The 61,241-nt window shown below is 47.8% G+C and overlaps 15 protein-coding genes across 15 annotated transcripts; 8 read left to right on the plus strand and 7 right to left on the minus strand.

Annotated features, from left to right (window-relative positions):
• Nucleotides 1–2,659: 2,659 nt before the first annotated feature.
• EPUS_08602 (uncharacterized protein) lies at nucleotides 2,660–4,162 on the plus strand (the record flags this gene model as incomplete). Its single annotated transcript, XM_007803110.1, has 1 exon — nucleotides 2,660–4,162. The coding sequence occupies one exon, from the start codon at nucleotides 2,660–2,662 to the stop codon at nucleotides 4,160–4,162; it is 1,503 nt and encodes a 500-aa protein (XP_007801301.1).
• A 1,764-nt stretch (nucleotides 4,163–5,926) lies between these two features.
• Nucleotides 5,927–7,015, minus strand: EPUS_08603 (uncharacterized protein; the record flags this gene model as incomplete). The annotated part of the gene is made up of 1 exon (XM_007803111.1): nucleotides 5,927–7,015. The coding sequence occupies one exon, from the start codon at nucleotides 7,013–7,015 to the stop codon at nucleotides 5,927–5,929; it is 1,089 nt and encodes a 362-aa protein (XP_007801302.1).
• A 1,706-nt stretch (nucleotides 7,016–8,721) lies between these two features.
• Nucleotides 8,722–9,000, plus strand: EPUS_08604 (uncharacterized protein; the record flags this gene model as incomplete). The annotated part of the gene is made up of 1 exon (XM_007803112.1): nucleotides 8,722–9,000. One exon carries the CDS (start codon nucleotides 8,722–8,724, stop codon nucleotides 8,998–9,000), a length of 279 nt encoding a protein of 92 aa, XP_007801303.1.
• Nucleotides 9,001–10,242: 1,242 nt separating this feature from the next.
• EPUS_08605 (uncharacterized protein) lies at nucleotides 10,243–12,171 on the minus strand (the record flags this gene model as incomplete). The annotated part of the gene is made up of 1 exon (XM_007803113.1): nucleotides 10,243–12,171. One exon carries the CDS (start codon nucleotides 12,169–12,171, stop codon nucleotides 10,243–10,245), a length of 1,929 nt encoding a protein of 642 aa, XP_007801304.1.
• Nucleotides 12,172–17,863: 5,692 nt separating this feature from the next.
• On the plus strand, nucleotides 17,864–18,859 carry EPUS_08606 (uncharacterized protein; the record flags this gene model as incomplete). The annotated part of the gene is made up of 3 exons (XM_007803114.1): nucleotides 17,864–17,911; nucleotides 17,965–18,026; nucleotides 18,082–18,859. The coding sequence occupies 3 exons, from the start codon at nucleotides 17,864–17,866 to the stop codon at nucleotides 18,857–18,859; spliced, it is 888 nt and encodes a 295-aa protein (XP_007801305.1).
• Nucleotides 18,860–23,633: 4,774 nt separating this feature from the next.
• Nucleotides 23,634–30,249, minus strand: EPUS_08607 (uncharacterized protein; the record flags this gene model as incomplete). Its single annotated transcript, XM_007803115.1, has 3 exons — nucleotides 23,634–28,781; nucleotides 28,830–30,022; nucleotides 30,183–30,249. 3 exons carry the CDS (start codon nucleotides 30,247–30,249, stop codon nucleotides 23,634–23,636), a joined length of 6,408 nt encoding a protein of 2,135 aa, XP_007801306.1.
• Nucleotides 30,250–31,011: 762 nt separating this feature from the next.
• On the minus strand, nucleotides 31,012–32,836 carry EPUS_08608 (uncharacterized protein; the record flags this gene model as incomplete). The annotated part of the gene is made up of 5 exons (XM_007803116.1): nucleotides 31,012–32,171; nucleotides 32,230–32,517; nucleotides 32,571–32,648; nucleotides 32,714–32,758; nucleotides 32,806–32,836. The coding sequence occupies 5 exons, from the start codon at nucleotides 32,834–32,836 to the stop codon at nucleotides 31,012–31,014; spliced, it is 1,602 nt and encodes a 533-aa protein (XP_007801307.1).
• Nucleotides 32,837–33,366: 530 nt separating this feature from the next.
• EPUS_08609 (uncharacterized protein) lies at nucleotides 33,367–34,171 on the plus strand (the record flags this gene model as incomplete). Its single annotated transcript, XM_007803117.1, has 4 exons — nucleotides 33,367–33,454; nucleotides 33,567–33,680; nucleotides 33,730–33,843; nucleotides 33,891–34,171. 4 exons carry the CDS (start codon nucleotides 33,367–33,369, stop codon nucleotides 34,169–34,171), a joined length of 597 nt encoding a protein of 198 aa, XP_007801308.1.
• Nucleotides 34,172–35,308: 1,137 nt separating this feature from the next.
• Nucleotides 35,309–44,179, plus strand: EPUS_08610 (uncharacterized protein; the record flags this gene model as incomplete). The annotated part of the gene is made up of 4 exons (XM_007803118.1): nucleotides 35,309–39,524; nucleotides 39,571–39,693; nucleotides 39,748–39,965; nucleotides 40,016–44,179. The coding sequence occupies 4 exons, from the start codon at nucleotides 35,309–35,311 to the stop codon at nucleotides 44,177–44,179; spliced, it is 8,721 nt and encodes a 2,906-aa protein (XP_007801309.1).
• Nucleotides 44,180–45,074: 895 nt separating this feature from the next.
• Nucleotides 45,075–45,890, plus strand: EPUS_08611 (uncharacterized protein; the record flags this gene model as incomplete). Its single annotated transcript, XM_007803119.1, has 1 exon — nucleotides 45,075–45,890. The coding sequence occupies one exon, from the start codon at nucleotides 45,075–45,077 to the stop codon at nucleotides 45,888–45,890; it is 816 nt and encodes a 271-aa protein (XP_007801310.1).
• Nucleotides 45,891–46,494: 604 nt separating this feature from the next.
• On the minus strand, nucleotides 46,495–48,272 carry EPUS_08612 (uncharacterized protein; the record flags this gene model as incomplete). Its single annotated transcript, XM_007803120.1, has 2 exons — nucleotides 46,495–46,733; nucleotides 46,787–48,272. The coding sequence occupies 2 exons, from the start codon at nucleotides 48,270–48,272 to the stop codon at nucleotides 46,495–46,497; spliced, it is 1,725 nt and encodes a 574-aa protein (XP_007801311.1).
• A 980-nt stretch (nucleotides 48,273–49,252) lies between these two features.
• Nucleotides 49,253–49,753, minus strand: EPUS_08613 (60S ribosomal protein L32; the record flags this gene model as incomplete). The annotated part of the gene is made up of 2 exons (XM_007803121.1): nucleotides 49,253–49,483; nucleotides 49,589–49,753. The coding sequence occupies 2 exons, from the start codon at nucleotides 49,751–49,753 to the stop codon at nucleotides 49,253–49,255; spliced, it is 396 nt and encodes a 131-aa protein (XP_007801312.1).
• Nucleotides 49,754–51,523: 1,770 nt separating this feature from the next.
• EPUS_08614 (uncharacterized protein) lies at nucleotides 51,524–55,373 on the plus strand (the record flags this gene model as incomplete). The annotated part of the gene is made up of 5 exons (XM_007803122.1): nucleotides 51,524–51,687; nucleotides 51,748–51,985; nucleotides 52,633–52,792; nucleotides 52,994–53,141; nucleotides 53,201–55,373. 5 exons carry the CDS (start codon nucleotides 51,524–51,526, stop codon nucleotides 55,371–55,373), a joined length of 2,883 nt encoding a protein of 960 aa, XP_007801313.1.
• Nucleotides 55,374–56,922: 1,549 nt separating this feature from the next.
• Nucleotides 56,923–57,927, plus strand: EPUS_08615 (uncharacterized protein; the record flags this gene model as incomplete). The annotated part of the gene is made up of 2 exons (XM_007803123.1): nucleotides 56,923–56,996; nucleotides 57,063–57,927. The coding sequence occupies 2 exons, from the start codon at nucleotides 56,923–56,925 to the stop codon at nucleotides 57,925–57,927; spliced, it is 939 nt and encodes a 312-aa protein (XP_007801314.1).
• Nucleotides 57,928–58,264: 337 nt separating this feature from the next.
• Nucleotides 58,265–60,256, minus strand: EPUS_08616 (uncharacterized protein; the record flags this gene model as incomplete). Its single annotated transcript, XM_007803124.1, has 1 exon — nucleotides 58,265–60,256. One exon carries the CDS (start codon nucleotides 60,254–60,256, stop codon nucleotides 58,265–58,267), a length of 1,992 nt encoding a protein of 663 aa, XP_007801315.1.
• Nucleotides 60,257–61,241: the final 985 nt, after the last annotated feature.

Consider the following 61,241-nt stretch of genomic DNA (forward strand, 5'->3'; position numbering starts at 1 on the left):
ACGTCTTGTTAACCTGATTCTCTTTCTTTACTCTCTTTTAGAGCGGCAAATCTTCTTCCTCTGGCAACGCCTACATTACTGAGATCTTTAGGTTATCTTTTACTTCCTTAGATAGCATATTTGATTGCAGAAGAGTTTAATACAGATTAGGATTCTCCTTTGCTCTTAGAATCTTAGTTTCCCTTTAAGTTAATATGTTAGCTTTTCTATTGTTATATTAAGATAATAACTTTGACAAAAATGCATACTAATATATTAGCTTCTTTATTAATATAAAATACTCTAGAATCTTATAATTTATAAGTATTTAGACAGGATTCTCTTCTAGTAAGTATAACTTTAGTGATTATTTCTTAAAATAATAAATAATAATTAATAGTTCCTTATTATAAATTATGTAATTATATTTTACTAATGTTATACTTATTAAGAAGAATGCTACAAGATAGAGTTCTTTATCCTTCCCTTGTTACAAGAGCACTTTACTAACTATATAATTGCTTACATTATACTTTATAACTGTCTCTTTCTTAAGGTTAAAATAAATAAGGACTAGCTCCTTTGAAATAAGATCCTTTAGGGCCTAGAACGCCTTAGTATAGCGGTTATCTCAGGTGCGCCTTGTATTCTTCTTTAACAGGTTATTTAGCGGCCTTGCTATCTTGCTAAATCCTAAGCAGAATTGTTAATAGAAGTTAACAAACCCTAGGAATCTTCGCACTATGCAGACATCTCCTAGGTTAGGTTTCTCCCACTCCCGAATAACTTATACGCGCTCTAGATCTATCTGAATGCCCTCTGCTCCTTTGAAATAAGATCCTTTAGGGCCTAGAACGCCTTAGTATAGCGGTTATCTCAGGTGCGCCTTGTATTCTTCTTTAACAGGTTATTTAGCGGCCTTGCTATCTTGCTAAATCCTAAGCAGAATTGTTAATAGAAGTTAACAAACCCTAGGAATCTTCGCACTATGCAGACATCTCCTAGGTTAGGTTTCTCCCACTCCCGAATAACTTATACGCGCTCTAGATCTATCTGAATGCCCTCTAGAGTTATAATCAACCTGAGATACTTCACTAACTGTGTATAGAACTCGCTTTTCTTGATATTAGCCTGAATATCACTTTCGCAGAGAATCTATAAGACCTTCTGTATGTATTGCTTATGTTCTTTTTTTAATTAGCTAAAGATCAAGATGTTGTCTAGATATAGTATAACAAATTTTCTAAGCACCTTTATAAATTTCTTATTTATAAAGTGTTAGAACATCACTAGTATAAAGGTTAATCTGAATAATAATACCTTATATTAGTAGTTGCTATATATAGTATTAAACATAGTAAGTTTATAGTCCTTCTTAGTTGCTAAACAAATCTAGTAATATACCTATTAAATATCTAGCTTAGAAAAGACTATAACTTTTCTAAGAAGACTTATAGTCTTATTGATTTGAGGGATGACATAGTTATTCTTCTTTATAATAGCGTTTAGATCCCTAAAATTAATACAGAAACGGAGTCCCCCTTAGAGTTTCTGTACCAGAAGAATTAGTAATATAAATAAGGTAGTGCTTAGTTTAATAAACCCCTTCTTAAGATGCTCCTTAATGTATTTCTTAACCACCTTAAGCTTATCTAAGCTCATCTTACATAAGGGCTGCGTTTAAGGCAGTTCAGCACTTGCTTCTAGTTTAATCTTATAGTCATACTCTTCTTTGTGCTCTAGAAGAGTATCAGAAGCCTTCTTTAAGAAGACATTTATAAATTCTTGAAATTTTATTAAAAGAATCTTCTTTCTTAATGTATTTATTTATGTCCTCTATTGTAATAGCAAACATTTCTGCACTAGAGGTGATTAATAATTACTTAAATACTATAATGCTTACAGGCTTAATGTTATGCTAGGCTGCTCTGGCCTCTTTGACCTTCCTTCTGTAGATGGTAGCTGTGATTATCCTGCTACTTAGAGTCTTCTTTACCTTAATAAGGCGTAGAGGTTGTGAAACGGCTAAGGTTATTTTAGGACGCTTAAGAATCTTTGTCACTTATAATAGTAATGCTCTGATCAGGTTAGCCTAAAATTTAGCTATATATATATAGCTAAATTTGTTATATAGCTTCTTTATTAGTTCTTTCTTTGCTGCTTGCTCTTTAGCCTTAGGCTTGTTACTCTGACTTTTGTAGTTCTACTAAAATATAAGTTACTCTTTATAATTATAATCCTTTGCAAACTTTACTAATAAATCTCTAGGATCTAGAATATAGTTATGTAACCTTATTTACTTCTTCTCTAAGATTATAAAGTATATAGCCTTTATTATATAGAAGATCTGTGATCTTTACTAGTGTTTACTAACGTATATAAATAAATAGAAGGCCTGAGAGATAAATTAATAGATCTTACTAGCAAAATGGGCTCTAGCACGTAATAGTCCGCCGTACTAGAGTTATTGGGCAGGACTGACAAGGCCGAAACGCCAGTTCAAATCTCAACTCCGATGATATTCAGGGCCTACATGTCATTCCTCTATCCAGTCTATCATATCAAATATAATCTCTACACATTGCATATTGTCGTTAGCATTGCCTGTTTCATTGATCTAGTCATAGCTGGATCGTTTCTGTTCCTCAACAGATAACTCCGTCTTTGTGATTACTGTTCAATGGCGGAGGTTGTCGGCACAATAGCAAGCGCTGTGACTCTAGCAGCCCTGTTTAAGCTTTGTGTTGAGGCATTTGACGTGATTCATACTGCACAAAAGCAGGCAATCGACCTCAAGAAGCTCACGTTGAAGCTCAATATCGAGAAATGCCGGCTGTACACCTGGGGAGAGGCCATGGGGCTTACCGCTGTCGTGCGGCCTAGTGCAAGGCAACCGCTAGATTCTTGCCCGTATGCAGAGATAGTCCACGAGATTTTGGAGCTTATTCTAGATATGTTTGGAGATTCACAAAAGCTCAAAACCAAATATGGCTGCGTCACCATAGATGTCAAGAACGAGGTTAATATGGACACAACACTTTCGCAAAGGAGCGCGCTGCAACAACTCAGTACGTCATTTGACAACTTCAGTATCAAATCGGCTACTCAGGTCAAAAAGCGCAGCCTGATTAAAACAGCTCTTTGGGCTATCCATGACCGTAAGAAATTTGAGACACTGGTTCATGAGGTAAAAGGCCTCATAGATGGCCTTCAAGACATTACCAAAGACCTTGGAAGTTTGGTCGTTCAGGAGCAGATGATTCGATCCCGTATCCTTAGGATAAACGACGTCAGAACCCTCGACTGGGTTGCCGAGATCTGTGAAAGCAACCATCCAGCCATCTCTGATGCTGCATCTTTAAAAGCAGAATCATTGTCCGAGGCCAGCACTTTCCGTCGCGGGATTCAGCATTGGAAGGAGAATGTTGAGGGCTTTAAGGATTCTGATGGCTCGGATACATCAGACTTCGAAACAGTCATCGGTGCTATGGAAGATATGACACTCTCTGAGATCAAGCAAATAACCTTTCATCTCCTCAAAGACATGCAGTCTATGAAGACTTATAACGAAACGCAGCTGTCAGCTGGCGTCAATAGCGATGCTGACCTAGCAGTCATAGACCCCAGCAAGCTCGATTTTTACCGAGTACTGTACGACTACGAACCAGGTAGTAAGGTGGAAGGTGGAGATCTCAAAGTCAACAAAGGTGACCTAGTTGCTGTCCTTTCTAAGAAAGATCTGAAGGGCAATGAAACAGAATGGTGGTATTGCCGGTGTCGAGATGGGAGAATAGGGTATTTACCCAGCAACTACCTCCTCATAATCAGACGACGAGATCACAGACAGCAGCAATCCAGCAGCAATGTCACAGAAAATGACGAACTCCGTGCTTCTAATCTAGAGCAGGAATCGTCTGCAGTCACAGACCAATGGTGGGCTGAACTTGGCCGCCGAGCTGACCATCAGTTCACTGAAACGAACGCAATGCTACACAATATATACGAGTCGGAGCGCAGTCCACAGTTCAAAAAGCACTTTGGTACCGTTGAAAACTGGTTCAAGAAACTGAGCGAGAGCGAGCAGTGTGCGGCCCTTGTCTCGTTGCACGACCTCTTGACCCAGCCCCAAATGTGCTTTCTAAATCTTCATTACAGCGACAAGCTTCCACTTTTGTGGCTTTGACACTAAAGCAGCGATAGTCTTAGAGATGCGAAAAGAACTGAGGGACAACGAGTCGCATGAAATTCGGACTTTGCAGAATACCATGCCATACGGGAAGAGGCAATATCTAGGGCGTTTACAGCAGCACTGTATATGCAGAGAGAGTTGAAACACCAGACATTGAGACGACTCACGCAGCAAAGCCGACCCTAGCAGCATCCCAAAGAATAACACTGGCCAGGTGGCTTGACAGAAATAGGAGAAGGCTATTGGAATATTGGTGGATGGGCTTTGAGCATGGAGATTGGATATGTCTGCAACGAATGACGAAGGTATTGCTTTCATTATTACTGGTCACAGCAAGAGTCGTCAGACTCCAATAAGAGGATTGACAACGAAAATGATGCAGTCGACGTGGTTAACACTATTACTGACAGCCTTGCGTTCTGGCATCAAGAGCCCTACTGTGGCGTAATCGGTCGGCCTGCGCACCACGTTAGTTGATGAACAGGCTAAATGAATTGAGTGTAAAGAGCAAGTGGTTCTATCTAATGAGTGCGTAGAGAGCATACTTATACGTACAGATCCTGCGTACCCAAGCGAAATAGTGCGAAACGCAGATACCAAAATTACATGCAAAATTCAGGCGAAACGCGTAGCAAAATAAGCCAGAATGCACTCACAAAGTTCAACGTTAGTCTTGGTAAAGTCTTACGTAGCTGAAAGACTGTTGTCCTTGATAGGTTTGTGTCCTAGAGAGACAGCATGATAGGGCTGGGACTCTGACAGTTTAGGAATTAGTTGTCCATCTTGTTAATCCTGATAAAGGGTTTCCTCGTTAAATGACGTTTTTATTATATATTTCTAGTAACTTATGCAAAATGATGGCTGGAGGACTTTGACATTCACAATTACCTACTAGTGTTCTATATTAAGATGAAGGCTCAGGTTTCATGGCGCAATTTGGTAACGGTAGGACGTGATATAGATAAACAGATGAACTTTGGAACCGAACACATTTGCTTTGAGAAGTTTCTTTTTGGGAAGAATAGGGTGGGAATCGTTTGTCTTGTGGTGCTTCTCTCGCTGTGGAGCAGAACTGATATGGTATGCTAGACGTATGATGCTTAGGAGTCTAGGATCGATCCTGCAGAAGATTGAAATATATACACAGAATGTAGTACCAAATGCCAAGGCCTCACATCGCTGGTGCTAACGTGGGAAATGCTTCAACGCTGGGCCTAGATATCTAGATAGAAATGGCCGAATTGCCAGTCATGACGATAGTGCTCGAATTTTCATGACGAAAAATGCCTCCATTTCCCTCACTCTGCGGCAGTTATCAGCTCAGCTTGAGTATGCTAGAGGCATACATGCATCAATCTATCTCGGTAACGTCTGATCTCTGATTAATTCCGTCTCGCCTGAACGTTGCCCAGAAGTATGGAAGTACAGTTCCGAGTAATTTGCAAGTCTCCGTTCACCCACGTTCCAACTCCCAGCCCAGCGACCGACCAGTTATGCCATGTGTGTTGCCACCAACTCCTCGTCTACTCATGTAACTCCCAGTCCTGTTGTCAAGCCGTGCCACTTCTGCTTCCTCGCAGTATTCAAGCCGGCATCTCATGAATACTCCGCATTTGTGGCCCATATGCCGGTCGGTACGGAGTATACTGCCTCACCCCGTTAGAAGTAACGGCCGGGTGCAATGTCATATCTAACTTTTGGTTACTGAATGAGTAGCTGAAGAGATTAAGGATGCATCATCCACGTTACCGAAAGCAATCATGTGGTCTCTATCATTGACACGTCGCGTGGAGCCACAACCGCTCTCTCATCAGCAGGCAACTCCGGTTTGTGGCCTGACCACGCTGGACTCCGTAGGTCACCGTTCGTGCTATCTCTACTGTGGGCATCGGAGATGCCGGCGTAGCTTCCGTAGGATTTTGGGCGGAATGGGTGTTCGATTGGGGGCGGCGCTTTTTGGCGGCGTTTGCGTAGGAAGCTTAAGAGTAGCCAGGCGAGGGCGGCGAGGATGAGGGCCCCGACGCCGACGCCAACCCCGATTCCGATTTTGGAGTCGGTGGAGAGGCTTGGGTCCTTGGAGGGAGTGATCGGAGGGGAGGCAGGAGAGCCGGCGATGGGAGTTTGAGATGTGGAGCTGCTGTGAGATGGGGATGCGGTGTTTCGAGCAGGAGAGTCGTTGGTCGCGGAGGGACTCACTGTGATTCGAGTGATTTGAGTTTGGTCTGCTGCAGCTGTGGTGGGAGAATCAAAATCCGAACTAGTAGAAGGGTTTGAGTTGGTATTGGGAGGTTCGTTTATCGTCATACTCGGGGCCTGACCGGGAAAATATGAAATTCTACCTGGTTGGTCAAGGACGAGATTTGCAATATCTGGAATCTTTGAGGGAGCGGCGAAAGCTATATTGGCATTCTCTTCAGGACACCAGCATGGCTGGCCGTTGAAAAAGGGAAAGTTTTCATTGTTGCTACTGTCACCAAATTGGTTGTCACAACAAGACCATTGGTTAGACGTGCCATTGCAATAGCTATGACCCACCCAGTAGGCATCTAGAAGCCGAGAAGGATCAGCCGTGACCTCCGCGATGTATTGTCCAAGGCTTTTACCTGAATTGCATTTTGATGGGCATCGACTGGAGCCATAACTTTCGTCGGTACAGCCGGCAGTGTAGACCATGCCGACTATTTGCAGTAAGCAAAAGAGGGGATTGGAAAAAGATTTGCTGGTAGAACTGACCTTCGTGACCATAACAAGCATTGGCTCCGAGACAATTGTGGCCAACTCGGCAGCATGATTGAACTCCTTGACTGACCTCTCCACACGGTATGTAGCTGTTTGTTGTACCGTCATCTCTGGGAAGCCTTTGTCCTTGTGACCAATAACAATCGACCACTTCATATGCATGAACTTGGAGGGAGATGAGCGAGAGAAATCGAAGTACGTGGAAAATGAGAAAGCGAGAGTGATGCATTACGTCAGTAGTATGACGGGAAGTCACTCATTGCAGCCAAAGATATGAGGACATGAACAAGTAAGTCCAATCAGGATGGTGGTAGCCCAGTGAAGGAGAAGCGTGAATGCGGTAATTTTAACACAAACTTTCCAAATTTTGAGATTTGCGTGCTTTTGTCGTGATGGGGCAAAAAGCTGATTTGGGTGAGTTGATGTGGTTGATGACGCCAGAAGCCTCTTCACCGATCAGCTAGAAAATGGGGACATGGTCAGAGCCCTGCCTGGTGGATCTCCACCGACCGACGGCGTCATAGTCGAAGTGTAATCTCATAGGTGAAGCCAAGCCCATTGGAAAGAAAAGTGACCGTAGATAGCGGAAGGCACACAGCGCTCTGCTGTAGAGCGAGTCGCTGACTTGCTTACCAATTATTTCATTCCGGTCGTTACCCTTGCTGCCGTCCTCGAATGGATTCCCTGTTACGTAGTACGCAGTACTCTGTAAGCCTGGGACTGTCAGGAACCTTGGTCGGGTGGAGAATTGGTCTTGCTGCGCCAACGGCCCGTTAGTTATGACAGGATGCAGGATTCAAGGTTCCGAGGCATCAAGAGCCGGTCCGCATCCCAACCAAGCCTAGCGCTCTTACGCCCGTCGTTTTAGTGTCTTAGCGTCTTAGCATCACGCGATACCACCGCGGCTGGGGCGGCAGCAGAGAAGGGGGAACGTTTTTTTGCTCTATCTCTTGTGTCACTGAATTAGTGACCCTCTCTTATTGAGAATAGTGTTGCCCTGATTCAGCCCTGAAATTCTGCTGCAGTAGTAGCAGGAAGAACATCAAAAATAAATTGAGCGATAGTTCGGAGTACTCCGCACAAATGATGAGAATTCTGAGAGCTATGAACTGATGTTATTCTTATTATGATAGGTTTGATAATTAGAATGATGCAGGCAGCTAAACATCTAGAATCAGCTATTACCTGTACAGCGTGCCAACAAACCCAAGAAACCAAGGCCAGGTCCAACTCCTTAGGAGATTGGAACCTCCATCCAAACCTGAGATCCTAGCCCGTCGATATGCAAATGTCCGTTAACTTACGCAGCGGACCTCCTTTCTATTTCTACATACAGTCATCATGACATGAGACCGCCATCATGGGACCCCATTACCTCCAACCTTGCTTTTCTCGCACCTGCTTCATATATATGATTCGATGTCTTCAGCTGAATGCCCCTTGTAGTGCATCATCCCATTTCCATTTTCCATTTCACCTTTTCTTGCTTGCTTTTGCCGAGTCGTACTTCCTTTGCCTAATTTTATACACACAAATCGCTTTTGGTTGTCTCAGGTAATTTCTGCTTTGCTTTGCTTGCCTTTTGTCATCTCTTCGCGACCCGAAAACGTCCGCAGATTGCGAGCTAGCTAGCTGGTGGACGTCCCATGCATTGGTCAGTCAGTCAGTTATTCCTCCAAGACCATTCCAACAGGGCAGGAGAGCCAGTCCACCCTCTTGCCCTTGAGGTCCGAACCGACCATCTCCAAACCCCTACCGCTCTCCTCTCCCCTCCTCTCCTCCAATATTCGACAGAGAGCAAGGTAGACGCAGCAATGACATACCTCCCATCACCTCACCAACACCCCCCATCAACAACCCACGACCCAGTATCCGCATACCACCGCATCCTAGCCCGCGAGCGTATCCGGGCAAGCGAATACCTTTCCGTCGCCGCGCAGCCACTGGCGCACGAGCGGAACATTGTGAGGGAGAAAGAGGCGGTCAGTGCGCGGTTGAGGGCGCATGAGCAGGTGATTGCCAGGGAGCAAGGGGAGGCGCTGTGTAGGGCGGAGGCGCGTGAGAGGATTCTGTGTGGTGCTCGTCAGGGCTGAGGAGGTCAAGGGGTTTTAAAGGGACGTGGGTTGGTGGTTAGAGCTGGATATCGACGTAGTGGATGTAGTAGGATTTATAGGTTTGGGGATCACGATTCGAGTTTGATTTCTGTGATTTGGTTCATTGATATTCGTATTGCTGCTTGGAGCGTAGCTATCCTAAGCTTGCGGGGACTTTCCGTTTCGTTTGGCTGATCATTTGTCTTATTCGTGATCATAAAACTCCATCAATATCTTTCAGTTTCCAAGCCAGTGAAGTTTCTCAGCGCCGGTTTCTGTGTACCTGAAGCCGCTGGTTATTGGCTTGCGTGGAAGACTGCCCAGCTAGGCAATTGCGATTTTTGAAAGGAAAATTCTTTGTCGGCTAGAACGTAAATGTACATACGGAGTAATGTTAAGAGTTCATGCCCTCCTCCACCACAACGTGCTCGCTTTTCTTCAAGATCTGTGTTGAAGCGAGTTGGTGATCAGCAGGGAGATGAATGATATAATGTTGAGAAAAGACATGAGAAAGGAAACGATCGCAAGTGGAACGAGTCTGATATCAAAATCCAGGGCAGATATGAAGAAGCAGGAATACGAACCTGGAAGGGGTACCCATCGAAATAAAAGCAAAATATACGCCAGAGTATCTTTATGCTGGAAAGAAACAGTAACCTAAGCTGCCAATGGGAACGCTTGTCAGCTCAGTAGCTAAAGAAGACTGAACCCAGATTCTCATGTCCAAGTGTCTCAGACTGTATACAACAAGACTTCAAAGATTACGACAGCCTCCATTGTGCAGTATCGATGGAGCAGAAGCCGGCACCTGGGCACCTGAGTCAGTTTGGCCGGTTGTATGATCGTGTTGGGCGCAGATGTCTTCCCAGCCCTCTTCAGTGTATTTGATGTGGAAGGCGTGTTGACCGTATATAGACGCGGCAGCGCAGAATCCGGCCACATCGATCTCGAAGAGGCGTCGAGAGTGCGGTACATACTATTAGCACAAATTACAGCGATCTGACTGGTACGCATGACACCTTGTCCATAAAGAGTAGGTTGTTCGGTCACCTCAGTCGCGTAGCGGTATTCGGAGCCGAGAGACTTGTCGAATATCAGCGTAGGGCTTTCCGTGTTTCGCCCAGTCCGGCCGTCCGCCCAGTCTTTGCTGCACCCACTCGAGTACTCGACAGTGGATTCCAAGCGTACTGTACCCCTCAAAAGTTTTCTCCTGAATTGTATCATATCAGACAAGCTTGTTGTCTAGACAATGGTGAAGTTCTCCATTTTGGTCCCTAGTCGGAGCGCTTCGCCGTCCACCATACCATGGACATAGCAGAATGCATCACCAACAAGTCTGTAAGTGCGCTCAGCTCCTTTTTGCAACGGACCATCAACCGCCCGCAGCATTACTGGTAATGGTCCCCCGTGAACTATGGCGATAAGGTCCCCAGGTCTCAATTGTGCTCCGCCCAACTCGGCACTATAGTCTTTGTCGCCAATTCCCAACAATCCATGTTCGCTTGTTTCAAAGAGACACCGCCCTCTGGTTACATGGCGCATGCGATTAAGAAAGTCCTTGTCCTCTATACCGGCTAGAGTCTCGGCCGTTGAATCGTTTCCCGTACTGGAGCTTTCGATGACCTTCTGGTACCACCTGTAAAATTGTGCGCGGAGATAGACTGGTTGACGATTGCCATTTACATCAGCATCGGCGATTACAGTACGCCAGAACGCGTCCTGTCGCTGTGGGTCTGCCTGGTCTTTAGGCTGGGTGATCTTGGCCTGTCCTCTCTGGTCTGGCCACACTGCCCAATTATGCCAGTCAAACAAACGGTCGCTTTCGATTACGAAGTACGAAGAGTGTCGTAAGGCCGCGATTCTGTCGAGGATGAAGCCGCGTAAGACAAGGTGACCCATTTCTAACACGCCCATGCTGGGTGTCTTCCCAGCAGCAAGCCAAGCAATAGGCGACAGGTCACCGCATGCCCTATACTTGATGATGTTTCCTGACCATTGGCGCTGCCGATAAAGCAAAGACACACCATCATCCAAAGAAGCCCAATCAGGACACCATGACCCCAAGTAGTTATTATCGAATGCTCGATTAGACCGTCTGGTAGCCAGCACGCGCAAATCTCCGTATTTTGCTATTGTAGACAACGCAAAAGATGCAAAAACGTCATGGATTGGCTTGGAGTAATCGATTTCGAAGCCCAGCTGCTGTCTAGGACCATGTCCGTAAAGTAGATCTGAGACACCTAGCAAGGCGAAGATCCTATCCCTGGGATCGGTCGATTTGTAGTCACGACAAGCCCAGAGTAGCTCTAGTAGATCCGGAGGGCGCTGTTTTGTTGCAACAAGCTGTCGAAGATTTTCGATTGCTTGCATGGCACTCCAACCTTGATGGACGGTTGGGTAATCCCGTGCGCGTCGGTCATTCGAAAAGCGAAGCGAAACAGCACGAAAGAACGCATCCCAGGGTATTGTCTCGGTTCCACATGTAACGACAAGGCTTTTGGCCAATGCTGCTTCTTGCAGTACCCATGAGCGACGGAATAGCTCTCTGTCCACAATCCGATCAATATAATTCCAGTTTTCGTATTTGTGAATCTTCCAGTAATTGAAAACGGAATTGGATGGATCAGCTTCAACAGCTGGCACGCCAAAGGTCAATGCTAGGATATATATCATGTTCGCGTCACAATAACTGAGGTTGCCGGATTCGAAATCGTGCAGATAGCGCGCAAGCCTCATGACAACCTGACTGCCTGTATCTCCTCCACCAAGCCAAGCGATGACATTTTTCGCTCGATGAAAGAGAAATGCCATCTGCCTGATTTGACTGCTGCGTTCCTCGATGTCTTTTTGGTTAATGCAAAGTGCGTCCACCCAAAGTAGCCTGGGACGTTCGGGGAGACGAAGATGGTTTAAGGCAATAAACAAGTTGCGGGTCACTGAGAATTTTCTGCCATTGACTATGATAGCTCGAAGGTTACCATGAGCTCCCCAGAGCCAGGACAGAGCCTCCCATTGAGGCGTTGCTAAGTCGACCTCTTCTTTGACCGTTCGCGTTACCAATTCACATTCGATGGGATCTTGACCCACACCTGGCTTGAGATAAGCGAAACGGAAGGAATCAGCCGTAGGCAGTCGGTCGTATACAAAATCGTCATCTTTCTTCAGATCCATCTGCTGTAGGTAAATCAGGGGGATTTGATGGGGTGTCAATTAAAACCTCCTCCTTCTCTCGCAGCCAGTGTAGAGTATGTATAGTTTTGACAGATGCTATCATTGTCATACTTGACCATCTTGAATCTCAGCCGCATGCTAAAGGGAGGTTAAAAAAGTGGGGAGATGTTGATAATAATAGTACAAGGTGCCACTCAGATGTATGTTCTTACCTGATAGGATTAGCGTTGAGGTCCTTCGGCCCGACCCCAATTTAATCACCGAAGTGTATCCCCTCCGAGGTCGGGTGGTACTAATAGCGTCTTGGCGTAAAAATAAGGTTTTTGAGCCGCATTTGATCGCCATAGCTCTCCGCAGCTGGTTTTTGAAATGAATTTTCAACCACCTCCAATGCTACGACCACGTCGAAATACGCAAATCCCTATTAGATATAGAGAGAACTCACCTCCGCAAATATCTCAAAACAATAACCAACGAAAACGGCGCAGAATTGACCCCGAAAAGATTGATCGAAATAATGTCGATCAAGCCTTGGCAGTGATTGCTCCTGCGTCAGAATGCGCAGATGAATCACCCACACTCATTTCAACAGAACTTCCTCATTTTGAGGCTAATTACGTTGAAAATCGAGAAGGAGCTCCTCAATATACCGATTTATCTGTATTAGGCTTTTTTCAGCTCTTTTTAGCGACTCTGTGGTGGAAATCATCTCCAAAGAGACTAATTCGTACGCCGAATCTCAACTTCGAAATCCTCTATTTCCTCCTCTATCTCTCCCGTCGAACTGCCCCTGGGTACCTACTACATCGGCAGAAATACGTGTATATCTGGGCATAAATCTCTATTTTGGCTTGTACCGATTGGCAGTTCGAGAGGATTATTGGAAAATTCATAAACTTGGTCAATTTATAGGATATGGTCGATTCAAACGAATCCATCGTTTTTTTAGTACACAAAGTGGCCCTATTCCTTCAAACGCACCCTGGTTCTATCGAATTCAGCGCGTTGCTGGTCTTGTACGAACAGCATGTCGAAATTCCTTTACTCCCTCCTCTAATATCGCTATTGACGAGGCTATGGTCGGCTTTAAGGGCCGTTCAAAGCATACAATCAAGCTAAAGGGCAAGCCTATTGATACAGGCTACAAGCTATGGTGTATTGGCGACCATGGCTATATCTGGAGCTGGCTATTTCACTCTGGAGTAGAGGGCGTTGAAACGCTCGAAAAGGGTAAAAAAACGAGCTGGCCGCGTCTGCGCTTCACAGACCACAAATACACAGAAAACGTCTCCTTAGCACCCACATTCGCGCTTGTTCTACGTCTCGCCGAACAGCTTCCAAAACAGCTTGATTTCTGCATCTATTTGGATAATCTGTTTCTAAATGTACCTGTTGCGCAGTGTCTTTTGGCTATGAGGGTCTATTGTATGGGTACAACGCGCAAAAAGGCTGACGGCTTTCCCCTTGATCTTCAGAGCTATTTTGACAACAATAATGAGCTGCTATGGGACTCTACTGTAGCAGAAGTAGTAGATAACAACGTTCTATGCTTCATTTGGCGAGATAATAAGACTATGGGCGCTATTTCGACTGCTTATAGCCTCCACAGACTTGAGGATAAAATTCAACGTCTACAAAGATGCCCAAAATTAACGTCTGAAAATTAATACATTTTATGCCCTGTTTTTAACAGTCAACCGTTCAAGAAGCTCTTTATACCAATAGCTATTAATGATTATAACCATTATATAAAGAGCGTGGACCAAGCTAATCAACTGCGCGCTAGCTCTACGTGCCATCGAAAGCAGAATTATCGAACTTAGTAGCCGTTATTCTATTTTCTTATTGACGTTGCTTACGTTAACACTTATTTGCTATAGAAATAGAGTTCGATAGCAAATACTGCAAAAGCCAAAAAAACGCATACTTCTTATAGAGATTTTATGGTGACTCTATGTAATTAATTGCTCTACTCGAATAATAAGATTCAGAAGGAGGAAGAATCCGAGGAGGAAGAGTCTGAGATTCTACCCACAGAAGGCTCTAATTTGGCCCACGAACCCGTACGACAGAAAACCAACGGCCGGTGTCAATAGGGAAAGCTCCACCCGCCTGGCTGCCCCCTCAAAAGGGCACTCAAGCGCAAATTTGGGACGGATATAACAGAATCGTCTGTTAATGGCGCCAATGAGGCTATTTCTGATGGATCAAGGACCTTCTACAAATGCAGCAATTGCCAAATTTGGCTGTGTATCAGAGGAGACTGTTGGCAATGACACCATGATGAAATTGAGGCCGATAGCTAGATAGAACAGTCTCAATTGGCCGAAATAGGCATTTGTTGACATCCTTTGGACCCCTCATAATGATCGACAGCGCTATTAGTACCATTTCACATCCCTGCCCGACCTCGGAGGGGATAAGATGAAGTGCTGATTTGTTCAGCTGCAAATCTTACGATTGGTCAAACAATTTACCTTTGGTCCTCACCTCGTATTTTGAAAAAGCGCAGAGATATGGAGTATAGAACAACTCATCAAAGCATCTACAGACAAGATTTATTGTAAGCAGCGAATAGTATCAAGCCATCTCCTAATACGGAGTAAAAGCATTGATTTGAGTGACAAAAACCATACGACGCCCCAGTCATGATGAGAGCATAGAAAATGTGCATTTAATTTCGTCATAACTGCTTCACTGTTTCCAACTTCCATTGCTCAGTTTAGGGCCCAAGGAGAGCAAATAATAGTCTCGTAGAGGCCCACGGAATACTCCCTAGGGAAGACACTTCATGCTAGACAGTTTACACAACTCTACTCATTTTTCTATCGTGAACAAGCATTATGTGGACGGACAGAGTCGTTAACGCTCACAACAGGTAGCTTTGAGAACCAGGTCCAGAACTCCTCAAAAACAAGAAAGAGTCAAAGCAGACTTAAGAACTTTGCTTCTAGCCCTCTCAGATGATCCACCTTAGGACAAGATCTTTGGCTGATTTCATGAAGAGCTTTTCGCCTCGTAGACAAGGTCCCCAGAAGTATTTATCAATCCTCAAAATTTAGTGACAAGCCAAAGCAAACATAAATTTCAACAGTCTAGTAGCATCTCCGTCCGTGTAAAAGTCAAAAACTTTACCCACTCTGGGCACTCGCATTTGGTGAACGACCCAAGGGATATTGCCAGAGCTATGTAGGTAACGAAAACCCCACGGTTCAGTGCTGGGGTTTTGCCAGGTTTGCGTGCCTCCAGTTGGAACAGAGTGTAACGGTTTCCACATTATCATTCCAAACTGACCATCTGCCCGACAGATTGAAATATGTGTTTGTGGTAGTAGATAAACCTTTGAAAGATTGCAAAGCTTGCAGTTCGAGCCGCTGGATAGAAAAGTGAATATTTTCAGCGCCAAAACAGTAATATTTGTAGCACATTCCTGAAGCAGTATCTTGCTTGCTGAGAATCTATCATGGGGTTAATTAGGCGACTAAAGCCTTCCTCCAGTATCTGCTCAGCACAAAACAGCTACCATCAATGTTTTGTAAGGCCAGTTCCCATATCTTAGAAGCACATGACTATCCGGTCATTGATTACGCCCTCCTGCTTTTCCGTTTGGCCTTGGTCCTTATCTCTGCTCCTCTTGCTTCACATTCACGCTTAGACCTTTCTTCGGTTCTCTTGAACTTCGAGCTCGTCATTGGTCTCAATTGAGCTCCATCGATGTCGGACGGAGAGCTGTCGGTTTGCCATTCGAGCAAAAGGCCGCCGCGTCAAAGTTTGGTCCCCACTAGGTAGGCCGTCCGACAGTCGTGGGCCGCCGCAGGTTTTCAAGGACCTTGTGAGCTTGCATCAGTGCTAGTGGAGGGCATCAAAAGATGGTCCGGCTGAAAGACGTCAAGCAAGGTCCCTATTTGGCAAAGGCGTCGAAGATATATCTTGGACGACTCCTCCCTGGACACGATACACAAATACTCTAATAACGGTCCTCGCATGCCGTTCATTACGTGCGTGGCTTTGGTCTGATTCCCCTGTTCACTCACAGCCCCCAAAGAGTGCTGGTTTCGATTCCATCTTGCTCCAACAAGACCTCGAAATGAGACTATTTTTCTTCCTCTGCGCTTTGGCATTCCTCCTAGTCAACTCAAATGCGGACGAGTTCCCGAATCCCTGCAAACGATCCGACATTCTGCCCGCCACCAAGGCAAATTATCCGGGCTGCTGCATATATTAGTGATCTGCAGATCAGTCCAAGCTCGCCCTTCTAGCTGTAAGCACATCCTTTGCTCATGAGCTACACATTGAAGCCTTCTTCACGCGTTGTTTGCTTTTGACTGATACAATTGAACCATAGAAAATGGAAAACACCAGGTGAGAAATCGCTGGCAAAGAATGCAAGGACTATGGAATGTGCTACTGTGCTCTCCCATGACCGCTTCATCTCGAATATTCACCTATGATCAATGGCTACAACGTGCACAAGACAAAAAAAATGGGAACATCACTGCGAGAATTACAAGGAGTTCATAAGGTGTCTAGGGAAGTCGAGGGATCATTGCAGCCTTGACCGTCCTCGAGATTGGGGCAAACCATGTACCTGGCTTCGCCGAAGGCTTTACCGCTGCTGAATTAGGCGTCATGGGTGGTTGACAGAAACTGCGGCAAGGTATTAGGATCATGGGACAGTTGTGACAGGAATTTTCGCGTGGTCGCTGCCAATTGGTGGATATCAGTCGTGCAGCCAAGAGACCATGAAGAAGTTTGACATTTTTAACCAAATTTTGAGAATATTGCATTGTTTTGCAGATGATGCCGAACAACAACAATCAAAGGCTGAAACAGAAGTGTCTAGCAAGATGCGTCGGGTAATTCCGAACAGGTTTGACTTTTCCTCCGAACCCTAAGGCCTAGCGTAGTAGGGCGGACTATTACGGGCCTCAAGGTCAATTCAAATAGATGGATTGCTCGCAGTCCTTGCTGATCATTCTATCCCAATCCAACACTGCATGTAATTGTGGACGGAGACTTAATTTATTGATTTCGGTGCCCGTAAGAAAAATCCAATTTTTTTGAATTGACCTTAAGCCTGCAACAGTCCACCGTATGTCAGGACATTTAGATGGGAGGCCCTAAGGCCCCCTAACCCCACACAACCCCACTTTCTTCCCTCTCTTGCTGTGACTCGCTAGCGGAACATCTGTCGTTCCCAAAGAGGAACCCCACCTAAGGCCGGCCATTGGATCCCATATCTAGAATTGCACATTTTTGAGTCTGTTATCATTCCCTACCTAATAATGTTTTTGTAGTCTCTCAATCTAGAAGTTCAAAGTACTCTTGATATGATGTTGCCTAGACTTAATTATCTCATCATATATTTAGGCATCGCCATCACTATCATTTCTTTCTATTTTAGTACTGTGCGCGTCCAGTGTGCTCTGGGCGGTCTGAACATTGCCGAGTCTTGCAGCAGACAGAATTCAGACAATCATGTGTCTAAAGACAATCTGTTTGACGTCCAAAACAACACTCTTGGTGTATGTTAAAGCTGATTACCCTGAATGAAAACGGAGATTCTCGCAACTAACATGGTTTCTATATCTTGTAGTTCCATGAAATTTTTGCCATCTCTCTTCCGGAGCGAACAGACAAGAGAGATGCGCTCGCACTACAATCTTCGCTTTCAGGGATCGCTTTGACGATAATGGACGGTGTGGACAGCTCCAAACTCCACTTTAAGGCTCTGCCCCACGTATGTATATCGTCTACGCCTACCCGTGATATCAGCTTACATATGTTTCCTAGACTATGGACCAGCCACCTAAAGATATGGCGTGCTGGCGAGCCCATATGAACGTCATTCAACAGTATGCCTAGGGTTTTCTCTCTTGATACAGCCCCTAAGCGCTGAAACTCGTCTAGTATTGTCAATAATGGTATTTCCTCAGCCCTGATTATGGAGGATGACGCCGATTGGGACGTTGCATTAAAGCTTCAACTTGTTCAATATGCGCGCGGCTCTCGCTATCTACTTTTCTCGTCTCCTGAGGAGATGCCCACTTCCCCATATGGCGATGGCTGGGACTTTTTCTGGCTCGGTCATTGCGGAGCTTGGTTTGACGAGCTTGACACACGCCGCTTCGTTATCCATCATGACCCGACTGTTTTACCGCCCAAGAACCGCCAGTACGCTGGCCACCCTGACATGTCGCTTTGGGAACGGCAGGATGCTGATAATCGCACCCGCATTGTCTATAAATCCGAAGGAGGCGTTTGCGCAGCTGCCTATGCCGTCTCTTTACGTGGGGCACAGAAAATCTTATATCATATGAGCATGCTCCCTTATAATAGGTCGGTGGATTGGGGTTTCCATGATATGTGTAAGGATAGGAAATCAGACTTTAACTGCATTGCGACCTATCCAGCACTCTTCGGTGTGCATGAACCTGCTGGCAACACCAGCAAGTGGAGTGATATAGGTCATGGTACCGACGAATCACAAAGCCGGGTCGAAGAGCGGCCTAGTTCGAAGAACCTCGCTTTCTCAGCAAGAATGAATATTGGCAGGCTGCTGAGTGGTACAACATTATTCGAAAGTCAGTTTCCTGAGGCAACGGGTGGCGAGATGGATATCGCGGACATCGGTAGAGGAATTGGACATCCAGAGGTTCTGCCAAAGATGGCGGTTGTGGAAGGCTGAGTTGAGTTTCTCATAACTTCCAGTGCAAGTTACCGGGCCTTTGCAAAATAACAGATCGCTTTCTAGCATTATGTGACCTTTCCACTTGACGCGAGCCGGACTACGTCTAAATCTCCTCTCAAGAACATCTTCCGACCTATCAACGCTCCATTATTTCCCATTGTTTCCCCACGTGCATATGAGCGTCGAGTTACACCTCACCTAATCTTGTATTCTCGTACTGATGTGCCTCCCCATTCCCGCTCTTCGTGTCTTTCCCTTGACAATGAAAATTCGGGTTTCCCAGCGTTCTTTGGTCTCAATTTTTTTCCCCTGCTACTCTCTTGGGTTTTGAAGTAGGACTATTCGTTGCTATTGGAGCTGAGAGTGGCCTCGTGGATGCGGGATCCTTCTCTTCGCCCGTAGTACGATAGAATTTGGTTCGAGAAAGTCTTTTGAGGACCTGGTCGGCCTCGATCGTTCCCACTGAGGCAACTAGTGGAGAGGCCGGTAGGAAACATCCAGCAAGGTCCTCGTTCAGCAGACATAGGGCATACAAATCCGGCGCCACTCCTCGAACCTCAGACATCTCCACCCAGCATATTTCACAGCACTTTCCCTTTTCGCCTTGGATATTTCCTCAATTGGCGTCCTAGTTACACATTACAAACAGTCAAAGAGCTTGACCTTACGCAATCATTCTTCCACAAAGTATCTCGGCATGAAAATTGCGTTTTTCTTGTTGCCTTTGGCATTCCTGACAGCTACCTATGATGCCCAAGAGTTTTCAAATCCTTGCAAACGACCGGACATGTTATCTGGTTCTAGGGTTCCAGGACGAGTGGTTGTCCCTAGTAAAGGACTTGCAGATCAGTGCAAAATTCGCAACTCTCGTTGTAAGCTATATCCCTAGCCATAAAACAGTGGTTAAATATAGACCAGAGCATTTTGACATTCTTGACTAACTAAATTGAACCCTAGAGCAAGGATAAAAATAAGCACAGAGTGACAGGCAAACCGTGCATGGACGATGAATGATGCTATTGCATAGTACCACCACCTCTCGATGGGGAGGACGGTTCAGTGATCAATGGCTACAATGAATACGATACGAAACAATGGGAGCATTTGCAAGAATTACCAGGAGTATGTGGTATGCATTGAAAAGACGAAGGACTATTGCACTTCGGACCGTCCACGGAATTGAGATCAGGATTGTTCCCTGGCATGGAATGCGGCTTGGAAATTGCACAGGCTGAGGTCATATATACGCTCAGCAAGGGGCTCATTCTGGTCCCCATACAATGCAGTTAAAATGCATTGCAAGAAACTTCTGAGACTTCTGAGGTTCAGCGAGGTCCAAGATGGCTAAAGGGACCCTGAGTTCTTATCAAAGTCTATTCATCTCGTTTTCGAAAAGAATATGCTTCAGTCTGTCAGAATCCCTGCGTATATGATACGTATCTGTTACGTATTAGCATGATGGTACAAGGGTCCCCGCATGCAAAACGCACGAAACGCTCTTGTAACTGTTACGCCCTGTTATTTATGGCAGTGAGCATTGCTATACGAATTGAACGCCAAATGCTGTTTCTGAGCTGTTACAGTAATGCGCTTCTATAGCTATTAGTATGAGCAAATGCTCCTCTTGATAGGAGCAACTCAATCAAGTGAATTGGCACCTCCGTATGCTATTTTGCACCAACTTCTAAAACAGTCTGTCCTGAAGCAACACCTGCTTACGCTTCTTTGCTTCAAGAGATCAGCGATTGAAGTGCTTCGGGGTAGGTAGATTTTTGGTCAGATATTAAGTGTGCAACATGTGATTTACTGAGAAATATGATTTACAGGTATAAAACGAATCCTGCTGTGTAGATAGTGGGTATTGCCTAACTGGGATTCTTAATAGTAGCTACAGGGTGTCTCCTATCCTCCCGCGCTTAATCCCTGTCATGGGATCCTTCTGCGAGTCTCCGAATGCCCTCCGGTAAGTGGTGGTGTGTTTCCAGGGCCAGAGGGTCATGCATTACTTTGGGAGTAATACCAGTAACTCCAGAGTGAGTTAAGTTCCGGCCTTAATTAAGAGACTTGAAGTGCTTCCTCCACATGCACGACTGCATCTAGCAGAGTATCGAAATCGGGTTTTATGATATCCTGAACTTGCGGAGCATACACAGCGGTTTGGTTCAGGAGAGACTATCATTCAAAGTTAAATATATCATGCAAAATCTTATCAAAGAGGAAGAGGGACTCGTGGGTTGAATAGAGGGTAAAAGAGGGTTGGGCTTACATTCACTGGAATAAATTGTTTGTTCACAGCATCAGACAGCGTCCTCTTTTGATCCTCAGTAAACGAGTCTTTTTTAGCTATAATTAAAAGAAGGAGGCCGTAGTCTACGACAACGAACTGCAAGCGAGAGTGTCAGAATTTAAGTAGATAGGTGGAGGCCGATCAGTGAAGTGGTAGGATTTCTGTATGTTTTAACATACGGACAAAGAACAATAATCACAGGTAGTAGAAGAAATCATTTATCAAAGCCGACAAAGGGATAGAAAGAGGTAGTATGGGTTAGGAGGAGCTCACTGAATGAGCAGCCGATTGAACACCGTATTGCACCACTTCAGAATACGGTTCCGGCGGCGGCGGCAAGGGACCATCAGTGTTGGCCATCTCTGCTCTCACGAATCCGCTGTATTGATCAACCAAGGCCTTGGCTTCGGGGCTGCCAGGAGAGCTGGGAATAAGAATCCCCAAAGTCTATTGATGGGACAAAATGTCCCTGTTAGCCAGGAAGTAGCGGATAGCAGTACGAATCCGGGGTGGGAAGATGTTCAATTTGCACGCGTGTATCAATGCAGGGTACAGCCCAGAGGGCTGTCTAGGGATGTCTCAATGATGATTCAATTTTTCGTCACTGCAAGTAACAAAGAGGGGGGAGGAAAAGCCAGAAATATTCAAGGTTGTAGTTGACAGCCAACTCACTAAGAACTCCTTGTAACGGAGGCTGAAGCCATTCAGCAAGCTCATGAGAACGTTGCCGGTCAACAGCTGGGAATAAACTGTCGAGATGCATGAGAAAAGAACAAGGGTGATAAGACCCATGAGCGTAGTGGTTGGTGATTGGAAACGCATTGTGAAATGTGAATACAATAATGTAACTTGGAGGTATGTTTCTTGCTGTTTTCCGATGAAAGGGGATTGAATAAGTAGACTTTCCCAATGAGTTTCTCAATCTGGTTCATTGTATCTACGCCGTAGTACTATCTATAAGTAATATAAATCTGACTTGATTAGCAAATCAGGTTACACGAGGCCATGCAGGAAGAAGTTTATCGGGTGATCATGGTGTCGGATCTTAGGTGATCTTGCCCAGATCTTGCTATCCGTAGAAGCTCTGCCGCATGACTTAGCATACTTTCTAGGCTAACATGTTTTCCGAATCTGTATGTAGAGAGGGACCTTTCATATGCAGAAAATTTTGCTTACTACGTACAGAGACTTGTGCCGCTCTGAGTACAAAAGGCGAATCAAATTTTTCTTACCAGTTGCCCTATTGCGTTACATAGCTAATGTAGATCACCACACGCTATCACCTGAGTAACCATCTTCCTGCAGTTACCAACGTGACATTCCCTTCGTAACAATATACTGAGACCAGGTAGTAATATAAGAACCAAATGCAGCCAACGTCCAAGAAGCCAACAAAATTCGAAGACAAACATGGTTTCGACGAGATGTGCACCAGCTATGGATTCATTAAAGGAGCGAGCTGACAACTTTTGAACTCGTGAACAACCTGACTGCTGATCCATGTAGGCCAAGATGCCCGACCGGCCCTTCGGCCCCACTCAGAGCCGATACCACCCTTCTTCATGCCGCCAAAAGGAGCCATCGGACTTGGCCTGGCTACCGAGTTTATAAACACACTGCTAGCCTCCATTTTAGACGCAATCTCGTTGCACCGCTTGAGATTTTCCCCCCCAAATCATTGCGGCTAAGCCGGTCTTGGTTTTATTCGCTTGCGTAATTACCTTGTCGTCGTCTCTCCAAGACTGAAATAGGATAATCGGCATAAATGCCTTCTCAGTGACAATTCTCGAGTCGTCCGGCGGGCTGTTAATGATCGTTGGCTTGATATAACAATCAATCGATTGTTCTATAGTATCCCGGCCCTTAATGAACTTATGTCCCTTTTTCTTATTATCCTCAAAGAATCCTTTTACCCTCTCAAACTCTATTAGGTTTTAGATGGGGCTGAGCGTGAAATTTCCCTTTGTGGTTCTCTAATCTTGATCTCTGAGGTGAAGGCGACTATTACTTCAAGAAAAGGCTTATGAATGGATGAATATTGTCACGTGCATTGGTGGTGGCTTGGCGCCTATAGTATTTAGAGCACCTATAGCTTCTTTCTTCCTTAAATATCATACTTTTTACCACCTTCTAATTGAGCCATTGCTTTCATCACAGCAATTGATAGCATTGTTTAATTCGTTTTCAACCACCAGTAGCATTTGATACGTAAGCTACACCACCCTCCGGGCAAGGAAAAGCCCACTTTGTATTTTAGATTTCTAGCTATACACCACCAATTCATGCATTGAGCTGATAGCGCTCCATAAATCCATTCTTTCTGCCGGCAAGCTCGCTCCTGCGTATTCCCGGATTGCAACCTGGTGATACCTTGATCTGCCACTTCAACGGCTAAACATATAACCTCTATTTGTCTGAAGACTCCCAAAATGCCAAGACATCATCCCCTGACCCCTTTCTCCATCGCGGCAATGCAGAACAAATTCACATCTTACTTGAACCCGGCACTTGCTCTGGAGAGTTCTCCACTCTACCGCATCCCAACACCAACCACCACCATTCTCGAACCTCCCAACCGCCAGTCCAGCCCCCTTCCTCTTCCCCAGTCTTCTTCACCGCCCCTACCCTCCAGCACCACTCGAGCAGACACTCCACCTCCCACATGGCCAGCGACGGATTCATCGTCTTCGCCACTTCCCTGACACTCGCTCCAGACCGAGTTGCAACTATACCCAGCACAGCCGCGATAGCGAGGTCCCAGTATTGGTGTTGAAAATTTCCATGTATATCGCGCCAAATGGGGATCATGTCTCTCGCACCAGTGCCAAGATCCGGGATACCGGCATCCCGCTCAAGGAGGGGGTTGCCAAAGACATATTTCTCGGGGATATGTTCCATCATCACGGTAAAATATAGATTCTCCTTTTTGATTTTCCTCGTCTGATACCTCAACGTGGGATCGACTCCCCATCTATTTCGTGGTACGTCATCTCCAATCGTGATTTTGATACGGCCATTGGCGGTAAGATTGAGGATGGCTATCATATCCCCGTCCTCGATGAACACGGGGTGAAACTTCACCCTTTGAACCTTACGGAATGCTGGGTCAAGCACAGTGGTCTTGTAACGCAGAGCTTGCTTTAACATTGTCGCAGTGATTGTCCGGCGTTGATCCAATATGTCGTTGAAGACGCGGCTAAGGTCAAAACTTCGACCTTTGGGGTCTACACTCTTGTCCCGTTTTTTAACAACGGCTCTGCTTGCCGCAAGTGATTTTAGGGCAGAGTCGACGAGCTTTTCTGATTCCTTGACGGTAGGAGCCAGTGAGTGGAGTTTGTCGTGTGCTTTTGCAGGATCAAATGTTTCCAACGGAGTTGCAACAGTGGATAGAGCCCAAGATTTAGCCAGCTTCGACGCATAGTCACTAGTGTCATCCGTCGGGTCAAAGAGATGGGGGGGCTTGCCCGGGCTCTTCGGTGGAGAAAGTGGAAGAGGCACCGCGAAGGGAATGGCGGAGATCGCAACTTCTTTGGTCGGGACTGTGACAGCTGTGTTGTAGGCGAGTAGATCGCGATAAGGTCGATGGGAAGCTTCAATCTTCATGTTGACGGTTTCGTTGAGTTCTGACATGGTGGCAGGTAAGTCCGGAATTTCATGCATCACAGGCTTGTCAAGGCTGTTGAGCGCCCATTCTACCACGGTCTTCCAATCAATGCTTTCAGGCTCATCTAAATTGATCTGAGGCACTTCGCCCTTGGCATATGCTTCGGGAAATTTGTCCTGGAAATTTTCAATAAGTTGATCAACATCACGACGATGTTTATTCGAAAGCGTTTTCCAGCGATCTTTAAGAAATTGCTCTTCTTCATCAGGAAAAACACACATCACAAGTGGCCAGTCGACGTGCTTTTCTAGGCCGCCTGCTAGAGCTCGCACAACTACTATAGTTACGGTGAGCTTATAGACAAAGTGCTTTGGCATCGTGCGTAGGTGTTGGGTGCCTCGTGGACGTTTGTACTTTGCCCCTATCAAATGTGAGACATCAATCACGTTACCTGCCGAATCGGTTATCGTCTGAGGCTGGGTCACAGTTGTTGGTTTTCGCCGACGCCTCTTTGCAGCTTCTACCACCTCAGCAGGGTCTCTTTTCCTTTTGCGCAGAGGCCGTGGTGTAGGTAATTCAAGTTGTGCTTGGGTGAGATTCTGAGCCCAGCGTGGTGAGACAGCACTTCTGTTTTCTGGTGGAAGACTGGAAACATCTTGATCGTGGACATGAAAGCGAGTTTCGGTATGTTCGCGGCCTTGGGTATCATACCAAATAAGACCAGTAAATACCAGACTTGAACTGGAACCCGAGGCAGACTGGAAGCTGTTTCCCACAAAATGGTTGATGAAGACCCAATCGGTTGATTTAGAGTCAAACAGCTTCAACGACCTCTGCTCCCACAGAGTGACCCCGTCGATATTCCATTCAAATTCGCGATAATTGGGATCTTTCTCTTTTGTGTAATTCGGTTTCTTTCTCCTTCGATCATCCAAGAGTATTTCTTGCACAGAGGAAGGAAGTACTGGTTGAACACCAATTTCTTTCCAAATGATGTTAGTAAGCTGAGTTGATTCTGACTGCGGCGTGGTGGCAATGGAGCTGGCTTGAGATGCAAAATTGGCATCTTCACTGCTGTGAGATAGGGCATTTGTTCGCGACTTAAACGGACGAGGTGCTGGTAAAGCGAAGGCGTCAAAAGTCAACGGCTTCTCCGGGTTTTCTGTCCGGAATTGTAATGGATTTGGAGTGTGTGAGAGCTGATCTGGTAAGGGCCGCTGAGGAGATCGAGTATTGTGAGATACAGATAGCTTAGGTCTTTTGTAAGGTGCTGAAGCTGTGGTGTACTTCCGCCGGATACCGACAAGTCTTGTCCGAGGGACGATATCTCTGCCCTGTGGATCATGCCCCTCGTTGGCATCCTGTACTTCTGGATCTTTATTGCGTTGTCTCTTGCGAGCAAGAGAAAGTGTCTCTCGAAGCTGCAGTCTTAAGACCTTTGCTGGAGTCTCGGATGGTTCAACGGTCTGTTCATCGTAAACAGCTGGCCAGACCGCGGATGGTTCCCTGTGCATCTCTCGATTGAGGTCAAGGTCATCTCTGAGCGCGTCAGGAAGATAGGGGTGAGGATCTGCCTCAATCATCCTCCTTTGAGTCTCAAGAATGTTTGGGTGGGAGATAGCCATGTCTGCTTTGGCAAGAATGGTTTTTGTGACCACAGCGCCCTTTTTATTGCGATGGCTGAACTTGATCTGTTTCGCGCTTCCGTTCTGGCACAAAGACTTCACAACAGCTTTTATTGTTCGCAGATCAGGTTTGCCAGATTGGCCTGCCTTTTGCCACGCGGTCGTGAATGCACTGCACAAAGGGCTCTGGTAATATGGTAGCGCGCCGCTGCAAGCTTCCATGAGATCAATCATGATCTTACGTCTTAGAACGGCAATAGAGCCAGCTCCTACCCCTTCCTGCTTCCTACGTTTTTGAGGAGGACCATGGTCTGAGTCCGGGTCTGATATCCTCATCTCAGGCAGCGTAATCTGTCCACCAATTTGAGAAGAAGCATCAGCAGAAACGCCGCTTTGGTTTTCTCCATTCAGAGTGTCCTGATTAGGCGGGTCAATTTGGTCGTCCCCTTCCGCAAGAAGCTCTTGAACCAATCTGAAGGCCTCTGAATCGCGTTCTTCGATAACCGGCGTGTCAGCATCTTTGCGACGCGTTGCTGAGGCATCGTACTTCTCGTGGTTAGCTATGATCCCCAGGGGGGGCGCATGGAACTCTACAGATGGTCGCAATGACTGCGACCCCGATTCGAGGCGGTTCGGAATTGGTCCATGGGCGGCAAGAACACTGTGTCTGGTAGCTTGTATGTTGGTAATACCATTCAGGCTACTGCCATTCAAAGAAATCATAAAGGTGGCTGGCTTCTCTGAACGAACTTCAATTTTCTCAGTATCTTCAAGATTCAAGACCTGGTCTACTTGCGTTGAGGCTGATGGGAGACCTGGGGGGTTAATGCTGTCAAGAAGCGCGCCAACTTGGTCGTCACTCTTATCAACGGCACCTGCAGCTGACGCTTCAGAGATTTCACTGGCAGTTTGTTGGCTATCGCTTTGTCTTCTGCGCAGCAAAGACCTTGTCGTGAGCGGAGGTGGCAAGCCAGAAGGCGGTGTGGGAGACGCCTGCCATACCATATTTTCTGGACCTGCTCTGTTGTGGGATAGGGGAGTATCTTTATGCAGCAACGCCTCGTTGAAAGTTACCGTTCTTGGCTTTCGGCTTGGCCTATTCTGCAGACTATTTTTGGAAGATGCAGCACCCTCGTCTGCTTTCTGTCCTAATGGCGTTGTAATACTTCCAGGAGCCAACGTGTGAGGGAGTGGCTCGTGCAGTCGATCTTGGATTCCATTTGAACCAGGCTCGAGTCCCCTGGCAGGATTCTTTCCTCGAACAAGACTTGGAGACGATCTTAGGGTATTATCATCGCTGTCATCAAGACTTCCACCCACAACCCCATTTTGGAGATCGACAAATGTATGAGCAGCGCTGGAGATCAAGAAGCGGACGGCTGGAATGTCTTTCTTCTTTGAGAGATCAAGCTCTCCAAGGCGCGAACTGCGGACAACCAAAAGTCTACTGGCTCCTCTGTACTTTTTCGTTCCTCGAAATCGCACCCCTTTTGGCGTAACGTAGACACCTGCAGCGGTTCGATCGAGAACCTGCAACGTCTTATCCACCCATTCCTGTGCGATATCCTTGGGCATCGCCGGTACGGGTAAACCGCCTTGTAGCGCTCGTACGAGAACTGCATCAAACTGTGGAGGTCGCTTAGCGAAGAGAGCAAGTCCAGCAGGGTCGGACATCATTCCAGCTCGGCTGTCTAGGTTTTCGTGGTTGTCTGGGGTTTTCTGTGCTTTGACCATGGCAAATTGTCCTTGCCAGAACTTTTCAGTCCCACGTAGAAATTTCCTGGGCCGTCCCCTGGGTTTGGCTCCAGGCTGTCGCTGTTGCAAGGGCTGGTTTGTGGTGTCTTGGGGCCGAGACGATGGGCTGGCAGAGCCAGTAACAGGAGCTTTTTCTCTGTTAGATCTTACTAGGATGACGCTTGTTTCAGCTGCGTCATATCTGATTACGTTGGTCCCAGAGCTATTGCGATCCAATACGGGATCCCGGTTTGCAATTGGAAGATCTCCTGGGTGAGCGGCGAGCAAGCACTGCCCCAAAGTTGCGCGTGCACCTTTGAACTGTGAGGTGAGCGCGTGGTTAGCTGGAAATCCAAACGTATCAAGCTCGGGGCTATTAGAGTTGATAGAAGTATTAAATGTGGCTTTTTTCTTTCCCTTCTTCCCGCTGTCCGAAGTCGGCTCTCTGACAGCTTCCCAAAATGCGTGCCCAGAGGCAACGCGTGCTTCGAAGTTTGGAAATGAATACTGCACGTAGAGAGGAATGGTGCCTGATAGCATTGTGTCTCGAAGTATAGCTAGGTGGCGGAGATGTGATGGCTGTGATTGAAGCCACGTTGCGGTCAATCTCGTCAGTAGGTTTTCGAGTGGCCTGCGGAAAAAGATTCCCATGAGGTGGTGCCTCAAATCCTAGGAGAAAATAAGCATTATCGTGTATATTATGCGTGGCTCACCAACTCTGTTTGTGTAGCCCTGAGTTCCTGCCTGCTGAACCACGTTTAGCAGACAATTCGAGAGGGGCCTGTCTGGATTCCATTGTGGAAGTATCCTTCCCACCTCCTCAAGCTTGCCAGGCATCTGCCCAGCCATCGTCTGAAAAGCGTCATCTTCATTCTCAAGATCTGGCTCTTCGACAGCGTGCTCATCTGTGATACCTGGGCCAGAGGTGTCGAAGGTCTTCAGGTCTTGTTCGGAGGGCTCGTGGATGAGTTTGACGCAATCGAAGTAATATCCTACTTTCTTTGATGCTTCTGAGGCTGCTTTGACCCTCCGAAGGCATCCAATCACCTCAAGTCGGCGAGTGATTTTACCCAGCGCTCGAGCCTGCCATCGTGTCGACATGTTAAGCTCCCTCTTAAGATCGTCTCGAGTGACGATGTTCTTTTCCTTGAGTATAGTGAAAAGATTTGTTATCAGGGCACGAGTTTCCAGGCACTCATCCCGCACGCTCTTATGCGTACCAGGAGATACTGGCTGTGGCGTTACAGAATTATGGGCAACATTCGAGGCGAATCTCCGAAGCACTAGTCGGCTGGTTTTCAGGCCTTTAAGATGAACAGCCCGTTTTTCGATATATCCTTTGTTTCGGAGTGAGTCTGTACGCTTGGGAACAGACCGCTTGTCTTGGCCGCTCTCTTTCACGAGGTCACCTTGCAGAATTCCAAGCTCGCGGTGAGCAGCTATGATAGAGAGCAAGACAAACTCGGTCTCAAAGACTTTCGTCAGATCTTTTGGGTGACCACATATCGCAAGCCACATACGTTCTTCAGTGACATATACTCTTAATGCATCCTTTCCTTTAGTTGGTTGAGGACGCACTGTGTCTAACGGAATGTGATGCTGCTGAACGTTAAGGTCTGGAGGGGTGTTCAAGTTGCATATATCTTTTGTGGCTTCAAGAGTTACTGGCGTTTGTACGTTTCGGTACTGAGCTTCCACTGCAGAAAGTGACATCTTGTTGCCCTTTCCATCCCTGCCGACAAGCACATCGGGATGTTTGGTCAGCCATCTCCATACCTGTTCCTGGAATGCGCGGTCAACAGTAGGTTTATCATATCTTCGAGCTTGCACAAGCTCATTTGGTGCTACATTTTCATTGGTAGATTGGTAGAAACGGCTGACAAAACCAAGGATATCGGCAGGCTTGCTTCCTGTTTGATCGAGTCAATCACGGTGGATGTGCACTCCTGTAGCGATTCACGAAAAGTTCACTTTAATGGATCCGAATCAATTTGCGTAGGGTTCATGACATAGGAACGTTTGATGTTGAAGGTGACAGAACGAGTTGCAGAAAATTTTGACTGGACTCACCTCGCTGGCCGCTGAGGGCAATTTCACCAAGCAAAAATTGTATCAACTCATCCAAGCTCCCCGTCATCATCCCCACCCCAGCTACTATAGAGAGAGCACTGCTTCAGTTCATCTGGTAGGCGGCAAATATGAATCTCGAACGGCAGAATATGGTTTCAACAGGTCTCCATGGTCGAGCGGCAGCTGGTAGTAGGTGGGGCACTTTGGGTAGCTTGGCATAACCTGTATTATATTTCAACCACTGCACTGGCAGTACGGGGTTGGTAGTATTGGTTATCGAATATCTTTAGGTTATTGATATTGCGTAAGCGTGTTCGGGCTCAGTATTTATTTGGAAGAAAGAAACAAACCAGGTAGCAGTTTTGTGGAACGAAGTGTACGGTCATCGCGATATTCCTAGGCAGAACACAAGAGTAGGCATGCTGAATTTCGAGTTGATTCAAGTCTACTTTTTTGTCACAACGGCAATGTGCAGACCAAGGTATTAAGCGCTATCACACCCTAACACCAGGTCTCGAATGTACTGGGTTTCTAAATCCAGCCTGGCTGAAAAAGAAACAGTGAGCTAATAACGCCATTTTGATATGACTGTAGAAAACATCAAGGCACTAAACGCAAGCATTAGAAAGAGCTGGAGATCTTTTGATTCAGGCCTCGAAGACATGTCTGCCTCTTGCTGGGAGATGCTGTGCCACGAGAATTTCCGCCTCCTGCCGAAAGAAAGTCAAATGCTGCGAGCACGACTAAAGCTTAGATATTGGTGTGTTGAAACAAACTGGCCATCATCGATGAAGGATTGAAGCACCATGTTCTCAATCTAGGCCAGACCTCACGATGCAACGGCCCGTGCAGCTTGATTTGTGCGTCGACTATTGCGTGGTTTCGTGTTGGAGACTGTGCTCCATCCGTCTTCGTCCATGCTTTTCGCGGTATCTTCAGCAGACGGTCCACTTCCCTGTGCATGTTGGCCTCTCCAAGCGCCTCCTGCCCCCCTAGCAGGAGGTGCATCTCGCACAATCTCTTTGGGCTTTACCGCTTTGTCATCTGTAGGAGCAACGGGTGCGTCACCCTCGGCTTCCTCCTCATCCGCTTCCATTCCGTTTTCGTTTTCACTAGCACGTCGCAGTATCTCAAGGTGTTTGCCTGCTGGGTTTTTCTCGGTGCCATTATCTTCGTCCGCGGTAGGACCGGCTTCCTTCGAACCCTTCTCTGCCAGTGCCTTGTCTTTGGCTTCTTTTGCTAGACGCTTCTCCTCCGCCTTCTCCGCTTTGGCTTTCTCTTCAGCCTCCCTCCTTTGGCGAATAGCCATCTCCCGCTTTTCTTCAATCTCCTTTTCTTTGGCGGATGTGTCCACGGGACGGGCGGCACCGAACGGGCTTGCTTTTGATTCCAAAGCTAGAGTAGTTGTAGCAGGTGATGAACCTGGCTCAGCCTCTGAAACAGTCCTCTTCTGAAGATTCAACTTTGGGCGGGTAGCAGGAGCTGGAGAAGGTGGATTGCTAGGGTCGCGAGAAGGCGTTGGCGACTTTGCAGGTGCGTCGGGTCGCATTTTCGATCGCCACTGATTGTCAAGCTCCGAGGCCATGGGAGGTCGCTCAACTGGGGGCTTTTCCTGATACTCCCGCCTTGATGGTCGAGCTCCATCTTGAGATCGGCCAGTACCTTCTCCCCAAGCTGGTGAGCTTTTTCTGAATGCCGGACCATCCTTGCTCCGTTGGCGTCCTCCTTCGCTTAATGAAGGGGGAACAGCTGCTATGGCCGGTGACAAAGGTCCTTTTCGCTCCCAATTCGAGAAGTCTCGCACCTTTCCGTCTCCCTGATCAAATTGTCGTCGACTTCCTCGATCGCTTCCCGCATCAGATGTGTTATCAAAACTTTTATTCGGAAAGCTTGGGCGGTCCGAGACTCTTCGCTGTTGAGCTGGCAAGTCCGGAAGCGGGCCTTTTCTTGACCAATCGCTGAAGTCACGTCCATCTTGCCGTTCTTTCGCTGTGCAAATGGTTAGTGAGATGCCCAGAAGCCAATAGGCAATCTGAAATTGACTTACGGGGGTCCGCAACGCTGACTCTGATTGTTCGACCTGCAAGACTCGATCCTGCGTATGATAGTGCCTTCTTTAGCCCATCCAAAGTCGCGAATTCCACATAGCCGAACCCCTTAGGTTTTCGGTCCATCTTATCTTCCACAATCCTGACCTTCGTAACCTGACAGTCCTTGAAGAACTCACTGACTTCGACTTCAGTTGTATCGAATGACATATTGCCAAGATGAGCAGTGTAGGGAGGCTCGGTGGGAAGTGGCAGCTGCTCTCGTGGTGGATATCCGTCTCTGCGGTCTAGCAAATGCCTATTAAAATAACGAAAGGGTGTCCGGAGTGGTGCGCATTACCATTGTAGCCATTACCCATGCCCGTGGTGCTGCTGAAAGCTCGTCGTTCACCCCCGTAACCAGAGCGCGACTCGGTGGCTAGTGAAGCGTCAGATACGACACTAGACCTTGGAATGAGTTTTGTTGGGAGATGAAAACCATACAAGGAAGTGGCATGTCCTCCATCTCATCGGCCCAGGATCCATAATCTGCATTTTGTCAGTCGAAAGTGCCGCACATCGTAGGTGAATCTTACTCTCATCCTGCAAGAAAGTCCCGAGGGACATCTTCTCAGTCTTCTTCTTTGCTGGCGCTGAACGCATCTGTCAGCTGGCTCCTATTCAAGTGCGAAACAACCAAGATCTGTTGGTAGTGAAGAGCATCGGATATGAGGTTCGAGCCCTCTTACCCATGATTGCAAGGATGCAGCAAGCACACTGCCAGGCGTGCCGCTGCTCGGAGTGAGTCTGAGATCTGAATTGACCTCGATGAGATGATCTAGAGGAGCGCGCAACAGTTATCAAGATGGATGTTTTATGTAAAGAGGTGGATAGAAAATGGCTTTAGGTAAAATGACGAGTAGCGTGCGGTATGGAACAAGTCTTGGACGAAAATCTTTAGGCAGCGAAGCGGCTCAAAGGAAAATATGTAAAATGATGGCTAGTAAAAAGCTCAACCACCAATTAACGTGCTACAGAGTTCTCTGTACCTAGAAATACTTTACTTGGGCCTTGGCTGCATGCGTTATTTGAAGCTCTCTTCGGACATCGCCAAATAAACACTGTCAAGCAGTGGGACATGCCACAGACTGGATGTCATGTCCGTTCCGCCTGCAAAACCTGAATATATCCAGCGGGCCTTCATTGATCCCATATTTCCTGCCTTGACTGTTGGTGCTGTATCAGGTAAGCTCTACCTTTCCACAAGCTATTTGCAAGAACATATTGCATGAAGGGCTTCCTGCCATACCACTACACATCTGAAATATAATATCTAAGTCGCTCCTTTGTCTGTTAGGTGCAGCAGGTCTGATTGGAGGAGGGTTCGGAGGACTTGTACTCTCAAAGCACCCAGTGCTTTTTGCGACTGCTGCTGGTCTGCAGTGTTTTGGCCTTGGCTCGACATTCTGGTGTATGTCTATCCGCAAGACAAATCATCGCGTCCACGCTGAACCGATCAGACGTTCGAAATGTCGGCATCGTAGCGTCCACCCAGAGCAAGCTCTCAAATAGAGAAACTGTACTCCACAGTACCTTTGCTGGTAGTATGGCCGGTGCTGTAAACGGCGCAATCAGTAAGCTTTCAACTTCCCAGAAACAGAGCCTCTGCTTAGACTACGAGGGTCAAGGTCAAATGTCCTTCCAGGGGCATTAATGTACGGCATCCTTGGCATGCTGGGCCAGGGAGTGTACAACACCTTTCAGCGAGGTGGAGACGAGGTTGGAGACAGAGTGCCTTATTCTCAACGGCTACTGGATTCCCGTTGGGTCCCTCTCAAGCGCCTTTCAGATGAAGACTATGTGGAAATGCTCAACGAAAAGACCATCAAGATTGATGCCGAAATTGCCATCATAGATGACAAGATCGCAGCCTTGCAGAAGAGCCGAACGAAGGGCGGTTAGAGGCGAAGACGTGTGTTACAAATCTTGAATCGGATGATGCTGTTGAAACATGCTTGAAGCCATCAATTCAGGCTCAAACTGTCACATACCCATATCCAAAGGACAGGGAAATCTGTCAGAATACTAGCCAGAAGTGTACAAGAGGCGCAAATATGGGAAACATATTTCCAAAACGCTGTCACGTTCAAGGTCTCCGTTATCTGGGAATGGAAGCGATTCTTCGGATACTACCTCGATGTTGGCGAAATTATGCTAAGTGCGTTGGGTTTGACTAGAGCAGCCGCTTTTGATACATTTCAAATAGATTCAAGAACGCGCTGTACGGGCTGGCGAGAACGATATATGCCCTGTCAACAATCATTCTCAATAAACCCCGCCTTGTTGTTGATGCTGTTAGCTGATTAAGATGGGAACATCCTTCTGCATCTATGTTGTAAGAGCCAATGATAGGGTGTCTCGGTGGATCGAGGAAAGTATCGATAGTTATACTAATGATATCTGTAAACCATTTCTCCTCCCATTCAAGAGCAGTAGCGATAAGTCGTGGAGCCTCAATCGTCTGTACATACTAGTACGGGCTATGTTTTAGTAGGTGAAAGCTAACCAACGAAGGTGAAGCCTCTAATTTGCGATGTTTGGTCCCAGAGATCAGCGTCACCCAATCTCCACCCAATTTTTTTCTTTAATGTTACTTAGACAATCTCCCGCCCAGACGCCCGTACGAACCTGAGACTTGGCGTTTTAGCTTAGTACTAGTTTACAATAGCCGCGATGACATCTTTGGGCGGCTCCCTTCATTGCTGTGATCCCCGTTGCGATCCCACCTCTTCACAGCTGATCCGAAGCGCATAATATACTGTTGCATAACTATCCCACCATATCCAGAGCCGAATACATCCACAGTCCTTCTCCCCCTAGCACTGTGAAGCAAAAGTTCAACAGTCTTGCTTTCCGTATTAATTGCGAAATTCACTCACGCGATGGCCAAGGGCAGATTGGCGGAGCCAAAGGACTTCATGGACTGGAAGATACGGATATCGCACGCCAAGTAATTCATGAGATGAGAAGTTTCTGCTTTGCGTCAGCGCATTGGTCAAGTCCGAATGGTGCAGAGCGTTGCATCCAAGGTCTTTCCCTATGGCTCGCCTAGGTATCACCACCATCTCGGGCCTGCTGCTCCTCCTCCTGTATATCTCGTCCTTTGTCCTCTTTGCGATTATTAGAATCACCACGGGATTTTCAATTCAGAGATTAGGATATTTGAGCTTGCGCCGGATAGCATATACACCAAAAGCAGGGATACGAATCGAGGTTCGCGGATTGGGCCTGTCGCTTCATCGTCCAACCTTCGTTCAACCGACATGGATCAGCTTACGGCTAGACAGCCCCAGAGTTATATTAGACCTCTCGGTATTGAATGGCAGCCCGAAGAGAACAAATGGCCGGATTCAGATGGTGGATAAACAATCTCAGCACTCTGCGAAGTCGTTTTCTGCGCCAAATGGATCAACGAACGGCCCACGGCGACATCGCAGCCAGCTTTGGAGACATCTAACCGATACCAAAGAAGGTATCAAGCGGTTGCACCGTAAAGTACACTGGCTTAGATTATTGGATGTCGTCGCTGTTGATGCAGCTATCGAAGTGGTGGATGTCGGTTCCATCCGGATCGGCCACTTTACAATGGCCGTTGATACGAGACGCAAGACAGTTGATCGAGGTCGCCTATTTCGGCACAAGAAAGACCCCTCAGGAGATCAGCGACCTGCGGAATGGATCATCACCACCAAAAGTGTTCTTCTTATGGTTGCTGGATCTGAACCTGGCGAAGTGCTAGACTCTATGAGCCTTAATATCCACGGCATTCTGTACAGAAAACGGGAAGGTCTTCGAGATACGTCTATTGCCATCAAGTTGGGCCGCTTACACATTCCTTTCGACGATCTCCTTACGATCTCATCCTATGCCAGAGCTATAACCATCTCTGCTAGAGAAGCTGCTGTCAGAAGTCCTCTCGAAGAAATCTCGTTCACTGACGTTGTCGAAGAATTAGACAGGCCTGGAAGTCGCGAGGAATCCATTGTTCAAACTGTAGCAGATTCTAAGGAATTCATCAGCTCCATTTTGAGAGGCGTACAGGAGATTCAGATGGCTCTCAGCTTCATTCGAGTATCGAGGCAAATCACCTCTTTATCGCATCTTACCGCGCCCCTCACTGTAAACATTGTGACACACGAAGTTGGCATCGACCTGCATCGTCTTGATCAAGGAAGCCCAGCCCATCGGATGTACTTTTCGCGGTCAGATGTGGCTCATCAAGCACTGATTGCTGCCATATCTGTATCCGTCAGTCTGGATGATGCTGAGCATTCACCTAGCAAGATTATGTACATTCCTATGGCAACTACCACCGTCAAGACTACGTTACCATCAAAGACAGTAACATTTGCAGAGGAGAGAGACGCAACTGAACGCAATGCCAATATCTTGTTTGCCAACCTGGTCGTCACGTCACCTTCTGTGGACCTTGATCCAAGACATCTTGCTCAAATACTAGCCCTCCTTCGCGCGAAAGGCGAAAATCCAAGTGTCAGACAAGATGGCAACCACCGACTTATCTCGCGCCTCCTACCGAAAGCTAGCATCAAGCTGTCTATTCATGAGCCCGTGGTTAGGTTCGTGCTACCTATCAATAACTCAACCTCTACCAATCCTGACGACTACGATCTCATCATATCTGCTGTGTCTTCGATCTCCCTGGATGTCGAATCAACGCATTCTACAGAAGGGGAGATTCACTACTCACTAAACTCAGTCTTTCGCCTTTCATCGCACCAACTATACTACCAGACCTCGTCAGGGATCAGACATGATCTTGTCGTTGCAGAGGTTCTTGAACTGAAAATGGAATTGGATGCGACAACCGAAGTTCGCATGCTGGTTTCTGGGAGCCTAAAATCATTTTCTATCCATATGATGAGGGAGGAGGTCAGCAACGGAATTTACAATATCGTTAGAAATTTCAGGAACAATTTTAAGCTTGACGAGCAGGCGTTAACATTAGTGGCTGGTCGCCCCAACTTTCTCCGTCGGCTACCTGTCTGGCTGATCGAGCTTCATCTGGAGGGTTCCGATTTTAGTATTGAAGTCGCTGGCATCGACAAAGAAATATCCCATCAGACCCGGGGTCTTGCCATGCGACTCGATTCGTGGACTGCGGAATACGAGTCGCAGCGCGCCCTTAAAGAGCGCCGACCATCTTCGGTGGGGCGTAGGACAAGCGCCAAGTCCCGTCGTGACGAATCTTCTAAGCAAGGACTTGATCCAGCGCATGAAAAGACTTCGCATACGCAATCTGATGGTCGCAGGTTGACTATCCACGTCAAAGGCCTCGAAGCTTTCATCATTGAATCCACACGGCTATGGGAACCCGAGCCTTCCATGCGTTTGCCTAGGTTTGAAGTTACCTTTAGCACTTCACGAGACTTGCAAGGACCAATCCTTCACATCAACTCAGCAGTCAGTGCTATCCACCTCTGTTTTTCTCTCTATCGCTATTACTCTATTGGTGTCGCTATCATGACCTTGAAAGATGCATTTCAGGGCCCTGTCTCTCGAGCTCCCACACAAGAGCTTAAGTCGTATCTGTCCACTGGGAAGGCGCAGGCAGCGGAGCACGCCGTGCGCTCAAATACCATGGCGGGTGCAGAACTTGTTGCAGTTGATATTAAGGTTGCTTTCATGCAGGTTCAAGCTGGAATGGCGGCGGATCCACCAATGCTCCTTCAGATATATGATGTTGTTGCAGGTCGTCATCGGTGGTCTGCGCCTTTCCTAAAGTCTCACTTGCTACGGTTGCATGTTGAGGCTCCACACCTAAGAAGAGTCTGGGCGCGCTTGATATCCATGAATAGCATTCGTGTGAACATGCGCCAAAGCCGGAAGAAAGTAGGAACTTCTTTTGTCACTGAACGGTCCATAGACCTTGCGACAGAGTTTATTCGTTTGGCGGTTCCCCACGGGCTGATCGTCTATAAGGTTTTTGACAACTTCGTGAATACTGTAAAGGCCATGGAGCAGCTGCATCACAGGTTCAGGACAAGAAAAAAGGACTATGTCCTAGAAAAAAGTCCCGAAGGACCGAAGCGTATTCCAAAAATCTCCCTTCGGAGTAAAGTAATCATGTTCGAGATAGAAGATGATGCCTTTGAGTGGAAACTTGGGACTATTTACCGTGTAGGCCTCGCGGAGCAGAAGCAGCGTATGGCTCGGGCAGAGGCCTTCGTTTTGAAGGCCAAAAGACTCGGGGACGATCGACCTCCAGGCGCTGCTTCACGGCATCGAGCACACTCTTATCAGCCTCAAACACATCCTCGGCCCAGCCACGAAGGACCAGACAGAAGTCATAGTGAAGAGCAATTTTCAGGTCAACGCTCCTCCTCACGAGGACCTCACGGCCATGACAGCAAATCGATACGTTACAATTCTGATGGCGTATGCAGTCTAACTGGGTCAGCCAAAGTGCAGGTGAAAGCAGCGTCGGAGAAGCTGCAAGAACATAACGCCCGATCGTGGAAGAGGAAAATTGATAATGTGCTCGCTCTGCAGAATAATACCGTAAAAGATGTCAGACGAATGTTCTCAGGAGCTGACGATCCTCCCCACGATGCAGAAGATGAAGAAACCATACTTGCAATTCCAAAGCGACCTGGATTGATGTCAGCAGTTATTAGCGACCTACACTTAGTTCTGGACAAACCATCGTTCCCCTTGTCTGACTATCCTAAATTTCTTCACGAGGTGGGTAAAGGTATGCCACTTGACATGCAATATTCATTGCTTCTACCAATGAATATCTCCCTAGACATGGGCGAGGCTCAGGTCATGTTGCGTGACTATCCATTGAAACTTCTTCATGTACCTGCAATCAGGCCAGGCCAGCAGCCGAGACTTCCCAGCTGGTCTCTGCGGACTGACTTTGTCATAGCGGAAGAATATCGCAATGCTGAATCGACTCGAAACGTCAAGGTTGATATTGTGCCCTCCGGTCAACATGAAGACGATTGTAGCGAATTGTTGGGCTTTTCGCTAGACGTTCGTCGCACCGTTTCGCCTGTGAAAACGTACTCGAAAGTCATGATTGATGTCAACACGAGTCTGCCCACGACAATATCCTGGGGCACTTCGTATCAACCTGTTATTCAGGATATGATGATGATCATTGAAGGTTTCACGAAGCCAGAGATAGATCCATCGGATCGTGTCGGTTTCTGGGACAAGATTCGGCTTAGCTTTCATTCACGAATGACCGTCAAATGGAAAGGCGGCGGAGATGTGCATTTACGTCTTAAAGGTAAGCTCACTCTGGGGTTCCGTGAGCAGCCAGCTAAGTTAAGCAGGCTCTCGCGATCCGTATGTGACAACTGGCTATGGCGCTGGCTTCGTTATGTGTTGGCGAGACAGCGTACAATGGGCTATACATACAACCGACGACCCCAAGGAATTTATGACTGTGAAGAGCGGTGAGTATGTACTTGCTATACCAGATTATAGCAGTCAAGTTCGTCACTCTGCAGCACGTTCAAAAGATGAAGATGGCATATCTACCAGTAGCACCCAAAAGAATTCAGCCATCTTTAAGAAGGTGATCATGAAACTCTCAGGCAACGTGCAATGGCTTGCTGGGTTAGTTTTTGAACGGAACTCCAGTGGTGACAACCGGTTGTTTGATTTCAAGCCTCATTATGATGTGGTGTTGAAGAATGCTAAGTATCTCGACAAACACACACTTGCGGTAATCCGAAGCTTCTCTACTCTCCTGCTTCATCGCTGACATGCCTATAGGATTACGATGCATTTGGAGGGTTCCGAAGCCACCACATACATCTCTCGATAGCCGTTGCTGCTCCTTATGACAGGGAATGGAGCTTGAGTAATCTGAAGCCGTCCGACAGCTATAACGCCGTTCATCTAAGCCCTAGATTCTTTACGCATTTCTTTGACTGGTGGTCACTCTTTTCTGGGGTCATGTCTCTACCCATTCGACAAGGGCGTCTCTGGCGAGGCCCTGAGAAAACAAGCAAGAAATTCGGTCGTCATCTGGCAACTCTCAAGTACAATTTACTGTTATCGCCACTGTTCGTAGCTCACGTCTACAAGCATAAGGATGCTGAAGACTATGGGGAAGATGTGGTCTCGGCGACTGGTTTGAAGCTACGACTTGACAGTTTTATGCTTGACCTCCATCAACGACGAGAATGGTTTGACACGGTGATCAAAGGTAAATCAAAACAGACTCGCACAAGCGGGATGCGCATCAATGAGGGCCAATTGGACTTTATCAATGCAGATATGCGAGCCGTCTCGGCAAACATTGGTGGCACGAATGCAGACGATCTTTTACGAGCCAGTGACGAAGCTCTGTCCACATACCAACAGCCTGTCCCTACAGGCGATATGTCACGGTTTACGATCACTGATCACGACGTATCATGGATTGACATGGACGACTTCGTCGAGCTTGACTGGGTTCTGCCTTCCGAGTCGAATCCAGAAACCAAAATCCTACCACTAGCTTTTACGCCACGTTTTACATACTTTCGGCAGACTGACCATGGAGGGGCAATACATGGAGATGAGACTCGTACCAGCCCTTTCGGCGACGAGCCTACCCACTACTGCATTATGTCCCATGACAATGATCCACGCCGAGTGCAGATGGAGCTTGTAAAGGAGAGAATCGATTCCATTACCAGACAAATCGAGTCTCACACTCGGTTGATGGGCGAGCAGGAGTTGCTCGTCATCCGCGACGGAGATCAGGACAGTGGCTTGAAGCGTCATTACGATATCCTCGTTCAGCAGAACAAAGAGCTTCACGCCAAACACGAGTTCCTCGTTGCTGGTCTGGCTCGCTTGACTGAGCAGAGATCATCAGCTAACGGTTCCGCAACTCAGTCCGGCCCAGGGCCAGCCAGCGAGACGCATGCCTATGTTCACTACTCTGAAGCTGAGGCCAAAGCACATGATGCTCTTGATTACCTCTTTCCATCGTCACAAGAAGAATTTCCTAGCAATTTCAACAACCGATTCATGGTACACAACATTCAGTTCAAGTGGAACAATTCTCTTCGCAATATCATCCTTCGCTATGGCCACCAAGTCAGCCAAAGAAGAGGATTCGTTTACTATATGTCACGAAGGGCAGTGAAGTTCATTCTTGATATCGTCGACGAGCAGAATAGATCGAAAGCGCATCTGTCGCCATGCACAGAACAGGATGACAAGTCCCCACGACCCCGCATAGAATCGGAGACCGATGACAGAGATCAAGAAGCTCTCGTCAAAGACCGTATCGACCAGCTGCTTCAAGATGCGAAGCGTTTCGTTGATGCTGACGATCCAATGAGAGGTGGTAAGCAGCGCGATGTTCGGCCTTCAACAGCCAGTTCGGAGAATCAGCTAGCAGAGGACTTTGTTCCGCAAAACAGCTATCACGTCCGCCTCATTGCACCTCAGATTCAACTTCAAAGCGAGAAGAATAACAAGGCTAGTGCAATTGTAGCAGCGAAAGGCATGCAGCTCAAGGTGGTCTCTATCATGGACAAAGCGAGGATATCAGATGATGTCAGTGGCCTGGTGCAACGTCAATTTTCACTTGACATGGATGGGGCGCAATTTTTCGTCACCACAAAGAAAAGATTATATAAGTTCTTGCATCTGTACTCAGGAAACAAGTACGGCAATCCTCCAGGCTCGTCTTGGCCTCCGTGGGTATCCCTGGAGGTGATGTTCGATTTCGAGCTTAATCCGTTCGGCTTCGAAAGAGTCATCCAGAGAACTTCAGCAACATTGCGGTACGAGAAATACAACACACTACGCCTCAAATATAACGAGGAAGTTGCAAGGGCCGAAACCAATCCAAAGGGCAAGTCGGCTCGAGCTGAGAGTCGTATTGACCATCTTTCTGTCGACTTCCCTTGCATCAAAGCTACTTGTGATTCTGCTCAATATTATGCTCTGTACATTATCGTTCTTGATCTCTTGCTGTATAGCGAGCCACGAGAGAAAGTGAGAAGTGAGCGACTGGAGAAGATCATGCTGGCGTCGGATTTTAGTGACCTGAGAGGGGCGCCGGAGATTGCCAGCAGTCTCCAGGAAAGGATTCGTCAACTCGAGGACATCAAGAACCATTTCCAGATCAATGCCAGACACCTTGACAGGCAAGGTTGGCAAGATCGAATGAGCCTCGAGAAAGACTTGGCCAGCTGTGAAGACGAGCTGTTCTTCATCATGAAAGCCATCACCACGTCGCAATCTCAGCGCAAGAACGATGATCGGCAGACTACACAGTCCAAAGGTCTTCTACGCTGGTATCTCAGGGCTTCTGAGGTTGTCTGGCATCTGATGAGGGACAAGGACGAAGCGCTCCTAGAGTTCCAGTTGGGCGATGCAGCTTATGAGCGCATTGATAACAGTGATGGATCCAACCACAATGCGATGGAAATTGGCCGGATACATGGGTTGAACCTCCTGCCCAATGCCTTGTACCCGCAAATGATTGGGCCATACCAGGATCTGAACTCCAAGAGCTCGCTACAACGGGACGACCAGAAGATGATCAAGGTGCATTGGTACATGCTCGAAGCTATTGCAGGAATCCCGGTGCTTGAGCAATTCCAAGTTACGCTGTTCCCACTGAAGGTCCAATTGGAGCGAGAGCTCGGAAAGAAATTGTTCGAATACATCTTTCCCGGAGTGCAATCAAGCGCGTTTGAGAACAAAAACTTCTCACCTTTCATGATCAGGAACATGCAACCCCTCGACGACGGGACAGATTCGGAGGCGGATGAAGCGGCGAACGCGCTGCTTTCGGATAGCAGTGCGCAAACGTTGTCCCAGAATAGCTCGATTAATGTATCAGAGACTGCAGCCATCGGCCGTAGGATGCAGCCTACTTTAGCTCTGTCACATGACGAACCTCTACCACATGCAAATCACAAGCCGACAGGTTTGGGTATCAGTAGCGAGCACCACCGCCTCGGCCTCTTCAGACATGCCAACTCATCTTCAACGTCCAAGCTGGTCACGAGTGGCGCATCCCATCGGAAAGGGTCACCAGACAGTGTACGTCTTCCTTCGAAGCGATCCATGGACAACTCTTCCACAAATCTCTCGGCCATGAGTATGGATGAGTCGAGAAGGAAGTTCGGTCTTCCACGCTCATCAAGCAAAGATCGAAGAGATAAAGAGAAGAAGGACAAGCCGTCGGATGAGCTCTCCCAGATGATGTCACGAGCGAGCAACTACATGACATTAGCGCATGTTAAGCTTGACAGTGTTGTCATCTGTCTTAGCTACAAAGGCAAAGGGGATCGCAATCTCGAAGATCTTCATGACTTTGTCTTCCGCATGCCCGCGCTAGAGTATCGGAACAAGACTTGGTCTAACCTGGATCTGGCACTGAGACTAAAGAAGGACTTCATCAGGGCTCTTATCTCCCACACTGGGGCTATCATCGGCAACAAGTTTCACCACCGCCCCAACAAACAACAACAATTGCGCCTCCGCAAGGCGGCTAGCTCTTCGCAGATGCTGTCCAATAATGCCAGCCCAACAAACACGCCGAGTACTAGCGAAGCGGATAGCCTCATCAGCTCTGCACCCCGCATGGAGAGATCAATCTCGCCTAGACGGTCTTTTGCTTCTACCAATCGACGAACTTCGCCTCTGATGAGGGTAGACTCGTCCCCTTCCAGCATCCACAGCTCGCGACCATCCAGTCTAATTATGACCCCCATCAATCCTCCTACCGAGCCCACTCGAGCTCAGACTTTCCACGGCGGTCCAAGCCTGATAACGAATGCGCTGAGCAAGCACTTCTCGCGTGACCATAACCATCGAGGTCGGCAGCCTGTAGAAGATAGTGCGGAAGACTCAGATCAGGAGAATACCAAGAAAAAGGCGGTGTTGCTTCTGGGGAAGAAGATCCTGGAGTCGTTGAGCTGATTTTCTATCTTCTTGAACAACTTTACTTTGTTGCCTGTATTTCTTACTGCATTTGGTTGGCGTACACATGGCTCTAATGGACGAACCAGCACGGATGAGGTATTAGCATTTGCAGGCGCTGGACAGGGGCTGTTCAACCTCTCTAATGTAGCTCGACCACAGAGAGGACAAAGTTTGGATAGATGAGGTACTCTGCGGCACGAGAGCTACGGGAGTGCAATACCCTATAGTGGATGGGTAGGTGGAGCTAATGTTTTCAAGAGGGAACGAGAGTGAAGATGTGTTCTGTCACATAGTCTTTGGCAGCAGAATGATCAGAATCTATGGTTCTCCATATCATGTTTCATGTCATCCATTGTCCTTTTGCTGATGCCATGCTTCTACCATCCCTGGCTCTGCTTTGATGACGATGAAGCGTCTAAAAAGGCCGTGCTATTCTGGCGTCCTAATCATATTCAGAATCATGTAATGTACTGTGTATGTTCCTGTATATTCTCTCACTGACTGTACTATACTTAGTAGTACCCTGTAAGAATTTTCTGAATGCCAAGCCACTGATCCGCTTCCAGCGCTAATCATGCAGCTAAACTGTCAAGACCTGCATAGTGGCGTAATCTTGCTAACTGATCTAGGGCCCTCCGGCCCGATCTTGCATTAAAGTTGTTTCTCCTTGTTGCTTGTTGCATGCTGCATGCTGCATGCCATCTCGTACGTACGTCGTAGTACATCTGCTCTGCTCGCTGTGTTCTTACAAGAAAGCTCCTGTTCTATTCTGCTCCATTTCATTCCATCATTCTGTCTCCGAGACAGGGAGCCTGTGTGGAACATTGTCTCAGCGAAAGCCCATTCACCAGCACTTTCACAAAGCAGCTGATCATCCTACAACCTCCTCCGCATGTCCCTCGTGCAATCCCTTCCTTCACAAAACCTCCCACACACTGTCTGCGCACAATGCGGCTCCGGTATCTCTCACATAGGAAGCGCCGAAGAAGCGCAGCGTCGTATCCTTGAGCTCGAAGCGCAGATCCGGTCATTGAACACTAAGGCTGCCGCTGCTGGTAAGAGCATCCCGCCCCATCCCTTGTTCCCCGGGTTGTGCTTGCTGACCCTTCCAAAGCCGACAAGCTGGCCGATTACGAAGACGAGCTCAATCTCCTGCGCTCGAATGCTCAAAATCAACGACCGAGCACAAGTTCCTCATCTGGCATCGTTTCTCCACCCCTCGAAAACGGCCATCGCATCCCTTCTCAAACCCAATCCTCCCCACCGACGCAAGGACCCTCGCGTCTGTCCTCCCTGTCCTCGCTCCTCCCCGGCCGCCGCACCCCCAGTCCAATCCCACCTGGCTCCCACTATCACCAACAACACATCCACCCACTCCCTCCCCACCGTCCTCCCAAACAACACAACCCAACCACCCGGTTCCCCCGATCCCGCCTCCGAAACACTAACCACCATGCTCCAAGCCGAGAAGAAAGCGCGCCTCGCAGCCGAATCATCCCTGTCCCAAGCACACAACGAGCTCGAGGAGCTGACGGCGCAGCTCTTCAGCCAGGCCAACGAGATGGTCGCGACGGAGAGGAAAGCAAGGGCGAAATTGGAGGAGAGGATCGAGCTGTTGGAGAAGAGGGACGGGGATAAGAGGGTGAGATTAGACAGGCTAGAGAAGGCAATGGGGAGGATTGAGAGGGTGCGAGGGTTGGTTACCTAGCATGGTCTTAAACTTTGCTCATGGGGAAGTTTTAGCGACATTGCGAATTGGTTATGTATCCATTTTCACCCTGGCATTTTGCTGGCTTAGTTGGGTAAATGATGGTGCACATTTCTACTAACTTAGGAAATATTCTTGATGGCTGCTATAATCGACACACAGCTTCTTTTTCTAGCACGGTGTTGGGGTGTTGGGCGCAGTCTCCCATATAGGAAAGCGATAGCTATCCAGGTACGCCCAGGCGATTCAGGCTCAGACAGATAGACGGACAGGAAAGTCTCACCAGATATCATCCATCATAGTAATCCTTGACGAAGAGGAAGAAATAATTTATCTCTCTAGTTCTCCACTTTGCTCTGCTTCACTGTCTTGTGCTTTTCGAGTCCTGGCTGCTTCCTCGACTCAGCTTTGGTTTTTCCGAGTACCACGTCCAGAGGGGCTTTTGACTGATGTTGTTTCTAGGTATTGGCCATCTCGCATTCACCGGCTCGACAGGTAGGTAGGTTAGATGTATGCAGCTCTCTAGCCAGCATATTCTATAGATCCGCCAGGGTAGATAAGTAAGAACCCCTCTATCCATCCCATCCCGCACCGAAACCAAGTTTCACGGAGTCCTCTTATTCCTCCTCTCCCCCTCGCGATTCAACCTATCCTGATCCATCTCCACCGGCGGCGTCTCACTGCCATCATACACCCAACCCCTCGCCAGTATCTCTCTGGTCTCCCTCTCCGCATCCTCCCTTCCCTCCTTCTCCTCATCCCCAACCTCCCCCGCCTCCGAGAAAAAGGAGGAGGAGGAGGCAAAGCCCAGCGGGGCACCTGGCTCCGAAACTCCCACTCGCCCTGCGCATCGCTGTACGCCAGCGCGTGCAGGTAGATGCCCAGCTCCTGCGGACCGGGGTCGGAGTACAGGTCCGTGTCGCAGACGGGGCATTTCTCGCCCGTCATGCGCTCGCCTTTGCGGCGCTTGTAGTCGGACACCATGGCCGAGTGTTGGGATACGAAGGAGGCGTATTCGGCTGGGGTGGAGAAGGGGAGGGCGCCTTTTTGGCCGTTTTCGCTTGTTCCTTCGCTGGCTTCGCTGGGGTTTTGCTCGGTGGTTGTGCTTGTGCTGTTAGTTGATGGTGCGCAGATCTGCATCGTCTGCTCCACCTCAACTCGCTCGACCGCATCGCCAGAATCCGCGGTATTGTCATAGTCAATCGCGTCGGCGACTTCGGTCTTTCCCATCTTGGCTAGCCGGCGGATGATCTCTTCGTCTTGGGCGGCGGACGAGTCGTGGATGGCGAGTTTGGAGCCGAAAACTCGGCGGTTGGCGTAGATGGGATCATTGGTGATGGGGTGGCCTAGGTACTGGAGGTGCACGCGGATTTGGTGGGTTCGACCCGTTAAGGGGAGGCAGTGGACTATGCTGTAGCCGGAGGAAGATTCAATTGGGGGGAGAGGTGCGGCCGGTGTTGCTGCTGCTGGCTGGTGTTTGGATGAAGATGTGGGTGGGGCTGGAGAGGGATCAGATGGGATGGGGGTTGATGAATTGGTGCTGTTGTCGTTACTGACGGTCTGCTTGGGTGAGTAGTATGCGATCCGCCTGAAGAGCGTTTTGGCAGTCTTTCCACTTGCTCTTGCTCTATTCAAGCCTAATATTGGACTGATCTGAAGGATGTTCTCTTCACATTTCACCACTCCTCCCAGGTTGCCCTTGACCTCTCCTTCTCCATCCGGGAATCTCCCCTTCACCCTCGCAACGTATTCTTTCCGCATTGTTCTGCCCCTAAGCTTCTCGCTGATCATCTCCGCCTCCTTCTTGTCCTTGCTCACAAACATGACTCCGCTTGTCAATCGATCCAGCCGATTGCATGGTAGCGGATTGAAGGCATAATGCCTTTCCGCTCTCATGATCTCCACAACAGAATTGTAGTTGTACCTCCCTGCTGGATGTACTGGCACGCCAGCAGGCTTATCTATCACAATCATTGAGTCTGTTTCGGAGATTACTCGAATCGGTTGTGCTGTGACTGGAGGCTCGTGCCGGTGTAGGGTATGGGAGACGACATCTCCGTTCTTAACGATCGTGTGTGTATCTTCACAGGGCTTGCCATTGATCGCAATTTGTCCTGTCTCAATGGCATGCTTGTAGTATTCTCTGGTGCGATCACGGAATTCTGTTGCGAAAATGTCAAGGATTTCTCGACCGCGCCATCGCTCTTTGCAAAAGGTGTTATACGTGTAGTGGTACGGCGCAACTCGGCGTAAACCCTCCGATAAGTAGTAAGGACGGGGCCAGGGATCGCATGGTGTAATAACGACGGGTGGTGGAGCAGCTGGCGGAGGATCGGGATCTGAGAGAGGGAAATGGTCAATAGTGGTTGTAGTCAGGGCCATGCTTGGAGATGGGTATGTGCCCTTTCTAGCTAGGTAGGCCAGCACGCGAGCAGAGTGAGCCAGCGAGACTAAGTGGGTGGTCTGATCTGGGCTCCTATGTGAAGTCAGTCTGCGGACATCTATTTTCTGTCCGTCTCTGAACCAAGCGTGAACCTCGGTTGAAACTGCTCATCGTCTACGATCTCTTCTGACCAGTGCTCGAGAACCTGGCAACAAGCCAGATCTTTATGGAAGATGCTAGGGAATGATCTCGCCTCGAAGCGCAAGAGGACGCGAAATGACTATGCCTACCACCTCGAATATCGAACACGCTGGTCAGCACCTATCAGAGTTTACACTTGGCGAGGAGAGATTGATCGGGCTACAGGTCGGACAACGACGTGTACCACCATCTGAACAACAGCATCTACGCCTTTCTTATAGATTCAATTGTCAATGCTTATCTGATTGAGAGGTGCGGCATGAATCTGCAATCATCAGAGCAAATTGGGCTCGTTGTCAGCTCTTACTGTGATTTCTTCGGCTCGGTCGCATACCCATCAGTCCTAGATTTAGGGCTCAGAGCGGTAAAGTTGGGCAAATCCAGCGTTAAGTACGAAGTGGGAATTTTTGAACAGGGCAACGGGGATGTACGGGCTGTGGGTGGTTCAGTCCATGTTTTCGTTAAGCAGAACGGTAGAAGGCCTTCAGAGGATGGTATGGAGTCGGCGATGCGAAAAGGTCTGACGAAACTGCTGGGAAAGGTGTCGGCTAATTTATAACATTGATTCCATGGTGGAACGCTCCACTTTGATAGGGGGCGGCTCTCCAAACTCACGTCAGGCTTTGAAGTTGATACTTTCCGATATCGTGAAGGCGGCACATCATCCGCATTTGAGAACGTAATTTTTGTGATTGAGCTTGTGATTGAGCTTGTGAACCTCGCTAATGCATTCGAATCGATTCGGACCAAGCCTTTCTTCCGTCCGTCTCACACTTCTCTATGACTCTGTTGTAACTCTAGCCCTGCCATTCGTGACCTTCACGCCCAGTGACTTCGCCTTCGCTAGAATCTCTACTCGTTTTCGTGATGATACTGCGTGTGCAATCTCTGCAGCATATGTTCGGTTGTGCATGAGGAGGAGGTCGACATCTTTGGGGTTGTGGACTAGGAAAGCTTTGTGGCCAGAGGGCATCATATGACGAGTCTTCTTGTTCGATCCGAACCCAATCTAGAATAAAAAGCCATCAGCAATTTTGTCCCACGCTCCGGTTATAAACCAATCCTCGTCCAATTTAAGAGCCTCAATATGCTCTGTCTTCGCCTGAACACGTACCGATGGCATAACAGCTTGACCCTTGAATCTCCTCCGAACTCGATTGTCGATTCCTTTCGGTTTACGCCAGTTTGTCGGGACACACATGAACCTATCGCTCTGGTGCCGGGCGAAGCGCTTCGTTCGCTTCTTGACAATCGGAACATGCTTCTTTGCGGAGACCATCTAAGAGACATCAGCATGTGAGGGAGAAGTAGCCGACAAACAAGCAGATTTACCTTGCCGGTCTTGGATGATTTGTATGGGCGCAATCGTTTTGGAGTGGTTGATCATTTATCTCTGGGTAATTTGATGGAATTTCGGCGGGGAGACTGCGCTAAGCCTAGAATAGACTTTTGGGGGGTTGCAAGCCCTAAGGCCGGATAAGTGCTATGGATAGTACTGCAGCCGTGACTGCTTAATCTAAAAGCAATATTGTCCAATTTCAAGCGATTTTCAGTCTATGTAGGAATCTGATGTCTCAATGACATTGGTTGCCCGGTCTGCCCTCCCGGTTTAGCATTGCCCCCAGGAACTCCAGGTCTGCCAAATACTTCCTCAGGAGATTGCCTCGGATCTGCCCTGCCCCCCATAATTGCCTCACCCCATGTTCTTACTTCGGGAGGCACGCCTGTTCTTTCGTTAGGCACGTCTTTGGTCTCGTCTCCAACCTTGACAGTGTCGCTGAAGACGTTAACGACTCCCTTCTCACATGTAACCGAGTGACCGAGTAGCTAGTCCCTTTGAAAGTACTACCGAAGGAGATTGATATCGCCCGGTAACACCATTCTTAGTCTTGGGAGTGGCATCTACATTGTCGGCCGAAGGCAGATGCTTCTGCAGCTGAGTCGACTGCGCTGAGACGGACACAAAAGGCTCATCAGGGCCAAGCAACAATCGTATGCCTGCAATAAAATGCACATCCATCGAGCAGGAAACCTCCTTGATAGGTTAGCACTTTACGCCATCTTCAATCATGATTAGCCTCTCCTTTGTCCAAACGCGTGTATACTTATCCTGTCTCGAAGTACTTTCCTTCTTCAAGCATTTAATAATACTCCGCTTTGAATCCCAATACCCGTCCCATCTGCTTCCAATCTTCAGCAGCTTGGTCGAAGCTGTTCAAGAAGCGGTAATTCTCGGCAACACTCCAGAAAACCTTCTTTGAACCTATCTTATTTCTGTACCATTGCAACAGTTCTATGGCATCTTTCGCGTTCTCTGCGATGGGCTTTTCCGATAGCATGTGCTTGCATGCTGAGAGCGCTTTTGGATATAGGTAGGTTGGTTAAGAATTGGAAGCGCAATGATAACAGCTTGGATGTCAGATCTTGCGAGAAGATCATCAAGGGATCTACTCGGTCCAGAGTCATCTGAGTAGAGGCTGACATCGCTTGTACGCTCGACCAAAGTCTTTGCAGATTTCAAGGATCTGGAGTAGATTGCTTTCAAAGTGAGAATTGATGCAGCTTGGACAGCAGGCTACAGTATTCATGTCATTAGCGAGTCGGTCAAATTGACATAGCGAAACGTACAAGGTGCTCTTCCCCTGCGAAGATGCCTATTTCTCACTGTAAGGATGCAGAAAATGGGCAACAGATGAGTTTCGTACTAATTACAACCAAGAATAGCAACCCCAATAGATATCATGGGTCAGGCTGTTTACTCGGTATGAGGACAGCTTGGACAGAACGAAGCAGGATGTAGGAATTTTCTCCGATTGTCTCCCAAGCTGAATATGTAACCAAGCATGAGCCACGACCTACGGCGCCACTTCCGCCTGTAAGTTAGGTAGGACAGGTTACACAGGACTGTAATGGCCAAGGTGCGGCAACGATTACAATGAAGCTACGTTCCACTTACAAAACCATCATCTAGTATCAAGGCCGTACCTAACTCTCACGTAACACAATTCTACCTTATTATCTTTAGAAGTCACGCAATATCTTACAGACAATGCCGAGTTGGCTTTCGCTCCGAGGGAAAGCCAAAAGGCCGAAGAGTGACACACCAGCGGCCACAATAACCGCAGGCAGCTGCTCAATATCCACTTCACAATCGGGAAAGGTCTTTCCGTCAGGCCTCAAACTACTCCATCAACCGGACGCTGCTGTGGTGGAGTAAGTCATCCTCATTGCTCAAGCCCATTGCTGTAATACCGTCGTTGCTGATTTGAGTAGCATTGTCTTTATCCACGGCCTTACTGGTGATCGGGAGAAGACATGGTCCGGCAAAAGCGCCGTGACTCCATGGCCCAAGATTTTACTGCCAAAAGAGCTCCCTCAAGCTCGAATTCTGACGTTTGGATATGATGCCTACATTGCGGATTGGCGAGCCATGGTCTCGAAGAACAGGATCAGTAACCACTCCAAGAATCTCCTGGCCGCTTTGGCAACTCACCGCGAGAATGATGATACTGTAAAGAATTTACTAACTGAAGTTTTCTATCGGCTTACTGCTGGCTACAGAATAATCGTCCCATTATATTCGTTGCTCATAGCTTAGGAGGTCTTGTTTGTGAAGACGTAAGCTACAACATCATCTCTTCATTAATCAGAGTATTCCCTGAGCTATAATTTGTAGGCTCTCTTAGCATCTAGGAACAGTGCAGACAAATATCAACAGAATATCCTTGAGTACACACGGGGCATCATCTTTCTTGGTACACCACATTCAGGCTCTGCCCTCGCAGAATGGGCCGAAAAATTGGCAAAATTGATTGGCCTTATCAAACAGACAAATCCTCAGATTCTTTCAGTTCTGGAAACTGATTCAGAGGTTCTAGCACGAATTCAGGCTGATTTTCACACCATGATAAGAGCACGGGGCAATAGAGGTTGTCAACCTATACATGTTACTTGTTTCTTCGAAGAACTGCCTTTACCGGGCATTGGTGAGGTAAGAATGACCGTTTTGCGGTGCTATCGCTTCTGTGATGCTACCCATATTCCAGCTCTTGAGCCATTTGTTCAGAATGCGCAGAACTTGTCCGCCCTCATTGCCATCCTTTTTCTGCTCTTGGGCTCCTCTGTACCTACTATGTCGCTGACCTATCTGAACATTAGGTAGTTCCGATGCACTCCGCTATCCTACCCGCCTATGTCTCAATCGGAATCCACAGCAATCACATGGGTATGACCAAATTTGAGACTGAAGATGACCCGGGTTTCATTAGTGTTACAGGGGAGCTTCGGAGATGGGTGAAGGAGCTAATATCAATGCCTGGTAATCTACCCATACCAATATAATAGATTCAAAGACCATGTTTGAGAGCTCTTATAGACAGGCTTGGTGATGGGAGGCAGTCCTAAAGAATACGAGGGAAGACCCTGTACAACGGGTTCGGAAACAGGAATTGGAAATAATGCATTTTAGCTTGTTCTTTCAATTTTCACGGCTTGTGGGACTATGCTAACGCTCATAAAGTAACTACAAGTAGAACATCTCAAGTACCTTTCATGGTTTCGTTCGACAGAGATCTTCAGTTTATCGGCCGCGATGATATCATCGGGAATATTGACCAGAGACTGGAGACTAAACGACGAATTCCACTTGCTGGTATCGGCGGCGTTGGGTAAGCCCTCTGATTTAGTGTGGGAAGCGAAACCCACTGATGCTTCGCATGACACACAGAAAATCTCAAATAGCCATTGAGTACTGCTACAGATTTAGAGCCCAAAATCCTAGTGGCAGTGTATTCTGGGTGCATGCCAACAATGCGTCGAGATTTCAGAATGCATACAAAAATATTGCTAGCAAACTTGGCTTACCTGGCTGGGACGATCCCAAAACCAACTCCCTCAAGCTTGTCTCTGAGTGGCTAAGCGACGAAGACCACGGCCCTTGGTTAATGATATTGGATAATGCTGATGATAGCGAGACGTTTTTCGGCACCAGATCAGATGGTTTGTCGCTTGAAGCCGAACACCCAGCACCCTTGGTCAGCTATCTCCCGAGAAACTCAAAAGGTTCTATCATCATCACGACAAGGGACGCACGTGTTGGCGAGAGGTTATCAGAAAGAGAAAAATCAATTACGGTATTGCCGCTGGTGGTGCAAGAAGCAGAACACTTGTTGCGATCCAAATTGCAACAAGATGCTGAGTGGAGTGAACCGGATGCAGCTGAGCTCCTTAAGTTGTTAGGATGTCTGCCTCTGGCAATTACGCAAGCAGCTGCCTTCATCAGCGAGAACATGATTACGGTGGCAAAGTATACTGACATACTACAAGCCAGCGACTCTGAGCTGACAGATCTCTTGAGTGAAGACCTACAAGATCCCCGAAGAGATCTTGATGCTCCGAGCTCCGTCATACGAACCTTCAAACTGTCTTTTGACCAGATACAGAGGCAAAAACCGCGGGCAGCTCAAATGCTTTCCCTCATGGCGGTTCTGGATCGACAAGGAATTCCAGAGGAATTTCTACACAGAGAAGATGAACGAAGTACTGAATTCATTACTGCCCTCGGAACACTACAAGCTTTCTCTTTGATCACAGCTGAGACGGGGGGGAAGACCTTTACGATGCACCGACTTGTGCATCTATCCATTCAACATTGGCTTGAGCTGCAGAACACAAAAGCAGAATATCAGGACGAGGCTGTGAAAATGCTGTCAGAATTGTTTCCAAGCGGGAAACATGAAAATTGGAAAATATGTGAAGCCCTCTCCCCACACGCTCGAGTTGTGTTGGGGTACAATTACACATCTCAGTCTAGCATGCTGCATCGCGCAACTCTTCTGTACAACGCAGCTTGGTATGATTGGGAACAGGGACGATACAATGTTGCATACAAAGGTGGTTTAGAGTCTTATAACATACGTCAAAGGTTGCTGGGCGAGAATACCTGTAAATCATTAGATAGCTTAGCACTAATGGCTTTGGTGCTATGGGAGCAGGGCAAATATGAGGCGGCAGAGGAGATGAGTCGACAAGCACTGGACGGGTATGAGAAGGTGTTAGGGAAAGAACACCCTGATACGCTAATGAGCATTAATAATCTAGCATTAGTGTTAAATGGTCAGGGCAAATATGAGGCGGCAGAGAAGATGCATCAACGAGCACTAGACGGGTATGAGAAGGTGTTAGGGAAAGAACATCCTGACACGTTAATGAGCGTTCATAATATGGCTTCAGCGTTAAGTGGTCAGGGCAAATATGAGGCGGCAGAGAAGATGTATCAACAAGCACTGGACGGGTATGAGAAGGTGTTAGGGAAGGAACACCCTGATACGCTGATGAGCGTTCTTAATCTGGCATCAGCGTTAAGAGGTCAGGGCAAATATGAGGCGGCAGAGGAGATGAGTCGACAAGCACTGGACGAGTATGAGAAGGTGTTAGGGAAAGAACATCCTGACACGTTAATGAGCGTTAATAATCTGGCATCAGCGTTAAGTGGTCAGGGCAAATATGAGGCGGCAGAGAAGATGTATCAACAAGCACTGGACGGGTATGAGAAGGTGTTAGGGAAGGAACACCCTGATACGCTGATGAGCGTTCATAATATGGCTTCAGTGTTAAGAGATCAGGGCAAATATGAGGCGGCAGAGGAGATGAATCAACGAGCACTGGACGGAAGGGAGAAGGTGCTAGGGAAGGAGCACCCTGGCACATTGAGGAGTGTGTATTCCCTTGCTTATTTGCTCCAAGCCCAAAGGCGGTATGACGAGTCATCCATCCTCTATCAGAGGGCCTGTGCAGGCTTTAAGAAAGTGCTTGGCTTTGACCATCCCACCACTGTCGAATGCTCAGGAAATTATAACTTCATGTTTCAGGAAATGAAGCGACAGAGCCAAGCAAACTGAAGAGAAATGAATTGAATTTTGGTCAATAAAGCTGAGCTTCACTTATCTCATGTAGCTCGATCAGTCCTACCACCTCAACACCGGACCAACACATCGCAGTCGCTGTTTAGTTAAGCTGTAGATCCTTCTCAGCAAGTCAAGAGAGCCCAGCACGCAGTAGACCATTTCCCGGCCGCTTTTTGTGCTGGCTCCGCCCAGAAGAGCTGCATTGTCTGCCTTGAGCTTGTGGCGCTGTTCTAAGGCCAATAGTCCAGGACTTCCACATGCTTCTTTCTCCAAGACCATCTGGTATACTGCATTGGTCCTTTTCCCCAAGTCAATGCTTTCTGAAAGCTGTAAGGTCGCCTCGGCTTTCCCTATTCTTGTTGTAGATGAGCCCCTTTCATGACGAAGTGCCAGGAAGTGCCACGAAATGTATGCTGACGGAAACGTAGCCACCACGGAACCACGAGAGAGGTACGTCAGGCCTGAAGCTATTGGTCAAGGTCTCCGCTTCTAAGGTTAGTTTGAGAGATGACTCATGCCCACGTACTTTCAACGTTATCAACACAGGCCGCCCCTAAGGCAGGCCTCAATTGCATAGCGGATGACTTGTCGTTTTAGTGGGGTGTAGTGATTGGGAAAGACGCCGTAAATACTGCTGTCTCACTCCCGTTCTACGTGTATGGGGCGATTTCATCAGGAAACTCGGATTCGTGGTTTACTGTCCCTAAGTGACCGATCCATGGGATCCCAGAGCACCATTGCGTATGCGGGCCTGCATGACTTGGAATAGAAGGACAGTGGTCTGGGATCGAGACGTCAGGAAAGGCGTGTCTGCAGTAGTGTGCTACGCACTGGTGGCTCAGCAAGGTCAGGCAGGTTCGCGGCGCTGCAGCACGGATGGGACATGGCACAGAAAGATGATTGATTGAGCTCGCAAAGACGGTGCCGTAGGAGTAACGAACCAATGGTTAGGTGCTGACCACGAAGCTTTAGTCTAGATAGGCTGGAAGGAGCGATCTGGAGGCGTAGTCATGGTCGCCTGCAGATAGAGGACAAAGGCGGCGTGACCCGGGGGATCCAAATTCGGCGCGTACATGAGGTCGTTGTACATCAGGACATCAGGACATTACGACGGGAGGTAATAATATATACACCATTAGCAGAAATTGCCTGGTCTAGAAGCAGCATGGCGCTTGGGCAGGGCGCTTGACCGTATCGATCCAACCTCCGCCCTCTAGACTAAGTTAGTTACGGAGTAGTAAGTACTTAGAGAAAGACGCGAGTCATTTGCCTTAACCATTGTTGTCCGCTGACTCGCGCCTCGTCATTCACCCGTTTCATATGACTTTTCTTCGTGGGGTGTCACCGCCCACATTATGTTATGGTAGACATTGCTTCATATACCTGTACGGAGACGCCTCGACTTTCATGCCTTACTTGCCACTCTTTTTAACTTGTAGTTGCGATCTTCGCTGGCCTGTCTCTTACGGATTTGCCTCACAAACCCGACTGTCTCTACCAGCTTGCCTGCCTGGCCTTCTGTCTTGCTTACTGGGAAGATTTGATGTCCGGATCCACCCATAATGCCTCTGACCCGCCCTCCAAATCACTTCCACTGGAGATTCACGCCGCCACCAGGTACAGAAGTTCCATCATTCTGGGTGGCCCTTGATCTAGAGCTTAGATGTGCTGAAACTCGAACAGATCTTACCACACATCCCTCAACCGGCTTATAACCTCACGCCTCCCGCTCTGTCTCCCACCTTGTGCATGGGAGGCATCTACATATCTACATGGCATCAGTACCTTTGCTGAGATCTACCTAACTTTTGAAAGCGAATGGATATCCATAGTCTCTTCTACGGCCTCGACAGATGTCTCACTCAGAGCCCAGAACCTCCTTCGAGCTCCCTATCAACCATCTCTCCTCAGATCCGCCAGACTTAAAAACGACCTCTCCCTCCTTTCCCACCAATATGCCAAGCACGAAAGACTCCTACCCTTGACCAACCTTACCGCGCGAATACGCACACGCATCCAATCCCGCCCACACACCCTCCTAGCCTACACATGGATAATGTACCTCGCTCTCTTCAACGGCGGGCGCTGGATCCGCGCCCAACTCCTCTCCGCCGCCAATTGCACCTCACACGAAAGCTTCTGGCCCGACGGCCACTCCGCAGAAGAATGCCTCACCTTCTGGCATTTCGACGGCGATCAGGATGGCGAGGATATCAAGAATGACTTCAAAACTAGATTTCAAGCTGTGGCTGCTCAGCTGAGTAAGGAGGAGCGGCAGGATGTGGTTGGTGAGGCGGTAGAGATTTTCAAGATGTGTGGCGTGATAGTGGAGGATCTGGATCAAGCGTTCGCTGACCAGGACGGAAAGGAGGAGCGGAGATCGGTTACGCCGTCGTCAACGGCGTTATTCATGACGGAACAGCTCTACGGCATCCTGACTTGGATTTGCGGCCTTGTGTGGGCTGCTGTGAACATCATGGAGAGAGGAGGCGGCCCTGCCGGACACGTGATGGTGAGCAGGGAAGAAGTAGGTGTAGAGAGGCGGTGATAGCATGGTGCTTCTTTGGGCGGCTGCTCTGACGAAGACATTGTCATGAGCAATCCTGCATCTTGTGCTTTTTCAGTCTGCCCCGGATACAGGGGAGTCTATGTTGTACAGGATACCCATTAGATCGGGAAGTCATGGGCTGGCGCTGAGAGATTTTACAACAATCGAGACATTCAGTATCATACTTTTAGTTCGTATCTGCTAGAATCATTATATAAGACCTAGAAAGACATCAGACGAGGTTAAAGTAAGTAACAAAAAAAGAAAATCCAAAAGCTCAGCCACAAAAACCCTCTGCTAGCCCAGATGAACAGGACCAGAAAACCCTCGTCCCATCTCACAGATGCGCCCTCACGCCTCCCTCAAACTTCCCAAGAGTCTTCTCTTCCTCTGCACTCCAATCTTTCATCTCAGCCCTTTTCCGACCACCGACCACAAACCCCGCGAAATACTCCTCCAGCGCCTCCACCGTTCCCCTCCCCTCCACCAATCTAACCACACACCCGACATGCCCATCTGGCCTTACCACCACCACCCCTCCCGCTCCCTTACCATCTCTATTCTCGACCTCCAACCCCACCTTCGCATGCGCCGCCGCCTGCGCATCAGGAACCCTCTTATCCCATATATCATCCGCGTAGACATGGCTGGAATAATCCTGGAATAACTCCGGCAGGTCTGCAATCAAGATGTCCGCTCTCTTCGCCGCTATGGTAAGACAGATACTGAAGAAGCGCGAGTGGGGGTTATGCAGTTCGTGGTGTAGGTCGGCAGATTCGGCGGAAACGGTGGAGAAGCGGGCGTAGAACGATTGGGGGCTCTGCAGGTATAAGGAGAGGTCTTTGAGCGCTTGTTTGCTTGTTTGGGGTTTGCCGGCAAAGACAAAGAAGCGGAAGGAGCCGTTGAACGGGATTTCGTTCTCGAGGTGGACGACGTTGGCGTCGACGACACGGGTTACGGTTGCCGGGGGGAGGATGCGGCCGGGTGTGCATTTGTTGCCTGGAGGGTTGAAAAGGGAGGAGGATGTTGTGGACGGGAGGGACGATGACCAATTGAAGAGATTTGGTTGGTAAGCGACACCGAAACCGGTGGTGAATTCGCAGTTGGCTTTGAAGGTTTCGACGAACTGGTTTTTCTCCTCTTTGCTTGTGGAAGGAGAGGAGACATGGTTGTTGGCATGGCCGACTTCGGAGGCTGAGGGATGGCGTTGGGAGAAGAGCTTTGCGTATTGAGCATCAAAATTGAGAAGCGTCTCGGCTATGAGCTTGCGCTCGCTTTCATACGTCTCCAGAATGGAGCGGTCGGCGAAGCCGGCTTCCACGTGATGGAGCTTCCAGGCGAGGTTGATGGCATCGTGAAAAGCGGTATTCATTCCTTGGCCGGCTTTTGGGGAATGTGTATGGCAGCAATCTCCGCCCATGAAAATACGATGATCGACCGTGTACTTTTCGGAGATTCCCTGCCCAATAGGATAGATGGAGTACCATTCAACCCGATCCCAGCTAATCTCATACGGCTTGAGAATGTTCATTGCTGCTTGCTGCACTTCTTCGACAGTAGCCGTCTTGCGAGGGTTCCAGTCTTTGTCTGTTGACGAAGCTATCTGGATGTACAGGCGTACCATGTTGGCTTCTCGAGGTATGACCATGATCGAGCCGTAGTCAGAATGGATTGTGCATTTCATTTTGATGTCTGGGAAGTTAGTCCGTACCACACCGTCCATCACGCCCCATACATGTGCTACTGGATCCTTATGCTGGAACTGAATGCCGAGCTGTTCGCGGACAAAGCTACGAGCGCCCTCTCCGCTGAAGAGATATTTTGTGTGGACGTGCTCGACTACATTGCTATCCAGGTTCTTGAGGTGCACTGAAACTGGATAAGTATTGTCCCTGCCATCGTTCTCAAATCTGGTGATTGTCCATGGTCTGTCAACTCGAGTACCATTCCTGGCCAGGTCGTCGATAAAGACTCTTTCAACGAGGCCTTGATGTAGTAACGCCGTGAAGGGGTATCTTGCATCCAAGAAACTCGGACAACTGGGCCAAGTACCCGTTCTCACAATTCCATTGTTGCTGGGATCCCAGAAAGCCACTTCATAGACCTTGGCGGGATCGTGTGCCATGATCTTTCTCTTCAGTCCCAGATTCTTGAGGACCTCAAGCGACCTAGGCTGGATACCATCAGCTCTTCCAGTGGCGGTTGGGACTGGTCGATTGTCAATGTGCTTGATTTTGTATCCCCATCTCGACAGACACACGGACAGCAATAAACCCACGGGGCCGGCACCAATAATCACGATGTCAAAATAAGTATTGGGTAGCGCCATGTTTGCAGATCGGGTGGCCGCCCTGGGCTGCTCTCCTTGGAGTAGAAACCGACCAAAGAAAAACAAGAATTAGGATTAGATTGCACAAAAAGTGAATAAGGAAATGGATAAAGTAAAAGAGTGAGAAGTAGTAGAATGGAGAGAGCTCAGATTGGAAACACAAGAATAACTTATAGTTGTCTACATGATCCTGTGAGGAGTAACGGATACCAATAACGGCAGGGGACACAAACTTAACTTGGGACACTGAGAGTACTTGAACAAGGTCGAGGATCTTTTCGGTACCGGAAGAGACAGGGAGGATATACAGAACATATGATCTGATTGATCCAGCATTAATTGAAAAAGAGCAAGCAACTGCGTTCATTTCATCCAGCAGGTTGCCATTGCACCAAGCGAATCATGATTACCAATAAGGAACTGGCCTGGAGAATACGCCCTGCTAAGTAAGCCAGAATCACGATGGAGGGGAGGCCTTGAAAATGGAGGAGATGGAAGAGGAGACGGACCGGAGGACTCGGGACCCTTGAAGGCAAGAAGCTTTCCCCGCACATAACCGGTATTGATCTCGGCAAAATCAGTGGTACATCACAAAAAAGTCCGGATTCTACCCCACTTCTACACCAAAAACCGCACTTTTCAATGCAACGTTTCTTGAAAACTACTGTTCAGAAGAATACAAGCTTGTAGATTCAAATAGAATTTATTCTCTCATTCTTTATATACCAAGTTTGAATCATTCAAAGTTCTGCAGGCTCAACAATCTACAATTGAAGTCATGTGAAAAACTTTAATTTTTTGTATGAGACATAAAAAGATTCAGGGTTTTCACTTCAACTGACTTTATTTACCTGCCATAATATATCTTAGTCATAAAAACATTTGTATGAGAAAAGTCTTTCCTTTGATAACTTCTATTCACCAAAAAATTATTGAAATTACTACTCTGGAAATTAAGTATTGTGCGTCCCAAAAGTGTTGCAAT

This window comes from Endocarpon pusillum (genome assembly GCF_000464535.1).
Source record: "Endocarpon pusillum Z07020 unplaced genomic scaffold scaffold2026, whole genome shotgun sequence".
Classification (NCBI taxonomy): domain Eukaryota; kingdom Fungi; phylum Ascomycota; class Eurotiomycetes; order Verrucariales; family Verrucariaceae; genus Endocarpon; species Endocarpon pusillum.